At 57.2% G+C, this 68,193-nt stretch overlaps 4 protein-coding genes across 4 annotated transcripts; 3 read left to right on the top strand and 1 right to left on the bottom strand.

The window, feature by feature from the left end:
• The first annotated feature begins 4,378 nt into the window (after nt 1-4,378).
• ABCG4 (ATP binding cassette subfamily G member 4) lies at nt 4,379-23,123 on the top strand. The gene is made up of 14 exons (XM_065417146.1): nt 4,379-4,607; nt 14,755-14,872; nt 15,081-15,213; nt 16,194-16,244; nt 16,775-16,920; nt 17,495-17,618; nt 17,907-18,021; nt 18,905-19,044; nt 19,775-19,873; nt 20,291-20,459; nt 21,204-21,304; nt 21,646-21,804; nt 22,127-22,245; nt 22,898-23,123. Exons 1-14 carry the CDS (start codon nt 4,379-4,381, stop codon nt 23,121-23,123), a joined length of 1,929 nt encoding a protein of 642 aa, XP_065273218.1.
• A 13,000-nt stretch (nt 23,124-36,123) lies between these two features.
• NLRX1 (NLR family member X1) lies at nt 36,124-48,595 on the top strand. The gene is made up of 8 exons (XM_065417214.1): nt 36,124-36,238; nt 38,332-38,407; nt 39,869-39,966; nt 40,618-41,234; nt 42,110-43,521; nt 45,786-45,872; nt 47,227-47,478; nt 48,277-48,595. The coding sequence occupies exons 1-8, from the start codon at nt 36,124-36,126 to the stop codon at nt 48,593-48,595; spliced, it is 2,976 nt and encodes a 991-aa protein (XP_065273286.1).
• A 2,120-nt stretch (nt 48,596-50,715) lies between these two features.
• NHERF4 (NHERF family PDZ scaffold protein 4) lies at nt 50,716-60,111 on the top strand. The gene is made up of 11 exons (XM_065417294.1): nt 50,716-50,731; nt 52,415-52,442; nt 53,174-53,238; nt 54,326-54,537; nt 55,133-55,319; nt 55,444-55,580; nt 56,615-56,819; nt 57,173-57,369; nt 57,626-57,829; nt 58,701-58,961; nt 60,067-60,111. Exons 1-11 carry the CDS (start codon nt 50,716-50,718, stop codon nt 60,109-60,111), a joined length of 1,557 nt encoding a protein of 518 aa, XP_065273366.1.
• Nucleotides 60,112-61,930: 1,819 nt separating this feature from the next.
• DRC12 (dynein regulatory complex subunit 12 homolog) lies at nt 61,931-67,621 on the bottom strand. The gene is given in 7 exon segments (XM_065416910.1): nt 61,931-62,059; nt 62,384-62,514; nt 63,483-63,575; nt 64,650-64,769; nt 66,044-66,109; nt 67,099-67,179; nt 67,606-67,621. Coding segments are annotated over 7 exon segments (636 nt in total).
• Between the last annotated feature and the right edge of the window lie 572 nt (nt 67,622-68,193).

Here is a 68,193-nt window from a genome sequence, read left to right as displayed (position 1 = left end):
CGGGGTATTCACAGCTCCCCGGCCTTTCGAATGCCCAGCCTGGAGACCTCTGTACGCCTTTAACCATCCCTCACTACTGCCCCTGGCAGCAGGTGGCTCCCCTGCCATTACACATGGCTTGTGCCTGACTCCCAGTTTAACTGATTCCCAGTGTGAGTTTGGTCCAACCCATCGGCACATAGTCACAGTCTCCAGCTATCTCCCACCCTCCCCGTGACTGGCTGTGGCAGCAGGAAAGCTCTCCACGGCTCAGCAGATGGTTTTCTAATTAATATCCTCATTAATGTCGCTCATTTCCATATGTCTTCCATGCTTTAAGAAATGTTGTGGGTGATATGTGTGACTAATAGCGATGGCAGGAGCCAGGCAGAGAGGTGCCGGGGCTGCGTGAGCTCTGGTGAGGAACGCCAGGGCTCTGATACCAGGTTGATGGGGGCCTGAATAGAGAGTGAGATTCCTCTACTCCGAGACACCCCACCACAGCCTGGCTGAGGCACCTCGGTCCTGACCTGCAGCCCCCATCCCCCAGCTCCTCTACCCCCCGTCACTTCCCCACAGCACTGCTGATACATATCCCTGACCTGCAGACCCCAGGTATTCCCGTCCCAGGACATGCCCCCACCACCTTGCTGGTGCACCAATCTGCAGTATCCCTGCTATTCTCCCTGCACAGCTCTGCTGACACACTTCATTCCCCAGGGGCTCACCCTAGTTTATTTTAGGGTTCCCACACAATCCTCCTACAGCTGTTCCAACCCTGGGGCTCTCCTGAATGGAAACAGCCATTTGCCAAAGGGAGTGTGCGTCTGTGCACGCGTCCATATAGGGCAGGGAGTTTGTGATGAATCAACCTCAGAATCTGTTTGAATGTTGCACTTCTCTCATTAATTACACCCAGTAACTCTGGGGGGCTTTGGGTGATGGTCAGGCTCCCTGATCTTAGCTGCCTATCCAGGGTCAAATTACTCCTCACAGCCAAGCTGGTAGCTGTCCTCTGTCGGCAACCAGCGGGCAATGTGGGTATCCCAGGGGCGCATCCCTATAGGGAACGGCCTTTAGAAAATTTCAGTTGATGCCAGAGCCGTGGGTGCAGCACTCCATGTTCTCCAGCCTCCGGAGAACTGGGCCCCTGTTTCTTGGATGGGCTGGGTACAAACGCCGCTGTCTAGCTGCTGCGTTCTGTCAGTAACACAGAGCCTGGCCACTGCAGCAGGCCCAGCCATGCCATTCAGAGCCAGAGGGGGGATTGTTTGGGGTGGGCCAGCAGGGATGAACAGCAGGCCCAGGCCTGCAGGATTAGGCGCCCCGGGGCTGCCCTTACCTTTAGGGACCTGGACTAGACAGCGCTTGGGTTACTGCCCCTTTAAGAGAGGCTGTTGTGTGGGCTGGGGAAGTAAGACCTGCCTGGAAAGCCCAGCCTCCTGGTTCTGACATTCAGCAGAAGCTGGGACCCTGCTGGAAAGGTCCCAAGGGATGGATGGAGGCAGCTCCTCTGCCCAGCCCCAGGAGAGGGGTTCCTAGCCGGCTGCTTGGCTGAGAAAGCAGCCCAGCCAGCCCCACCTGCCAGGCAATGGGGAAGCCAGCGCCAGCTGGGGACTGATTTGCAGCGGGTAACGTGCACATCCCCGGGAAGCTGCAAATGTGATGGGAGGCTGGTGCCTGCAGTAACCTGGCAGCCTCTTCATTGCGCCGGTCTCTCTTTCTCCGGGTGCACGCTCAGCCCGGGTGCCGGCGTCTAGCGCTCCCTCCCCGAGCCGCGGCCACCGCAGGCAGGAGACGTCGCCCCTTTGTCTGCAAAGGCGAAGGTGAGGGCGTTTGCACGGAGACACGCCGCCCCATGCCGGCGGCTCGGGGACTCCAGGCAGCCGGCGGCGGCGCAAGGCGCTAGATCCGTCGCCTCTGCAAGGACCGGGAGCAGGGCCGAGCCGGTAACGCGCTAAGGTGAGTGTTGCAAAGGCCCCCGCCCCCCTTTTGCTTCCCGGCTGTCAGCCTGCAAAGCCCCCCAGGAGCCCAGCTCCCCGGCCCACTCGCGGGCGGGTGACCTGCGGGGGGGTGGGGGGGGAATCAATTTTGCTGCAGTTTGGACGGGGCGGGGGGCAGGGTAGGAATGAGATGGGGGGGGGGGGGAGGCGCTGAGGACTATTCCTGGCACATCTGCTCCCGGGGTGGGGGGCTGATGTCGGAGCGATGCGCGGGGGGGGGGGGGTGTCCTCGGTCCCTGCGAGGAGCCGCGGGAGGCGTCAAGGTGACCCCCGAGGGCTCCGGCTGGCCCAAACTTTGCCTTGGCCCCTCTAGCTCCGGCAGTCCCCCCACCCGGGCGAGGAGGGGGCGCCTGGGCATGTCGGGGCGCTAGGGCCGGCGAGCCAAGAGCCCTTCGCCCAATGGGTGGGGGGGGGGGGGTTGGCGCTTTGCCAGCCCTGCAAGGGCTCTGCCTGCATCGGGGAGCGGCCCAGCCAAGGATGCGCTGCCCGGATTCCCCGGCCGGACCCGCAGCTCCAGCCAGGAGGTGGCTGAAGGCTGCAGCCCAGGGAAATGTAGGTTAAGGAGGCATTAGTGCCCCCCGCGTGGGGGGGCGAGGGGCCCAGGCTGCCTGCAGGCTCAGCTCCCCCCCTTCCCCCAGCAGCAGGGCCCCCGCAGGCCTGCCCCATTTCGGGCTCCCTCCCGCCAGGTGCAGGGGCCTGGGCAGTGATAACAGTGTCCCCCACTTCCCTGGACTAGCCCCACCGTGAACCCTGGCGCCGTGCAGCCCACTCTGGGGTGGAGCCCACCGCCTACTGCCAGGTGCACAGCAACACGGCACTGCAGGGTCGGGAGCAAAGGAGGCTCATGTACCCGTTACTGCTGGGGTGACACCCGTCAGACTTTGGCGAGGGCACCTGCTGCTCATCTGAAAAGTGCCAGGGGAGCATGAGCAAAGCCAGGTTCTCCTGGGCACCCTCCGCAGCCCAGCACCATGCGGGGGCCGATTGGCTCGTAGGGAAGAGCGCCTCCTGTGGCAGCTCTTCCCTTGCAGGTCTGCTACCCCAGCACTGGCCTTGCGCTCTGCTTGTCACCACTGCTTGAGCTGCTCCGACTGCTGAGAGCAACCCAGGATCCTGTGGGACCTACTGGAGTGAGGCAGATGATTGGATGGGGTCGGGCTGGTTTAGCCCAGGAAGGATGGGGGGGCGAGGAGCCTTTTGCCCCAAGAATTGCAATGCCATGGCTTTGTCTGTCATCCCAACCCACTGCCCCCTTACCAGACAGGAGGGGGTTTTCCCCTCCTCGCCAATGGCAGGAGCAGATTGGAAGCCTGGGGGGCTCCCTGAGTAAGTATCCGAGCTGGATTTACAGGGGGTGCCCCTGAATCCCTCCTCTGACTCCCTCCATCTTCCCTTCTAGTCTCTCCCTGCCCCTGCCCAGTGAGTCACAGCAGGATGGGGACTAGGGTGACCAGACGTCCTGATTTTATAGGAACAGTCCCGATATTTGGGGTCTTTTTTCTTAGATAGGCTCCTATTACCCCCCACCCCGTCCCGATTTTTCACACTTGCTGTCTGGTCACCCTAATGGGGAGCAGATCTCGCTCCCTGCTCCCCACTTGGTGTGGAGGAGGGAGAAAGCCTAGTAGGGGAGCAGAAGGGGGTGGGGTCACAGGGCAACATGCTGCTCCCTTCTCTGCTGCCTCAGCCTGAGAACTAGGCCCGGCCGGCAGAGCCAGCCATGGCCTGAGCTCCGTGAATTACTGACATCCCAGCTGATCAGTGGCTGCCTGCCCCCAGTTCTCCAGGACCTGGCTGAGCTACATCAGCACTGGGGTGTGGGGGCAGGGGAGAGGTTCCCCTCCAGACTGTAGCTAAAGCCCTTCGAGGGAGCAGCATCGTGGATAGCTTCAACGGGATCAGCCCCTGAATTCTCCTCTGCCTTGGAAGGGGTCGGCACCTCCAGGTTAGGCATGAAGGGGCTATTATCCGTGTCAAGCACATGGGGCAAGACCTCTTTCCCAGTGCACACCTACACCCAAGGGGTTAATACTCAGCAGCACCAAGCAGCTCCCTTGGGAATCTCCACTGGTCCAGGGATGCTAATAGCTGCTGCAACATTTAATGGGGAGGCAGAGGCCACGTGGCAGCTGGTCAAAACCAAGCCAAGCTGCCCTGTTCTAGCAGGAGTAGGGTGGGAGCTGGCTGCAGGGGAGCTCCCAGCGACTCCAGCCCCTGCATCCCAGCAGGAGGAACTGTAGCAATAACCCCAGGGCAGTCCCAGCTTTTTCCCAGCCGGGGCGCCTCGGGGAAGGGGCAGGAGTTTCTGGCTGCTCAGCATAGAACAAGCTCCGATGAATTGGTCACTGTCTGTCTCCATGGTGAGCCTGTGTGGTGTCCCCCTCCAGACCGGCGCCATGGCTGAGAAGGGGATTGACCCAACCTGCGTCTCCATCGCCTTGGAGGACTCCGTGTGCAATGCTGGCTCCCAGGACGCGCCTCTCCTGACCACCCACCTGAAGAAGGTGGAGAATCACATCACAGAGGCGCAGCGGTTCTCACACCTGCCCAAGCGTTCGGCCGTGGACATCGAGTTCGTTGACCTGTCCTACTCCGTCCGTGAGGGCTCCTGGTGGAGAAAGAGAGGTAGGGCATGGCAGCCCCCGGTGAGGGCACAGTGGTCCTGTGAGTGTAGCATCTTTCATGGCAGTTGTGTTCCTGGGGCCAGGGAATGGAGAGATCTAGCCAGGAGGGGAGAGATTTGAAAAGAAATCACATGAATCAGCATCTTGAGGAGACACAGGAGCTGCGGAGGAGAAGGCTCTTGTGCTTGCAGTGGCAAAGGGACTGTTAGGATATGCATTTTGCACTGTTTTATTTTAATCTGGTAACTGAAGGGTTAACTATTGTGGTATGTATGAGCTAGCATAGAGGCCCCTGAGGGTTACTTGTATTCCTATTGGGTAGATCATGTGGGGGAGAGAAAAAAATACCCAATGCTTTGTTGCAACTAATGTTCTATGCTGCATCTGTGGCTGAGCCTGGGGACAGCCCTGTGCTGCAGAAGCAAAGGGCTCTGGCTCTAAGTTGGTTAGATGGTGGTTTAGGTCTTTTATTCCCTGGAAACTCTTCTCTATGTTTAATGCAAGTGCAGTGGTTCGTTAAGGAAATCCAAGAGGTGCCAGTACCCACCAGAGACAGAACTGGATGACAGGAGGGAGGTGGGAGGGGAGGAAAAAGAAGACGACAAATGGTGGGAGCGAGCCCATGCAAGGGTGTTTAAAATAAGAGCGGTGATTTTGAGTTGGCTCCTACAGGCGGTGGACAGCCAGGGGAGGGGTGTGGGGTCAGGGCGCTCCCTGGATTCTGCAGCCGTTGCGGGGCTGATGAGCTGGGGCTAGCGGGGTAGGAAGGAGGGGTTGGAATAGGAACAGGAGAGGAGATGGGAGCTGGTTGCCAATCCTAGCACCCATCACCCAAGATAGCCAGAAGTCAAGATCAAACCACCCTTCAGTGCTCCAACTGACACGTTCGCCCCCCAGCCGAAGGTGGTGAGGAGGGGAGCAAGGGCCCATCAGGGATGGCTGAGTTTGTAATCCTTGGAGTTCGCCATGTCCTGGGGCAGGGATGTGTGTTGAAAGCATCAGTTCCCTGCTCCCACAGGTGATGATTTTCCACCTTGGTGGTTCTTGGTGTCAGAAATCAATGCCCCAGACATCTCTGGCACCGCCTGGGGGAGAGGCTGTGGAGTCTCTTCCAAGGCTGCTGAGACTGTCTGTGCTGGTGTGTTTCAGTTCTAGGATGTGCTTGTGGCCAGGAGAAGGGGGAGATACAGGTAAATTACGAGCGCTTAGCGCAGCAAGGTCAGGATGCCATAGCCAGGCGTCACACTTCCAGCCCTTGCGCAGTAGGATCCATGCACAGCTGGTGAACGTTGCTGAATTTGACTCTCCAGCTGTGATATCTAAATCTATATTTAAATGACCCCCTGGGGGCATGTTTCCAGAGGGTTGTGTGGGGTTCCAATCACATGGCTCTTGTGGAAGTCTCTGCTAAACCCCTGGGACTGTGGAGATTCCCCCACCTTGGGCAGGGACCGTCTTTCTGTTCTGTGTTTGTACAGTGCCTCGCACAGTGGGGTCCTGGGCCGGGACTGGGCCAATACAAACTATGAATAACAACGACAAGTCTTTCTCTGCGCCAACCCAGCCCATCTGTGGGGAGTGGAGTGACAGGCCCTTCCCCACTGCTCCTATTTTGAGCATCCATGTGGGGCTGTAGCTTGATAGAAAGTGTAGCGCAAACCACTAGACAGGAACTTGAAGGGGAGGAAGTTGTGTCACTTCCTGTGGCTGTATAAACTGCAGTAACCTCTTCCCCGGTACCTACCTTCCCTGCCCATGGCAGAAGGATGTGCTTAAGCCATGGAATCTGGCTGTTTGGAGGAGTTTGCCTCCAAGGTCTTGGCTCCAGCCTCTTTCTGATATGGTGACTTTCATCCTCAGTCCCAAAGCACTTTGAAGGGGTTATTTACCCACCACTGAAATGCAGCCACCTCTGAGGTGGGATGCAGCAGCTGTTTAAAAAGCACCCAGTAACACCACACAACAGTTGAGGAGAGGAGTGAAGGAGAATCCAGTGAAACCGCTGGGCAGGATTTAGGGAGGCAGAATGGAATTGCCCACACTGGACAGCTCCTGTGTAATGACCCAAGCTGGCCAGAATCTCAGGGACAACAGAGCACTCTGGGCTTCAAATCCCCTCAAAGAGACTGGTTCTGTAGGAAGCTGCTACAGACGTGTCATCCCGGTGGGTGGGTTAAATGGCACTTGAAAGACCCTGATTGATGTGTCAGATCAGAGCATGAGCAGGCTGAGAGGGGAGTAGGTGTGGGGGGGTTAGTTTCCTGCTCCCACCACTGTCCCACTCCTCAGGCCCTTTGAGGATGGCTCCTACCAAACCATGTGTCGGTGGCATCCCCGTTTCATGTGTGTAACTCGGGGGCCCCCAGAGAGCCGGGGGAGGCTGATGGCAGCCGGTAGGTGGTAGTCTCCTTTAATTAGCTCCCCTCATTAATGGGATGCCAATCAAATGGCCCCAGGAGGCAGAAGAGAAGCTGATCCTGGAGGGATGAAGAAAGACACTTTTAGAGCCCAGGGTTTGGTAGCGGTAGGAGAGAGCTGAACGTCACAGCAGCTGCAGAAAGAGCAGGGCTGGGTGGAAGGCTGGGTGCAGCTGCACGGGGGCCAGAGGTGATAGGATGTGCTTTGGGGGGTGACGTTACTAGCAGGTCCCAAGTTTTATAGGATGTTGACTGCAGCTGGGGAAGGAGCAGGGCTTGGTAGGGCAGAGATTGGGGCGGGGTCCCCCACCCAAGGCTGGATTTGGGGTGGGTGCAACCCCTCCATCTGAAGGGAGATTTGAATTGCTACTCTGGTGGGGCTCATCGATATCCCCTCTACCAGGTGAGACAAAGGGAGCGTCCCCTGGCCAGACCGGAAGCAGCCTGGCTAGTCTTAGCTGGCTGGGGTTCTATGCAGCTCTTACAGCCAGTATCGCACCCATCTGGGCAGAAGCTCAGGGTGCCTGGATCTTCAGCTGTAAATGATCCACGTTCCAGCCTGTGCAGGCAAACTGGGGAGTCCTTCATCTCCCCAAGACAGACCCTCCCACCGTGACCTCTAGGAAGTTCTAGAATTTGGCCTTTCGGGTCCAAAGTTTGCCCATGGCTGTGGACATGTGTCCACATGGCTTCTGCGTGTGTCTATTTACCAAGTATCCTTATTCCCCCTTTTACAGTTGGAGAAACTGAGGCAGAAAGAGGGCAAGTGACTTGCCCTAGGCCACCCAGTGAGTCAATGGCAGAGCCAGGACTAAGGCCCAGGTCTCGTGACTCTCACTGCACTGCCCCATACGTTCTCCTTGACTAACGCAGCCTGTGCCCTGCGTTATGGACAGAGCCCCCTCTCTCCTCCAGAGCTGCTGGCACTGGCACACATGGGGGCTGTATGCACAGTCTATAAACCGTTCCATTGCATCAGGACTTTTCCCCATCTCCTGTCTGTTCCCTTTTCCTACTGTGTCTCCTAAGCAGAATCTATTCTGAACCCATATGGCCTGAGTCAAACATCCACGCCCAGCGCCTTCCGGCGGGTTCAGAATTAGGTGGAACGAATTCATCCAGCTCTGCCAGAAACAATGAGCTGGACATAGTCATCCACTTATTAGCAATGGGACGTCACCCTAACCCCCTGCTATACTGATGCTGTCACCCTGCATATCCCGTAATGGTGATGTCACCCTAAATGTCCCACACATAACCATGAGGTCACTCTGCATCTCCCCAGGCCAGGCAGGGTATCTCTGGGATCAGCCCCATGCCTGCTGTTTGCATTGACTCCCCCAGAGCCCACTCCACCCTGCCCGGACAGGAAGGGACTAGCATCAGCTGGGAGTTCTCCCCATCACCCAGAGATGGGGGAATAGCAGGCAACATTCTGAGGCCTTTCTCAGGGCCTGATCCTTGCTCCCATGAGCAACCTTTACTCAGGCAAGTAGTCCCTCTGGCTCCAATGGGTGGCAGGCTCAGTTCCTAGCTCTTTATTCAGGCAAAACTCTGCTGGAGTCAATGAGGCTCTCACCAGACGGAGGGGCTCCGGGGTGTATCCCAGTCACGGTAAATACTGTACCTGGTCCCTTTCAAAAAGGGGTGCTCAGGATCCTTCTCCCCATTGAATTACTCAGATTGGAAGTTCTTTGGGGCAGGGACTGTCTTTATTCTGTGTTCGTACAGCGCCTAGCACAATGGAGTCCTGCTCCGTGCCCGGAGCTCCTGGCACTAGTCATACAAACAACGTGCCCATGGCTGTGGACAGGTGCCCACATGGCTTCTGCATGTGTCTGTTTACCAAGCATCGTTATTTCCCCTTCTACAGCTGGGGAAATTGAGGCACGGAGACTTGCCCAAAGTCACCCAGCAGACCAGTGGCAGAGCTGGATATAGAACCCAGGAGTCCTGACCCCTGCCTGCTAAGATGGAGGCTTAGGGTTCCCATGCAGAGCTGAGACAGCTCTTCGCCAAACTCAGCGTGAGATTCAGGGGTGATGGGGATGGAGCCTCACCCCCTACTCAAGGGGGTTTAAAGCATGTGAGCTGTTGGGAGTCCAGCTGGGGGTCCTGGTGAAGCTTCCTCTCGGAGGTGGTCTCCCTCACCCCCCACCACCTCACATCAGCCTCTGTCCCCTCCACACAAGCCTTCAGAACTCCCCTCCCTGCCTCAGATGTCTGGGGGGGCTGGGGCAGGGACTGAGAGGGGGTCTGGCCCTGGGGGGGGCAGCTGATGAGGCAGAGAGGGCTCTAGTGGGCGAAGGAGGGGGGCTAGTTTGGGACTGACCCCATTAACGAGCACAGCCCCGCAGGGCTCACTCAGACGCCAGAGGGCTGGGAGGGGAGCAAACCCGCAGGAAAGGCGGCTGGGGAGCAGGCCCCAGCACAATCCCCATCTTCACATGCCGGAGCTGACAGGCAAACTGCAAAGCCCCTGCAGAGCCCACTGTCCTTCCCCAGCCGCACACGGGGGTGGGCTGACGGCTCAGCTGCTGTCGGGGGTTACTGGCTGTCAATGAACTCGAGTAACCGTGCTGCAAGCTGCGGCCCTGTGGAGGCTGGAGAGCGCGGCATGGTTTGTGTGCCACACAGAGCCGCCGGCAGTGCAGGGCTGGGGGGGGGGGGGTGCAGCTCAGCGCCTGGGTTTGCCATGCTGCTGCTCCCAGCTCGGGGTAGTTGGTCACATGCCGCCACATCCCCATCTTCAGCATCTCGCACGAGCCTGGCCAGGACTCAGGAAACCTGCAGCAAAGCCACCGACGGGGCCATGAGGAGGAGGATTATACGCTGTGTTACCATCATGCTTAGGAGCCCTTGCCAGGGGCCAGGCAACCGCTGCAGGGCCATAAAGCTGCCCCCAGATTGTTCGCTGGCCCCACCAGCCCCCTCCTTGTGCCAGCTGCTTCCCTGCTCCGGTGCTGACTGTGCCGTTAATTTCCTACAGTGCCCCTGGATGGCAGCAGGAAAGGTTCTGGGGCGCACGTCCCCACTGGAGGAGAGGAAGGGGGCATGTTAACACCGACCCAGGCGAGGAGAGCAGTCCCTGGGCCCTGAAACAAGATACACATCTTCCCAGGGCTGATGGAAATGCCGCTTCCCCGGCACCTGATCCAGGGCCACTCAGGGGCTTTACAGCAGCAGCAGGGATAGACCGCAGACCCTTCCTTCATGGAGCAAGAGGAGAATCCCCATTAGCTGCTAGCAGTACTGGGTCCAGGACACACCGAGAGCAGTTCTGATTCCTTCCAGCAGAGGGACGTAGTGCCCCATAAACCCTAGAGTTTGGTACACAGGAGCCTAGCCAGGCTGATCTGCATATAGCTCCCATGATGCTCTGGGCTGAAGCCCAGCTTTTCCTTTGCCCTGCTGCATTGCATGGTGAGAAGTTGGGAGGGACAGCACAGCTGGGCATTTCCAGGAGAATGACCCCAACGCTGTGGACGCAGATACTAGGGGTTAACCCCTTCAGAACCACAGCGGTTTGCTGAAGTTACCGAGGTTGCTGGAAGGAGGGATGTGTGGTGCGCACAGCTAATGGCAGGTCTGGCGCTGCCAAAGTGCAGAGAGCCGTGAGCCAACTCCACAATGCCTGTGTCCCTAAGGCTGTGATTGCTGGGGTCCGGAGCCTCATTCGGAGGGACTAGTGGGAAGTTGGTTCCTTATTTTTACCATGGCGTCTGTGAGAGAAAGCACGACAGAGGGGGCATCTGCACCCCATCTATAGGAGAACAGAGGGCTTGTCCTGCAAGACCTTCAAACCCTTATTGTTTGTTTATTTGTGTTGGGATAGCTCCGATAGACCCTAATTGGGGAGCAGGGCCCCCCTGCACTAGCCACTGTCCAGCCATGATGAAAAGACTGGCCCTGTCCCAAGAGCTGACAAGCAACAGCCGGTGGGCAGCAGACAGATACGGTCTAGGTCATTAGATTAGAAGGATAGAAACCTGGCATCCTCCTAATCTAATCTCATCCCTCTCTACTCTCTATACTCTTGCACTCATTCTGTCTATCCTCTCTCTCTCTGATCTGCCCTTGACCATGGCAGGTGGGTGCTGCCCTCAATATCTGAAGTTGGAGAGAAAGGTCCTAACCTTCCGCTATACTGATCGCTTGTTGCCCTGATGCATGGGGGTTTGATTGATTGCCCTTGTTTGAGCCTGTGGCTATAGGTCCGGGAGTTATCCAGATCCATCCCCAACGTCTGACTCCACTCCTGGGCCCCTCCGCTGCAGTTCTTTGACGCCCCCACCGGAGAAGCCCCGAAATTGACTTCGGAAGGTGACGGCTCCCCAGAGACACAAGACAGTGCCTGTCACACGCCCCCGAGACATCTTGTTCCCAGCGCTGCAAAATATTAATCAGCCCCTTCAAGTCCCTGGTAATTCTGGGGCTGATTAGCGGCTGCTGCCAGGTGTCACCGTGGGAATGCAAAGTAGGTTGGCGGGCCATCGATCCGGCCGGCGCAGGGCCTGCGGGCTGGGGACTGGTATTGCTGGGGGCTGCTTCCCAGAAAGCCCCTCCTGGGCAGCGCCCACCCAGTCAGTGCACCGCTGGGTGCGCCAGGGCAGCCGTGATGACTCAAACACCAGCAAAGAAAGATCCCTCAGTGAATCTCAGCCCCCCCGGGGCACTGCAGTAGGGACCGCTTGTTAGCCCTCGTTATGGGCCGGGGCGGGCAATGAGGTGGTTATTGCTTGGAGGCAATGGGAGAGGAGTCCTTTAGCCCATCGTGGGCTTTCCCCATGCGCACACATTGCTCCTTACATGCAGAACAATCTCCTGCTTCCTGTCCAGCAAGCCCCCCCCCCCCGAGCTTCTCTCTGCCTCCCCTAAACTCCCCCTCTAGTTTCTCGGCTGGTGCTTGCTTGTCTTTATCTTGAGCCCCAGTCCTGCGAGGTGTTGGATGCTTGCTGGAGGGGATGGGCCAGAGGGCTCAGCACCATGCGGCATCGGGCTGGTAGACTCAGGAAGCTCCCCAGGGCATGAAGATGTCCCCGTTGCACAGAGCAGGCTCTGCTCTTGGTTTCCCCAAGGCCAGTGTGCAGCGGTGGCCCCCTCATCACTGGAGCCAGTGCAGTCACTGCAGGTTTGCAGTGAGAGGGAAACAGAGCAGAGCCCAGCCCAGGGTTTCTAACACACCCAGCCTGTTCATGGTGCCAGAGAATGAGTAACAGTGACTGTCCATGGGGCAGATCTTGAGAGGTTGGGGGGGAGAAAAGTGGGGTCTCCTGGGATTCCACATTTGGGTTTCCTATCCCAGTTTGTTTGGTTTCCACCATCCCAGTATGATCCTCTCTGTGTCCATCCCCATGCCATGCTCTGTCCTACTATAATCTGTCCCATTAGGATCCGCGCTCCATTCCAGTATGACCCATACATGCCTATCCCTGTGCGCTCTGCCCCACCCCTTGACTAGTCCTGTCATGCGTCCTTTGCTTTCTCATTTCTGGATGGTCGCAGAGGCCCCGGGCATGCAACTTATCGGCTGCAAATCGGACAGACTCCACAGGATGCTGGAGGGAAGGGGGTGGAGGGAGCCTGCTGCTGACCTTGGCTTCCTGGAATTTACAACTGAAATCGACACGGCTCTGCTGCTGGAGCCAAGCTAGGCTGAGCCTGGGGTAGAGTAGCCTGGGCCTTTGGCAGACAGACGCCTGTTAGCTAAGGTAGGGGAGGGACCCTGCATGCAGAAACAGGCGCCTTGACCCAGGCCCGGTCCCCTGCGGAGCGAACCCCCACCCAGCTCCCTCTCGGGAGATTCCATCTCCCCTGCCCTGGCTGTGAGGCTCCCCCAGCATGTGGCAACCTGCCTTCTGTAGAGGCCCTTAGCACGTTCCGGCTTGCCCTGCTGCTGAAGTCCATAGCCTCAGGCAGATCCAGGGCCCCCAAGAGGCTGGGCCTCCCCCATTGGGGGCAGGAAAATCAGCAGGGAGCATCTGTCTGCAAAGTCAGTGCAATGAATTGGGATGGGGTTTCACTTTTCACGGCAACTGCACTTGTATTCCCCCTCTGGGGCCCAGCAAGGGCACCCACTCTTACGTTTCTGGCTCTTGGGTGGAGACCCGCGTCTCTCTCCCTCCTGACCAGGGTATTTCCAGGCTGCACAGTTACCTGCCTGCACAGTGAATTCCCCAGCAAAGTCAGACAATCTAAGCAGGCTCTGCTTTGCTTTGTTGTTGAAGGCTTTGAATTGCGTAATGGCCCACAATTATATCACTACACAGCCAAATTCAGAATCAAAGAGTTGAAGGCCAGGAGGGACACTAGATGATCTAGCCTGACCTTCTGACCCCAGCTCTTTCTAAGCAAGCACATTTATTCTTAAGGTAACAGCATTACAGAGAAAATATATTAAGCTACAAGCATGCTAAGACGCTTGCCAGAGATCACCCCAACTCCCAAAAAGGCTCTAGCTGGTGAAAACATCCGTCAGACCCCACTAAGGGGGTTTTCTGTGGTCACAAGTTCATAACAGCTGTTAGCTCAGAACAAATACCCCATGAATCTGAGAGTCACTCTTTTATCCAGTTTGGGCCTCTGACTTTCTCCTCCTGTAACAGACAATGGGGTTTTCCTTCAAAGGGATGGGTCCAGAGGTGGGCAATTTGCATTCTCCTCCTCCCAATATTTCCTAGGAAATCCACTCAACTAAAAGGTCAGTCTTGTCTGACCCATTGTTTGAAAAGAGTCCTTTGACGCTCATAACGCTTCCCAGGGTTTACATTAGTCCTGCCTCCCCCTTAAAGAAGTCCCAGGCAATCCCACAGTAACACGCACACATAGGCATTTGTAATACAATGAACTCCCAAGTTATTTAAACTTAGTTCAACAAGGATTGCCCAGGAGCTGGCAGGAGATTGCCTGATCTGGCACAGGGGCCTGGGCATCCCAGGTAGTGCAGGAGCTTTCACCTCCAGGTCACCAGTTAGGAGGGAGCTCTGCCGGCTCTGCAGTGAGCTGTGTCCATGCCGTGTGCACTAACGAGGCAGGAGATCTGTTCCTAATGGTTGCCTCACCAGAGCTGACCGCCTGCTTGCAAAACAATGGTTGATGTTACAGCGTCTGCAGGCTTGTAATGTGGCACTGGGGCTCAGAGAGCGGGAGAGGTCGAGGGGTGGTCCCCCGAGGTGTCTGTGGATGGTTGGACAGACTGGGAGTCAGGACTCCTGAGCTCTCTTTCTGATTCTCTCCCTGCCCCGTTGTGTGTATGACCCCATTCTGTACCTCAGTTTCCCCATCTGCAACATGGGGAGAATGATCCTGCCCTGCAATTGTAAAGGGCTTTTGACTGATAGAGCTTAAGGCCAGAAGGGACCATTAGATCATCTCGTCTGATCTTCTGTGTAACACTGGCCATGACATTTCACCCACTTACCCCCGTACTGAGCCCGGTAACTTGTATTTGACTAAAGCAGGTCTACCAGAGAGGCCTCCAGTCTGGATGTGAGGCCAACAAGAGATGGAGAATCCACTACTTCCCTTGTGGAAGGTGCCAGAGAAGGGCCAAGGGCTGGGGTTGTTTTACTGTAGTGGGGGATGGGGTAAGCTCCTCCACCCTAGAGGAGTTACAGATGTGGGGCTGGCCCTTCGCATCATGGCCACTGACCCCCCCCAGCCCTCCCGTGCCACCAGACAGTTCTCTGGGCTCTGCACAGGGGCTCACCCTGCTTTCTTCCCCTCTTCCAGGGTACAAGACCCTCCTGAAATGCCTGTCCGGGAAATTCTGCCGGCGCGAGCTCATCGGGATAATGGGCCCCTCGGGCGCTGGGAAATCCACGCTCATGAACATCCTGGCTGGTTACAGGTGAGGCAGCTCCCTGGCGGGGTGAGGGCGAATGATTGACCTCTGTGCATGGGACCGAGAGCCTCTCTCCGGCCAGCCCAGTGGGGATCGGAACGCAGTGCACTGTGATGGAGGCTCCTGGGGGTGGGTTATGCCCGTGGGAGGTGGGGATCTGCACTCGCTCCGCCTCACCAGCGCCGTGCTCTGCGTCTTGGCCTGTCGCCCACAGGGAGACGGGGATGAAGGGCCAGATCCTGGTGAACGGCCGGCTGCGGGACCTGCGCACCTTCCGCAAGATGTCCTGTTACATCATGCAGGACGACATGCTGCTGCCGCACCTGACCGTGCTGGAGGCCATGATGGTGAGTGAGTGGGCGGTGCGAGGTGGCATGGCCCGGGGGGGAGCAGGGCTCGAGGGCTGCTCCGAAAGGGTGGAACAGCAGCGAGGGATTGCTTGCTTGGAGCTGTGTTTTGGCCCTGAGATCCCGGAGCTGGGTGCAGTTGGCATAAGACCTGACCCGGATTAACCCAGTGTGGGCTTGCCACTGAGCCCATGGCCGCACGGAGATGTGATGGCACGGGGCCACCTTCCTCCCCGGAGTGATCCCACCGGCATGGGTGCAGTGAGCGCCATTATATGGCTATGGACTCTGGTCTATATGGGGATAAGAACAGAATAGAGAGAGAATGTAGAACGCACTTTGGCTTGTGCTTTATAGACCAGCCGGGGTCTTCAGCTGCTGTTACTGGGGGAGTTTGGTGCTCGTGAAAGCTGGGGGAGCTGAGCCAGACTCTGCAGGCAGCTGTGGGCTCCTCTCACATGCCTCTGCAGCCCTGTCCTGTAGTCTGCCCTGTTATCCCAGTTCTGGGCTCCCCCCGTGCACACAGCTCTGCCAATAACCCTGAATCCCAGCCCACATCCCCCCCGCCCCCCTGCTATATCAGCCCTGGGCTCCCCCCGTGCTCACAGCTCTACCAGTGCCCCTCAATCCCGACTCACAGCCCCCGCCCCCCCGCTATAACAGCCCTGGGCTCCCCCGTGACTACAGCTCTGCCAATACCCCTCAATCCCAACCCACAGCCCCCCCCCCCGCTAAAACAGCCCTGGGCTCCCCCCCATACCCACAGCTCTACCAGTGCCCCTCAATCCTAACCCACAGCCCCCTGCTATTCCATCCCCTGGTTTCTGCTGAGCAGAGCTGAGGGCAGAGTGCCTGGTCTACCATGGCATCCTGTGCGGAGGCCAGGAGACCCCTGGTCGTTCTGTCTGGGAGTTGGGCAGGCCCCAGTGTGGCTGGCCTCAGGCTCTGACTGGCCCCTGTGTCTGCTCCCTGCCCCACAGGTCTCTGCTAACCTGAAGCTGAATGAGAAGCAGGAGGTGAAGAAGGAGCTGGTGAGTTGGGGGTCCCTGCTCAGTAGCTGAAGGGTTTCAAGGGAGGGCGGCACTCTCTGGGCAGCACTGTCCCTCTGCCCACAGGGTAAAGGGGCTCCCAGGGCACACCCTCCCCTCCATTGCTTCAGCCTTCTTAATGGCTCAATACACCAGCACAGAGGCGGGGCCCCAGGGAGGGCAGGGGGAGGTCGGGACACGGGCTGGACACAGCATGGGTAGGGGGAGGTGGGGGCACGGGGAGGCAGGGGGAACTGGGGACTCGGGCTGGGCACAGTGGGGGCTGGGGGAGATGGGGACACGGGCTGGGCACAGAGGGGGCAGGGGGAGGTGGGGACTCGGGCTGAGCATGGGGCGGGGGGGCAGGGGGAGCAGCAGGAGGTAGGAAGAGTGTTGGGGGCCACGAGCGCCTTTCAAACCCTGGCCCCAGGGAGGCTGCACATCCCTCACGGCGGGACTGTGGCGGGGCAGGGAGGCGCCCATGTGGGGCGGGGAGGCTGGCAGTGACTCTCTCTGCTCTGTGCTGGGCCCAGGTGCAGGAGATCCTGACGGCGCTGGGGCTGCTGGAGTGCTCCTACACCCGCACCATGTCGCTGTCCGGGGGGCAGCGCAAGCGCCTCGCCATCGCCCTGGAGCTGGTCAACAACCCCCCCGTCATGTTCTTCGACGAGCCAACCAGGTGAGCACGGGGCCTCCCTCCCGCACCGCTCCAGGCCAGCATGGGGCTCCCCCTCCCCGGGAGCCGGCAGCTGTCGCCGGCCCCTGGAGCTGCAAGGGGGGAGCCAAGCATGAGCAGCGGGGTCACGTCTCTTTGCTGCAGCTGAGAATTTGGGGGGGGGGGTCACAGCCAGGGATGAACGTGGATTGACCAGGATGGGGGGCTCTCCCCGCACCAGCTGGAGGGGGGAGCTGTGAGGGACGCTGTGTAGCCAAGCTGGGGGAGTGGGGAGCCCTGCCCTGTAACCCCTGCTAATGGCTCAGGGTCACAGCTGGGCCCCCCCCAGAGCTGGCTCAGGGGCTGCCCGAGGTGTTCCTGTATCTGGGATGTTCATTCTCTCCCCATCCCCGTTCCTATCCCACCTCTTTCTGGCTCCACGCCTCTTCCTCTCTGCATTCATCCTTTCCCCCACTCCCTCTCTCTTTTCCACCTCTTCTATCCATCCCCCTCACACCGCCATCCCTCCCTTTTCTCACTCCCCCTCTCCCCCCCCAACCCTGTTCCCTTCCCTCTCCCCCGCTTTTCCTGTCTGCAGTGGCCTGGACAGCGCCTCCTGCTTCCAAGTCGTCTCTCTGATGAGGTCCCTGGCCCAGGGAGGCCGCACTATCATCTGCACCATTCACCAGCCCAGTGCCAAGCTCTTCGAAATGTTCGACAAGGTGGGTGAGTCCCCTGCCTGCCCCTGTGCTTTGGGGAGCATCACCTGCTAATCAGAGCTCTGCCTCCAGGGGGCAAAGGGGTCTCTCCAGCTGTGGGGCAGAATCCCAATACCCTGGGGCAGCATCTCTCGGCTGGTGAGACCCTGCCGGCTCCCCGTTCCCTGCGGGGCAGGGCGCTCCCTGGCTTGCACGAGCCCTAGGAGTGGGAGGTCTCGGGGTCTGGCCTGTGGTGTTTAGTGGGGGACTTGCTGCCATTTCCTGCTCAGGCAGCTTTGTTCTCTCTTCCAGCTGTACATCCTGAGCCAGGGCCAGTGCATCTTCAAAGGGGTGGTGCCCAACCTCATCCCCTACCTGAAAGGGCTGGGTCTGCATTGCCCCACCTACCACAACCCGGCTGACTTCAGTAAGTGCCTGTGCAAAGCCAGGCTTCCCATGCCTTTCCCTTGGCTTGCAGCCGGCCCTGCCTCTCGCTACCTGAGCCGGGCCAGGCTGGGCAGGACAGTATGGGAGAGCTCCCAGGAGCGGGAGGGCAGAGGGGTTGGTGATTCAGCACGTCACTCCTGGTGAGTTTTTCTGGGAGTTGGAAAAGTTCGTGCTGCTCCCCTGGACACAGCCCAGCTGGTGTGGTTCCGTCCTCCCCCGGGGCTCTCACCGGATGTGAGATACTTCTTCACTTCCTGCCCTAAGCACTTGTGCTAAACAGTTGCCGCCTTCCACCCAAGAGGTGGCTGCATTTCCTCAGGGATGAGTCCCCTCTAGACCCCTCGCAGGGCGAATGAACATTACAAGGTCCTACAAGAGCCTTTGAGGGAAGGGGGTCTGGGAGGGCAACGCACTGACCATTCTCCATGCAGAGTGGCTCCAGGCACTCGGGAGTGGGGTCTCCCTCCCCACACCTGCCCAAGGTCTAGGGGGGGTTATGCCTAGAGTACTGTCCCCCACCCCACCTGGCGTGGGTCAAGGGGCTCTGCCTGGCTACTCCAGCCTTAGCACCTGGCCATGGGGAGGTGGCGACTCCCCTGCGGTCGCCTGCCTTTTCCTGATCATGCTGCCTCTGCCATAGCTCCCCATCCCATCTGGGGGACGTTTCCAGGAGCAGACAAGCTTAACTCCCACTCAGCCCTGAGATGGAGGTTAGTACATCCCCCTCCCCCAATGCGCCGGGGCCAGGGCAGAGGGGGCAGGGGTGCCCAGCCGCCCCTGATTGTCAGCCGTGGCTGCGAAGGGCAGGGCAGGGTGGCTTGGTCTGAGGGGGTCTCAGCGCTTGCTGTTTGGGTCCCCCCCAGTTATCGAAGTGGCCTCAGGCGAGTATGGAGACCTCAACCCATTGCTGTTCCGTGCCGTCCAGAACGGGCTGTGCACCATGGCCGAGAAGAAGAGCAGCCCGGAGAAGACAGACTCCTCCTGCCCAGTCCCCTGCGTGACGGTCAGTGCAGCAGCGCCAAGGCAGGCAGGCCCCGGGGCATCTTTGCCCCCGATGCCCAGACCCCTGTGGTGTGAGCTCTGTCCCTCCAGGTGGGGCTGGGCTGTGGGTCAGCTATGGGGAACAGTCCTGGTGTATCTAGGGAATATCCCTGGGACAGCAGCATCCCTGCCCTCCTCACACTGTCCCAGACCCTGGTCGGCTCCCGAGGGGGTGGGTACAGAGCGGATGAGAATTGGGAGCAGCCCCTGCCTTGTTCCCCTACCCCGAGGGAGTAATGTCCGTCTCTCCACCGGTGGAGTTTGGGGTGCCCGTCGCTGTGTTATCTGGGCACTGATAGAGCATAGGCCTATGGCACTAGAGCCACCCTCCCTCCCAGGCGGTGCCCCTTGTTCTCCGGGGATCTCCCCACACACCAGAGCACCATGCAGCCCCTGTGCTGTGTCTGCCCTGCGGCCCCCGTAGTGCCGTTCCCCGGCGTGTGTACAGCAGCCCCGCCTTGGCCCAGGGTGCTGCAGGGAGAGGGACGGTGTCTGGGGCGAGGGGCGTGGCAGGTGCTGGCCTGGCCTGGGCCCATTGTTCCTGAGGTACTGGGGGTAACAAGGCTCCTGTGGGTGGGGCTGGTGCCCGCACTCCCAGCAGATACCCAAGGGGGGGTCTGCCTGTCAGGGCTGGGAGCCCCCGGGTCCCTGACTCTCCGTGTCCTCGTCATGGTCCCCCCACCCCCCTCCAGGACGTGGATCATATTGAGAGCCACACGTTTGCCACCAGCACCATGACCCAGTTCTGCATCCTCTTCAAGAGAACGTTCCTGTCCATCATGAGAGACACGGTAAGGGAGGGGCGCTGGGGGACGGGAGGGGCGCTGGGGGACGGGCCAGGGCAGGGGACGGGGCAGAGACCAAGGCTGGAGCAGAGGGGACAGGTGCTATGGGGAGCAGGGTCCAGGGTTGGGAGGCACGGGGAGGGGACTGGGGACAGAGGGTGGGAAGGTTGGAGGCAGGACTAAGGCACATGCAGAGGGGATGGGGTGGAGGGAGCAGAGATTTAAGGTCTGGCAGCTGGAGAAGGGAAGGGAGAGGCTGTATCATGGGAGCCCCCTTACTGCTGGAGCCAGCGGGTGGAGGGCGCCCGTCGCTGCCCTTGCTGTCGGGGGTGAATGCTCAGCAAGCAGCCCGGCGCACCCAGGGCTGGTGGTAGGCCATGGCCCTGCCCCTCTCTGAGTGCCGAGCCCATCTCGCCCCTGCAGGTCCTGACCCACCTGCGGTTCATGTCCCACATCTGCATCGGGGTGCTCATCGGGCTGCTCTACCTGCACATCGGCAACGACGCCGGCAAGGTCTTCAACAACACCGGCTTCCTCTTCTTCTCCATGCTTTTCCTCATGTTCGCCGCCCTGATGCCCACTGTCCTCACATGTACGGCACTCACCTGCCCCCATGTCCCCTAGAACACCGACGTATGTCCCGACAGCTCCCGGGAGTGAGGGTGGGGCAGGCCAGTCTGCACTGAAACACCCCAGCCAGTAACTCCCTCTGCCCAGGCCTGGGGCTGAGCTGGGGTGGCTGCAGGGCAGGCGGGGCCAGCCACGAGCCAGCCAGCGGGGTGGGGTGGGCAGGAGCGGATGGGGCACAGAGGCTCCTTTGGGGTGTCAGTGGAAGACCCCCGGGCAGGTTAAGAGGTCAGCCCAGTGCCCTGTGATGTGCAGGTCGGGGTGTCAGGCCCCTGGACCACAGGGGATCCCCTAGCTCGGGCAGCTGAGCTCCTCCATGGGGTCCAGCTGGGTTTAGCCCTGGGCGACTCCAGCCAGGCCTGGGAGAGGCTGAGATTGGGAGCGATGGGCAGCGGGCGGAGTGTAGGTAGTTCTGGGCCCAGTTCGGTTCTTGAGGGTAGACCCCGGTGCCCCTCACTCCTGGAGGCGCTGGCGCCCGAGGCAGAGGGAGCGGGTCCATCCTGGATCAGAACCAGCCACAGCCACACAGCTCCAGCTGGGCTCAGCCACCTCCCAGGAATCCTGGGGAGCTGCTTGGCAGCACTTCAAGGGTTACCATCTATCAATCCCCCCTCGGCTTCTATTTGAGCGAGGAGCCGGCGGGCCCGAGAATGGGGCCGGACCAGGGCACCGCTTGCTGCTAATCTGCTGGGTCCCTCTGTCCCTGCAGTCCCTCTGGAGATGTCTGTGTTCCTGAGAGAGCACCTGAACTACTGGTACAGCCTAAAGGCCTATTACCTGGCCAAGACCATGGCAGACGTGCCCTTCCAGGTGAGGATGCAGCATGGGGGGGCAGGGGGATGAAATAGACTCTCCTAGGTTAGGCTCCTGGGCTGCTCTGCCTACAGGGAGATCCAGGGCTGGCTTCTCCTGGGTTCCTGCCGCTCGTTGCACAGCCTGGGCCCTGACCCCCTTGGAGAGGTGCAGAGAGGGGGGTTCATAGAGCTCCGGAGGTCCCAGATCCCTGCCCTTGGAGCTCACAGTATAACTTGGATCACTGTGATGCTTGGGGCCACAGAGCAGGGGTGCAGAGACCCCGTTGGTGCAGGGCACAGCACGCAGCCTTGGTGGAGGTGGGTCCTGCTGAACCATCTCCCTTCCGCCCCCTGCAGGTGATCTGCCCCATAGCCTACTGCAGCATCGTGTACTGGATGACAGGCCAGCCCCCGGAGGCCACCCGCTTCCTCCTCTTCTCCGCCCTCGCCACCTCCACCGCCCTGGTGGCACAGTCTCTGGGGCTTCTGATCGGAGCAGCTTCCACCTCCTTGCAGGTCAGAGGGGGCGCTGGTTTTGGTGGGGACCGTGGGCTGTATGGGGGCGAGGGGGAGACAGCCTCTGGCAGAGTTTGCACCTGTCTGCTTTGTCAGGGTCAGTAATCGAGCCAGTGATGTGCCAGAGTGTGTGGACTGCAGGTGTGCGAGGGAGTGTCCGCTGTGCAAGGGCGTGGCACAGAGCGTGAGCGTGCATGTGCGTGGCACCATGCGTGCACACCAGAGCGTGTGTGGTGGGTGTGGGTTCGCGTGACACTGGCCACGTGCTGTGATCCCCCAACCCCATTGCCATGCCTGACTCCGGCCTGCCTCTGCCTTGCAGGTGGCCACGTTCGTGGGACCGGTCACTGCTATCCCCGTCCTGCTCTTCTCCGGCTTCTTCGTCAGCTTCAAGACCATCCCCACGTACCTGCAGTGGACCTCGTATGTCTCCTACGTCAGGTGGGGGCTCGCAGCAGCAGTGGGAACAGGGCACTGGCAACACTCGCGCGTGGATGGTGACTGCCCTGCATCTCTGCTAATGCTCCCCGCAGACGTCCCTCTGGGAAGGCTTTGCAGGGGATTCAGGCCTGGCCCTAGGGCTGGAGGGGACATCCAGCTACCAGGGACACCCTCTCAAGCCATGGCACCCTGCTCCTGGGATGCTCTGGCTGAGGGGTGGTAGGATGCAGGAGAGGCAAGGACCCTGGAGGGATGGTGCCCCCTTGTGGCTGCAGCTGGGTTGCACAGGCCTGCAGCTTCTTTGAGGATGGAGACAGCCAGCCTTAGGGGAGATGATTTTAGGTGTATCTGTCTGGTCCCTGGCCACACAGCAGTGCCAGTTCTGTAGCTGACCAGCCTGATACCCCCAAGTGCTACCAGTTCCACTCCTGTCCAGATCCTTGGTGGCCTCTCCCGGCCAGCTCCCTGGTGTGCCGTGATGCTGATGCCACTCTTGGCAGGTGCAGCAGAATCGGTATCACCCATGGCTGGCTCCCTGCTGCAGAGCAGTCCAGAGGCTCACCCAGTCCTGTGCCAGGTGAGCCGCAGCCACCCAGTGTGTGTGCAAATCCGGGGTGCAGCTGGCACTAATGTTGCTTGTGCTCTGGCGCAGGTATGGCTTCGAGGGCGTCATCCTCGCCATCTACGCCATGGAGCGTGAGGACCTGGAGTGCCGGGAGACTCCCTGTCCCTTCCAGAATCCCATCAGGATCCTCCAGGAGCTGGACGTGGAAGAGGCCAAACTCTACCTGGACTTCATCATCCTGGGCATCTTCTTCCTCGTTCTGCGGCTCCTGGCCTACCTGGTCCTCAGGTACAAGGTGAAGTCTGAGAGATAAGGGGGCCATCGGGGCCCGATGCCTTTCCCAGACCTGATCTGCCACAGCATGGACATTCCCAAAGGGACTCTCAGTCTCTGTGGATGTGGGACCACAGGGGAGGCATCGGGGAGGTGGCGGCCAGTCCTGGCTCAGTCGAGAAGGTTTTTTGGGACATCTCGGAACTGTTTTAACCTTTCCACACTCTTCATCGCAAATGTTTTGTACCGCCCTGGAATGCCTCATTCTCTCCCCTGGAGCCGCATCATCAGATGGATCTTGGATTCCTTCCTCCACCCTGTGCCCCAAACCACCACCTCAGGACACCGATGGAGGCAGTTGTCTTCCAAGCCAGAGAAAGAGAGAGCTGCCTGCCAAGACTTTGCCGTTTGGGGGAGGGGGTTGCGCCGGTCTGAACCCTGTTTACCTCCCACAAAGCACAGTTTTGTAGTGCAGTGTGTAGTGCAGTTTTTTAACTTGCCTGCGAGTCGATGTCCAGTAGCATGTGTATCCATATTCAGAAGAAATCAGAAGACAACAATAGGCTACGTGGCAGAAGGCTTTCGTGTTTACCTTAGCCATAGCAACAGCCAATGCCATAGCGCCTGTCTTTTTTTGTAAACTTCCCTTTTTCTTAAGGAAAAAACAAAACCAAACGACAACTCAGCTGCACTTAATACAGGAACAAGTGTTGCGGCTCTGGAGGGATGCAGGTAGATCAGGCCTCTGCATTTAGGATTTGGCAGGATGTAATATTGGTAGAAACATTTCAATGAAATTTTTTTTAAATGTTTTTTCGGGAGGTGGGAGAGTTCCCAGCCCTGCTGGGTTTGCCACCAGGGCCCTGCCGTGTTGGACTACTGCATGAGACCCAGGGAATGACGACGCAAACCGGGCTAGCCATGAGTTGAAAGTGACCAGTTTCATAGAATCATAGAATATCAGGGTTGGAAGGGACCTCAGGAGGTCATCTAGTCCAACCCCCTGCTCAAAGCTGGACCAATCCCCAGACAGTTTTTTACTCCAGTTCCCTAAATGGCCCCCTTTCCTTGGGAGCTGAGTAAATGGTGGAAAGGTAAGGGGCAGATTCTCCTTTCTCTTACGCTGGTGTGAATGGGAAGCAGCTGCCCTGAAGCCGCAGAGTTAGGTTGGGTTGAGAGAAGAATCTAGCCCAGTGATTGACCTCAGTGGAGTTGCTGATCCAATGTGAAATCAGAATCAGTCCCTAGGGGCCCAATGCTGCAGATCACTTGGATCTGATTCTCCCAGTTCACCTGCACTTTGCATTGTCACTTACACCGGCACACAAATCCTGCCGAATCAGAGCGGAGGTGTTTTACCCTTGCTTTGCACAAGTGTAAAATGATGACACAACGTGCAGGGCATTAACGAACCCGCCCCATTGAGATTAGCAGGATGTGGCCCTGAGCGGCATGAAAGGTGAAAAGTAAAGGACCTCTCCTTTGTGTTTAATAACCCCCAGTCTTCTTACAATGCAGGGAAGGACATTTTCATTTGTGGCTGACAATGGGACAATGCCCCTTTTACAGTTTGGCCTTGCAGCTGAAGCCCTGAATAGCTGTAGACAAACAAATTTCAAAACCTCCCTGAGCTCCCTAATCAGTAGCAGAAAACAGGTACAGAATTAAAAATCCCCAGTGCGTTTGTGTTCAGCTCGAAACGGTGTTTACCGTGTGTAGCACGTTGTGTACAGAGCATTTTGCAGGGAGACATTTAGCTGGCGTAAATCAACATAGCTCCAGTGGAGCGATGCTGAGTCACGTCAGCTGAGGGTCTCCCCTTGTATGAGATAATTTATTTTGGTGTACACCTGAAGTGGCAGCTCTATAAAGCTCTAGGTATTTAAAACATGATCCGTAGCTATAACTGGCAAATAACTTGTAGCAGAGGGAATTTCAGGGGGAGGGGAGAAGAGAAGATGATTTCAGCTGAGATTTGGGAAGAACTGGGAGGCACAGAGCTAAGCTATTTGAAAGCGATTCCTCCTGTCTTCGACATGCCAAGGCTTGAGCTCAATATTCCACGTTTCCTCTGCAGTAGCTGACAAGCCAGTGTCCAAAGCAGAGCGTTTTCCTGTGCTGCTCAAAGCATTTGCAATGCCTGCAATCAAAGCACCTTGCTCTGCTGGGAGCAGGTCGGGTCTTGCATGCTAATCAGAGTCAGGCCTGGCCAGTATTTGGATGGGAGTGGTGTTGGAGGGTCAATAGGAGCTGTTCTTCCCTTTAGAGGCCATACAGAGCCCACGGTGCCATTAGGGGGAGCTTGTAGTCAAAGAGGTGTCCTTCAGATGAGCCTTGAAGTCCAGGCCCTACAAACTGCAATCTTGTGGCTTGTTTGTCAATCAGGGCGTTAGCCTTGGAGTCCTGGCCAAATTCCAGCTCAGGTTTCCCTTCCCTAAAGTCCTTAGCGGTTGCAATCAGAGACAGGATCCTCCTTTGTTTCTTGCCCTGAGCTGCTATGCAGTGTTGCTGTGCTGTGTCAAAGAGCTGCCGTGTTCCACCCCAGAGAGGGCTGCAGGTGTGTAGTTTGTAGGGTGCTTTAGGACCATCCCAGGGGAACGGTGCTCTAGAAATGGAGGCTCCAGAGCCCTGAACTCAGGTGTTTGTAGGGCAGGGAAGGAGGAGCTCAGTTAAGCTCCACATCTGCTCTGTTAATGGTTTGGGGCTTAAACAAGCCACTGCCAGTCCCGCGTTTCAGTTCTCATGGAGGAGATGGGGAGGGAGGGGATTAGTGCTGTGGGGCTGAGCATACTGCCTAGAGCCCTGATCCTGATAAGGGGCAGTATGTAGAGGGCAGGGGACCCAGGTGTTGGAGGGTGAGAGCCAGTGAGATTACCCAGTCAATGCGATTCCAGCAGCCTGGGGGCTAACAAGGACCCCCCATCTCCACTCGCTCCTCTTTCCTCCTTCCCCTTCTCTCTATCCCATACTCCATGGGCACAGGCAAGGAAGGTCCTCGCGTCTGGCCCCTGCTGTCGCTGGCAATCCATCATACAGCCCCATTCAGAAACTTACCAAGCTCCGTCTTCAAATTAGTCAGGCTGTTTCTCCCCACAGCTCCTCATGGGAGGCTTGGCCGATGGTTAGAAACTGTGACACTTTTCCCTTCTCTTCCCTCATCTCTCTTTCCTCCCTTGCTTTCCCTTAAGGCTGGGATCTAAGCTATCCCATCAAACTGTGTCGGCGCTGGGGGCTGCACTGGTTAACTGTATTCGTACCAAAGCTGTGCGTGGCCCAGCCATGAACATACGCTGCATTCCTAATGTAACCCCGGGTCGGTCTATCCCCCTCTTGGTGTAGGGAGACCCCTGTGACAGGGTCTGAACCCAGTGTAGGGTCCTGCTCTGCTCTCCAATAGCTTCTCCTCCCGCTCAGCCCTGCAGGAAGCAAGTATGGAGGGGCAGAGGTGCCCTGCCAGGCCAATGCCTGATGTAGCAACCTGCTGCCCGCACTGTCCCAAGGACGGAACCCGTGCCACCTACGACCAAGACGTCCTCCAGTGGTCTAAACCCCTCTACAGCATCATCTTTGCTCAGTAGCGTCCCGAGCTGCTGCTCGTCCTCCCAAAAGAACCAGGGCCATTTGCTTGGTGTTTATTGGATGGACTGGGCCTGAGTTTCTCATTGTGCTGTCTCTGGCGGGGGCAGGCGGTGCGCTGTGGACACCGGGGGCCATGCAGGAATAAGGAGCTGCTCACCATGGATCTCCAACCCTCTGGGGGATTTTGAGTCCCAGTTCTCCCAGGCTGGAGCCTCTCCCCTCCTTCCCCCCACACAGGAACAAATGGGGTCCCCGGACTGAACTGGACCTGGATCTTAGCTGGGGCAGCGGGATCAAAGCAATAGAAAACTGGATGTAGGATCCACTGCTTGGTACGGTTCTTCCCTCCCCACCTGTCTCCAGAAGCTGCGTCCCTCCTGCGTCTTGTCTGGGAGCGGGGCCGGGCCATGCCGCAGGAGCACAGCTCAGGGACGGGACCCGCTTGGAGCGTCTGGTGGTTCTGAAGGTCGGTTATGGCTTGTGAGCCTCGGTGTAGGACCCTGGCTGCCCAGGTTCGGATTGTGTCTGCCTGGGCTCGCTAACCTCTGACCTGCTGCGGGGGGGACAAGCATTGCTTACTGACTCCTGAATTCAGAGCACAAGGACAGAGCCAGCCAGACTTGCTGAGTGAGCTTTGGGGTCAATTGCTGGGCAAAGACTCCCAAGCGCCAATTCCCTGATAACTAGATAATCCATGACCCCCAGGGGAATATGGACGGGGAGACAACAGCAAACCAGCCCCACTGACAGGGTCATGGGCTGACCCTCAGGGGACGGATGAAAGCAGGGGTGTGCTGGCAGGGGAGGAGCTGTTGCCTAGGCTGCCCCTGTTCTGTAGCTACCTACAGGGCTCTGGAGCTGTCCGGGCAGCACTATTCCTAGATTCGTACAGGCCGTCAGCCTCCTGTCCCAGCCGCCCTCCTGGACACTGTGCCTCACTCAGCCTGCTCTAGCTGGCTTCATTCTCCAGATGGTCAGATGCCGTCCCAAGTCTTACAGACGTGGTGCGGGACAGACCCCCTGGCTTGCGGGGGGGTGGGGGGGGAGGCGGAGAATGGCTGGCTGGGGTGCCCCCTTTCCCGTGCCCATGATGGCAGCTGTCTCGAGCGGCACTGAACGCACAATGCTGTTGATTGTATGGACTGTGAAAGGGGCACCGGCACTTCAAACCTACCTTGTGCCAGATCAATGCAAGGTGCAGAGCTCATCTCTGGGAAGCCACCTGCCCTCAGCCCCTTCGGTATCACGGCTGCTGTCAACCAGGGATGGAGGGAGACTGGGCAAACACCCTCCCAGCTGGCTGCTTTAGTGACTGTGTGCCTTCGCCCGCATGTCCCAGTGCGTGTGAGAGAGACGGGGCCCAGGGTCCAGTACGCGAGATTAGCAGCATTAACAATGTTCGGAGGTGAGGAAACGCTCTGCCTGTCTGAGTGGGATCAGCAGAGTGCTGCTTCGTAGGCACGAGGGATTGTCCCCTCCTCCCGGTGTTAATGCAGGGGTCCCACAGGGATGTCACTGGCAGCAGCCACCCGGCACAGTTCAGGCAGCGAGCCGCTGGGGCCATGCAGCTGGAGGAAGGCCTGTCTGCTCCAACCTGCTTGGAAGTGGAGTCTTCTCTGCCCGAGGCAGCTGTAGACTCCAGCCATGCTGCTGCTTCAGGTCAGGGACAGCCGTGTCACCCAGAGGATGCCATCCCTCTGATCTCTCCTTCCTTCTCTGCCTACCTGCTTCCCCACTGCCTACCTCTCCTTGCCCTGGGGAGATGAGGCAGGGGGGCTTTCCCTCCTGTCTCCCCTAGCATCACAGTGTGCCAGCCACACGGGGTGCGCGGGATGGGGAGAGGTCAGGCAGTTGTGACCCGCCACTCACAGTAATAGTTCCAGCTGCGGGTTGGTGCAATCCTGTCTCTTCCTTCTCCTTCCTTAAACGGGTTCAGAAAAAGCAACCAAAGGGCCTCCCCCCATGCTGGGGAGTTTGACATGAAACTCCCGTCCGCATGGGTGTCGGTGGCAGGGCGTGCTCCAAAGAGGGCAGCTGGGCGTGCCAGAGCATTATCTGTTGCACCACATTCTTTCGCACGGCCTGCTGCTCCTAGGATTGTAACAAGTGACGACAATGCACTTTAATAGAGCATGCTTCTTGGGGCGCTTTGACATTACCAGTCACTTTGGGGGGCACTAGGTTGCTTCTGGATGCCAGTTTGTGTGGCACCAGGGCTTGGCGCCCCCTCTCTGGGTAGGGAAGTCCTGTGTGTCTCTTTGGGATAATCAGGAGGTGAGTGTTACGGGCGAGGGAGGGTTCTCTGCCCCCTCCCGCTCCATTTTCCAGTCCTGTCCCTTCCTGTAATGTTCCCAAACGCTGGGTCATGGGAGGATTTTAGATGGGTTGCCACATCCAGGGCTGGATTAAACCATCACTGGACCCTAGGTGAACATACCCTTCTCCCTGCCTGGTGCAGAGGGGGGCCCCATGGAGGGGGTGGGTGTCACAGACAAACCTGCCCTACTCTCACCCCACAGAGGCAGCTCCTGTCGCATGGGTCTGGGCCTGGTTCCCCACTCCAGGCATTGTGACCCTGTGCACCAGCTCGCAACACTTGGAGTGGGGAGCAAGACCCAGCCCTGCGGGACAGGAGCCGCTGCTGTGGCGGGGAGTGCAGGGCAGACTTGGTCTCCAGCCCCTCCACCAGGACCTCCACACACACAGGGCTGGGATTCGGGTTGCGGTGCCAGGGCAGAGGGTGTATAAATGTACTGGTACGTCACCAAAAAAAGAAACTACAGTTGGTGGATCACCCCAGGAAAGTGTTTCGGAACCACTGCTGTAATGCACTTTTAATGGACAGCAAGTCCTTGTTCAAGCTGCTAATTAGGGTTTGTGTCCATTGCAACATAACCTGGATGATATTACATGTTTAGCCTCTCTTTAAAACTGCTCCGCCCACCGGGAGAGCTGCTCCCGTCCAAAGGCCTGAATGCAACACATGCAGCGTCTCTCTCTGCGCACTCATGTACACACACACACACTCTCTGATACAGCCTGGCACTCTTGCATGCCCTGATACTCTTATTCACACACACAAGCAAAGCAGATTCACACTCAAACCACTGGTGCTAAGGCTTGCAAAGGGAGGAGGCTGGGCCATGAGGGCAGGGAGCATTTCCAGGGCTCCACCTTCCCCTCGAATCAGGCAATAAACGTGTTTTGTTTCGTTCCGTGTGGACAAAGTTTGTGTCGTCCAGCCACCAAGTGAGCTCCTGGGCCAGAGAGCGTCACATGGCTATCTCGACTGTTCCACGTTTCCCATCAATATCTCAACATGGCGTGTGTGTGTGTGTTCGTAAATCTCTTTTGGAGTGTTCTTCATGTTTGTATAACCAGATGGGTTTGTATAGGGAGTGCATGTGTGTGTACGTGTGTAGCATAGAGAGGTCTGGCCCATAGAATCTGTCACGGGCCACCTAATCACAAGAGGTGTGCCTGTTTAACTGGGACAGTGCATTTCAAACCATGGTTAAAAGTCACAGGGAGTCTGTTTAAATGGCATCATGTGGAAACCCTTTGCTACAGCTGTCAGGTGTGACATGCTGTGTGCCAGCATTCAGGACACGTTCTGCGATCTCTTTGTTCACTGAAGGTGGCTTCATGGATCCAAATGACCTTGCTATCATTTCCCCAAGCCCGACCCTCTGTGTATCTTTTCAAAACAAGTGGTGAAAGGGAAGCAAATCTCTCCCAGCCTGAGAGCTCCCCTTGGGAAGCTGGCATGTCTCTTTCCTAATGAGGGTCAGTTCCAGTGAAGAGGATTCTGCTGTCTGCACACACGCACATGCAGGTATCGTCTGCCTGTAGCTCCTGACTTCATGATGGTGTCTTTGCAGAGACATTGCTAGTTTAATCTCGACCACCATCCAGATTCACAGGGTGACAGGAGTCAGCAGCCAGGCAGATATTTTGCAGTTTAATTCAGTGTTCCTGAGATGCCAGCTGTACTCGTTGGATTTCACACCCTTAATAAAACCTATATTTATACTGTACATGTCAGAGTGCCTCTTCCGTCTCTGGGGGCCTGAAGGGCGTGTGCATGTAGGGGGTCTAGGCAGTGAATTTGTTTGCTAGTGTGTACATGCCACTCTGGGAATGTGTGTTTATGTGGGATGGGTGTGGGCACATGGTTTTGGGTAGTTAGGGAAGCAGGCATGTGTTTATTTGGGGAGTGCTGTTGTGAGCTCATGTGTATTGTGTGTAGGGTCAGGGGTATGAGTGTGGAGTGTGTTGCTTTGTGTGCGGAGGTGCAGGTGTGAGTGTGGTCAGGGGTGTGAGTGTGGTGGTGAATGTTTGGGGTCGAGAGTGCGTGGGGGTCATCTTGGCACTGTGCCTACCCAGGAGTGTGGCTGACGGAGGAGAAACCTGACTGCACATGAGACAGACCCAGCATAAGGCTGGGGGTTAACCCTGCTCTGGGCGGTCCGGGTCAGATGCTGTTTAATGACCCAGCTTTGTCTTCCTTGTGGGGAGTGGGGAGGATGATTCCTACAGGCATTTCCCAGGGCAGGACGCAGGAGGCTCCCTCCTGTCCCTGGTAAGACCCAGGGGCTTCTCTCTCAAAGTTTACAAGCAGGTCTCCCAGTTATTCGTTGCCAGTGTAAAAGTAATTTAGGACTGGAATTCTGCCCTCGCCCAGTGAAAACGGGCACATGAGAGAGTGCATACGACACAGAGCTGACATTGCTCCTGTTGGGAGACACTGGGACGGGCATGTCTGGGAGCTCCCCCAGTCAATGCCCCTGCCTCTTTTCCCCATAGCACTTCACCTGGGCCTGGGAGAGCAGGGCCTTCTGGGCGAGGTTGGGCCTGGAGAACCTGGGAGCTTCCCCCATCCAGTGCTCCTTAGTGTTGCTGCAGTAACCACCGTCTGTGCAAAGCCTGAGGCACTGGCAGGGAGGGCTGTTGCATTTTTACCCTTCTCATTCAGCGCCTGGGCTGACAGGAAAAGCCAGAAAAGCTCTGAGTCACCTCCCAGGGCGAATCCTTCCCTAGAGACGGATGGTTCCTGGGTCCAAACCCCAAAAGATAGTTGTGCCTGCAATACCATGGGAGGAAGTGGAGAATGACTCCACCCCACCCATCTTCCTGCCTGCTGGGAGCTGCTCCCTGCTCCATGCGGCTGCAAGAGCGGAACCACGGTCTGTAACAGGCGAGTTGTAAAACCCCTGCTAGGGCCTTGTCCCTGCTCTTTAGGTTTTGCCCCGTAGCAGCGATGATCATTGTTGTTTATGAATGATGTTATCTTAGCGCCTAGCACCCGTCGTCAGGGATCAAGGCCTCACTCTGTGCGGTGCTGGGCGTACACGACAAAAAGATGGTCCCTGCTGCTTCAAACAGGACCCGCCGGTCCTTCCAAACACAGCGAAAATAAAGATTGCCGAGGAGTCATATTTCTGTCCCCCCCACCCCTCCGAATCCACCACTGTCGGTCGTCATTGCTCTTTTTGTTAAGCATCTTAACAATTCGCCAGCTCCAGAGGGCAGGAACCTTGCCTGTTTAGGTCTGTAAAGCCCAATGCACCCGCCTACGGTGCTGTAGCGATACCGATGATCGCTATGGCCATGGGGAAATAGCAGGAGGGCCACGCAGAGAGCTTGCGCTGCCAATTAGTGCGGACTCTCCAGTTTATGCTTAATGGCACCATATGATTTTGTGATGTGCCATCAGCCTGCACAGCACAGGCGTGTTAGTAAAGTTGTTTCAGCAAGCACTTGAGCAGGGCCGCCCGGGGGGGGGCAAGTGGGGCAATTTGCCCTGGGCCCCACAGGGGCCCCCACGAGAATATAGTATTCTATAGTATTGCAACTTTTTTTTTATGGAAGGGGCCCCCGAAATTGCTTTGCTCCAGGCCCCCTGAATCCTCTGGGCGGCCCTGCACTTGAGCCTCATTCTGCCCTCATTTATACAAGTGTAAATCTGGAGTAATGCTCCTGAAGCCAGTGGCGTGAAACCGGCATGCAATCAGAATCAGCCTCTTTGGCCCAGATCCTCCAAGGGGTTCAGGCGCCTAACAGCCATAGATTTCCATTGACTTTGAGGCTCCGGGCCTTTTTGCACAGGAATAACTTTCGCAGTGCTAATGGAGAAGCTGTCTCTTGCTCTCCTCTCCCTCTCCTTCTCTGTGGTTTCACCATCCCAGCTTATTTTTGGCAGCTTCCCCAGCAGTAGGGGTTGTGGGATGGGCCAGGGTTGCAGGAAGTTACAGCTGCACTGAAGCAGCCAGAGAGAAGCTGTCAGAGAGCGAACTAAAACCACAGAAAAAGGGCACGGGGCAACGTTTAACAGCTGCCAGGGAGGGACGGCAGAGATACAACGGCCTGCAGTGACGGGTGGGGAAGAGCGATTCCAAATGGACCGAAGGCTGTGGGACTAACACACAGCAGCCGGCTGAGAAATCACTTTAGGTAACTTTTGACCTTCCAGAGTCTCGTTATTCCTCAGTCCCCATTCTCTGAGCCGGCCTGGTCCCTGTTCCCTCTAGTCCCAGCACAGAGTGGCTCAGAAGCCAGAGCCCTGATTTCCTGCATCTCCGGCTTTCCCTGGCGGGCTGGGCTCTGAGCAAGGGGCTGGTTTTTACCGGAAGCGACTGCTGTGTTTCTGCGCTGGTGGCGGGGACCGTGCAAGACAGGATGAGCAGGAAGCTGACTCGTCTCTCCTAGGCGATGGCAATGGGGTCTGTGGGGTTCATGGCAGCAGTGACCTCTGTGCTGATCCTCGAGGGGCTGCCCTGAGCAGAGGCTGCAGGAGAAAGTCCCCAAGCTGGTGGCTCTGGGACACTGTGACCCAGTTTGGGTTTCACCCCAAACATGCCCCTCCCACAGCAGCATCCCTGCCCAGCTATTGATAGAAGTAGAACAGCCGGGACCCCAGGCAGTGGGCTTCGCAGCACCCTGCCTTTAAATTCAATGGATCCATTGAGCTACAGGAGCATAGGGGACAGCAAAATGTGCCCGTGAAGTGGGGTGGGCATGGAGCACTGGACTTGGAGTCTGGACTCCTGGGTCCTAGTCCCAGCTTAAGTGTCTAGTGGTTACCACAAGGGACTCGAAAGCCAGACCTTCTGGGTTCTATTTCAGCTCTGTTATGGGCCTGCTCTGTGCCTCAGTTTCCCCCGCAATAAAATGGGGATAATCAATGAGACAGACTCTCCTTCAGAAAGGGCTCTGGGATGGATACATGAAAAGCATCCGGAAGGGCTAGGTGAGTCGTTACAGCTCTGGCCATGCTCAAGGGGGTGGCTCAGGAGACCACGGAGCCCAGGGAGGTTCCATAAGCTTCCCTGGGACCAGCGTTTTACCAGGGTGCCGGAAACACAAACCAGATGAGATGCGAGTCTGAGGCTGAGTCACCGCCCCAGCAGCTTGCTTTGTAGGGATTCCGGCCCAGGTAATGACAGGTTGGGGAGGGAAAGACACCCTGCTAGCATGTTGCCTGTTAACCCTTCAGTGTCCTCCCTACATCTACCAGTGATCTAATGTCCCCAGACCCAGCCACAACCACAGCACCACCGCCAAACCCAGATGCAACGACTGACTCCTTTTCTCACACTGGGCAGGAGTCTCTAAGTCTTGCAGTGCAGCTGGATGAGGACAGGGGCTGGCACCCCTCTCCCAGCACTGACAAGCCTCAGAGAAGGCAATGCCCACAACCTGCTGCCCTGGAGACAGTCAGACATGGCCTGGAGCAGAGATTGGTGCTAGTCAGTTGAGAGAGGATGAACCAGGTGTTCCCTGGACACAAATGTTCTTCTGTTCCGGCGGCTCACACAGATCGTGGATTCAGCAATTGGCAGCAGCTGTCTGGGCTGGAAACAGGCTTGTTCCGCTTTAAATGTGACTCTTGCTCCAGTTACCCTTGCCTTAGAGACACTAACCTCCCCGCTGCATTCAACAGGTGTGCAGAGCAAGGGGCCCCACGCCTGCTCGGGGGGGATCCATTCAGCCCTGACAAACGTGGATGGCAGCGGCACCCCCTCTGCTGACTGTTTTGGGCCCAGACTCTCCAAGGCAGCCCCTGGCAGGGCGCTCCCGAGCGCTGCTCTCGGCAAGGCCTGACAGCAGCAGGCCAGCTTTCAGCTTGACAGCTGGAGTCTCTCGCCCCTGCTGCTTTAAGGGGAGGAGGCTACGGGTTTGCCCTGAATGTGTGTCTCATTCCTCCAGCAGCACAGGCTGCCAGGCCCAGGATAGAGGGCTCTGTGCCGGCTGTCAAGGGCTCTGTGCCGGCTGCCACTGCTGCACTGGAGAGAGACATGAATGCAAGCAGGAGACAGTCTCCTCCCCATGCCAACGTGGGGAGGGCATCCGGCAGTGGGGCCCCTGGGATCCGTCTGGTAGAGAAGGAGTCACCGGCCTGTCCTTCCCCTGACTGCCACTGACAGGCCAAGGGGAAAAGCCTGTAACCACTCAGGTATTTGGAGGGGGGCGGGCGTAAGGGGGAAGAGGATGGATCTTTCTTTCTCTCCTCTAAGGCTACAGAGCTGCCAACTGTCCCCACGTCAGCGAGACTCTCACCTTTGGTCTCTTTCTTAAAGCCCCCACCCCTGAGGTCATCTGATTGTGGGAGACTCTCTAAACGGCACCAGCCCCAAAGTAAATGTGAAGCCTCTCGGCGGGGGAGAGAAGCCTGGCTCCCCAAGAAGGCAAAGAAAGACTCAAATGTCATTATTGAATAAGTAGTATGATCTTCAGGTGGGGAGGGCCTGACTCATGATTTTGAAGGGGGGGGGGTGACACTGCTCCTTCCCCTCCTCCTCTGCCTCTTCCTTCTCCCTGCCATAAATTAACTGAATGAGAACAGCTGCAGCCCCACGCTCGGGTGATTGGTTAAGAACTATTGTTTTGCCTGGCCCAGAGACCCTCCTTTGCCGGTGGCAAAAAACTCCCACCAGTACAGTGGGCTTGATTCTCCTCTCGCTCACACCAGTTCCCTGTGTGAATCCATTTAAACTGGTGTGAGAAGAGAGTCAGGCCCCAAAAGTGCAGTAAAGCTGCAGGGCACCAGCTGATCGCTGCAGGGGTCAGGAAGGGATCTCCCCAGTGCTGCAGACAGGGTAGAGGACAGAGCGAATGGCCTGATACTATGGGTTTGCGTAGGGGAGAGCTGTCCTGAGGGGCCCCTCTCTGCTCCAAGATCTCTAATCTCTCTGTTTGGTGGGGAGGGCACTGTTTACGCTTGCTCCTTGGTGTGAGAGCCCAAGGAGGAAGGGTGCATGGGCTTCCGCTCATGCAAGATGATGCTGGTTCCTCAGCCCTCAGTTGTGTCCTGGAGTAGGCTGGGCTTTGATAACCTGGCCCTCACAGCTCAGTGATGGGGGACTGAGGACCCCAGCCTGTCCAGCTGGGGCACCGCAGTGGGGTGGTCCGCCTCCCCAAGTGATCGCCGTCTGCATTTCAGCTGAAGCAGGCCCCCTGCCATGCAGTGCCCGCGATGTCTGCCCCAGGCTGGGACCAGCTGGAGCAGGATCCAGGGACCCAAGCTGGGAGGCCGAGAGATTATGCGCATGCTGCTGTCCCCCAGCTCTGTACCAGGTAAGCAGCTGTTAGAACTGGCTGAGGTGAGAAGCCTCTTACCTGCCTTTCCCCAGAGCCCAATCCCTCTGGGGTGAAATTCACTGCTTCTTGTTACTGCCGCAGGCATCATGACCTTATGAGTGGGGCAGGGGAGTCAGGACACCTGGGTTCTATTTCTGGCTCTGAGAGGGTGGGAGGGTGAGAGACTACAGCAAGGGGCTGGGAGCCCAGTTCTACTCCTGGCATTGCCCCGACTCACCTGGTGACCACAGCCAAGTCACAGCCATGTCCTGTGTATGAATTCCCCACTGATGAAATTGCGTTAAGACAAAAGCACTGTGGGTGTAAGGGAGGGTGCTGGGTTCTGGGGGCTTGGGATGGCATCAGTTCTGCCTGGGCCCAGCTCACACTGCAGCCAGTCTGTGCTGCTTTATCAGAGAGGCTTGCTGGCCTAGTTATGTCACTTCTAATTGCACTTTACTGGCGGGGAGGTGGTGTTCGTGCGAAGTGTTTCCTTCTCGTTTACATAGAGGCAGTGCAGGGCAGGGGTCTGGGAGACATACCTCCTGGGGTCTATTCCCAGCTGTGCCACTGACTCCCTGGGTGACCTTGGGCAAGTCACTTTACTACTTTGTGCCTCGGTTTCCCCATCTGTAAAATGGAGTTAATGATACTGACCTCCTTAGTGAAGTGCTTTGAGAGCCGTGGATGGACAGTGCTAGAGAAGGGGCAATAAGTGGAAAATCCAGTCCTGCGTGGATGACTGCAGGGAGCTAGTCCCACGTGCCTAGCTCTGGCCCTGGACCAGGAGGCAGAGATCTCAGTGGGGAAATTCCCTGGCAGGACAGGCTGTGCCGCTGCTTGGGAAGAATTCCCCGGCTCATGTGATGGGGTGCCCTCGACGCTTGCTCATAACTTAGCACTTATAAAGAGCCTGCTTTTTACAGGTGCTGAGCACCTACAGCTATGGCTGGAGTCAGCGGGATCTGCACCAAAGCAGGCCCAGGGTGCTTCCCATCTGCAAAGCATCGCATCCTGTATTAACAGGATTGTCGTATGTAAGACACGGGAGATCATTGTCCCGCTCTGGTGAGGCCCCAGCTGGAGTACCCGCGGCCAGTTCTGGGGGCCAGGCTTTAGGAAAGATGTGGAGAAAATGGAGAGAGTCCAGAGGAGAGCAACAAAAATGATCAAAGTTTGGAAAACCTGACCTCTGAGGAAAGGTTGAAAGATTTGGGCATGTTTAGTCAAGAGAAGGCTGAGGGGGCACCTGATAAGTCTGCTAGTATGTAAAAGGTTGTTACGAAGAGGAGGGTGATCAGTTGTTCTCCTTGTCCACTGAGGGCAGGATAACAATGAATCAGCTGAGTTTGCAACAAGGGAGAGGTTGGATATTAGGGAAAACTTTCTGTCTCTCTAAGGGTAGTTGAGCGCTGGCACAGGTTACCTAGGGAGGTCGGGGAGTCCCCATCATTGGAGGGTTTTAAGTGCAGGTTAGACAAACACCTGTCAGGTTTACTTGGTCCTGCCTTAGCACAGGTGGTTGGACTAGCTGATCTCTCGAGGTCCCTTCCAGCCTGACATTTCTATGATTTCTGTGATATTAGCTAATCGATCCCCACAGCCCCCTGGGAGGCGGGGTATTGTCCCTCTCAGGGCGGCACAGACAGGGGAAATGCCAAGGCCACAGAGTAAGGCAGTGGCAGAGCCAGGATTTGAACGGTGGAGCTCCTGTCTCCCAAGCCTGTGATCTGAACATGAGCCCAGGACTCTGCAGGCAGGTGTCTCCCTGGGGCTCGAATCTGGCATCGCTGCCGTAGCAGCCTGTTCCCTGGCCATGCACAGAGGCACACTACATGGAGCTTGGTCCGGTCCAGGCCACATGGATCCAGAACCCCATCAGAATGCCGGGGAAGGGGCACAGAACCGCCTGGTTGTCTGGGCCTCAGCTGCTGGAGCAAGGCTCCTTCCTTCACCACCTTGGAGTGCAGAGGAGGAAGGGCACTGAGGGGGAGCCGGTACCCTGGGGAAGGGGGGTGGCAGGCGACGGGCACCATCCTGCATCTCTCTCAATCCTGCTCCCTCTGACCTCCTGCATTCCTTCCTTCCAGGTGCCAGGAGCAGCTTCATCCTTGGGAGGATGCTTCACCCAGCGGGCAGGCTGTGCTCCAAAACGTCCCCTCTCAGGTAGGGCCTGGAGCCCCTGCAGCAGTGCAAGGGGTGGGTGGCTAAGGCAGCTCCCCTCACATAAAGTGATTGGTCTAATTTGTCGGTGTGGGTGTTAAAGTTAATTGAGATCCTACCCCAGGACGCATGGCTTTGGTGGGGGGACGAAGGGGGAGGCTGCTGAGGCCCTCTCAGCTGGGCTCTTACTGATCTTTCAGAGGGACTAGCTCACTTGGGAGGCTGGGAACAGGCTATGGGGCCTATCGCCTCTAGGCCACCCATTCAACCCACCCCAGCTGATGACTGAAGGTTATGTGTGGGGAGCTGCTCTGCTTAGAAAAGAGACGACTGAGGGAGGAGATGATCGAGGTCTATGAAATCATGACCCGGGTGGAGAAAGTGCATAAGGAAGTGTTATTTACTCCACATAACACAAGCCGGGGGTCACCCAATGCAATTCATAGGCAGCAGGTTTAAAAGAACAATAGGAAGGACTACTTCCCACAACGCACAGTCAGCCTGTGGAACTCGTTGCCAGGGGATGTTGTGCAGGCCAATAGTATAACTGGGTTCAAAAAAGAACTAGATAAGTTCATGGCGCATAGGTCCATCAATGGCTATTAGCCAAGATTGTCAGGGACACAACCCCGTGCTTTGGGTGTCCCTAAACCTCCGACTGCCAGAAGCTGGGAGTGGACGACAGGGGATGGCTCACTCGATAATTGCCCTGTTCTGTTCATCCCCTCTAAAGCATCTGGCCCCAGCCACTGTTGGAGACAGGATCCTGGGCAAGACGGGTCATTGGGTTGACCCAGTCTGGCCGTTCTTATATAAGGTGGCTTGTTGCTATTTGGTGGCCCTTGTGAAACGAGTTTGGCCTCAGCCGCCCAGTTCCCAGTGGACGAGTATCCACATAACGAACAGCCCCCGGCACTAACAGCCCCCCTTGTTCTCTGGCTCAGAGGAGAGGTCAAAGCCTGAGTGCAGACTGGACTGCTGAATGGGTCCCTCGATGGCAGGCCTGAGGCAGATGGGTTGGGGGAAGCTTGCCTGGCTCCTGGTCTCAGGACAAAGTGGGCACGTTTTGCAGCTCAGAATTCAAACAAGGAGGGGGGTTTTCTTTGGGCTGAGTTGGAAGGAGCAGGCCCTGGTTTGTTGTCCTCAGATTCCCCATTTCCCACAATGCCCCTGGAGCTGCCATGGGTCCTACTGCAGTTGTGCTTTCCCCAGTTCTCCTCGCACCACTGTGTTTGCACACAAGCTGCTCCTCTCCTTCATTTTGGAAGCGTTTTGTCAACGGCAGGGAGGTAGTTTCCACATGGCCGGGGCTGAGGGGTTGGCGGGTGAGCTAACCATGTCTTTGGCTGGGATGTCCAGGTTCACTCAAGCTGCAGCCTGCCCCAGCTCTGGGCTGTTGGGACAGACGCTGCTGTCCCACTCTGGGATTTGCTCTCTCAACAATTCCCTGCCCCTGCCTTGCAGGAGCTTTGCTCGCTACCAAGGAGGATTCCGGGAGAGTGCGTCTCAGCCGAGCTCCACCCGGCCTGGCCAGATGGCCCTGAGGAATGTGGCCTCTTCCGGTAAGGCCCCGTGCTTCTGCCGTGCTGTAGGAGCCCGTCACAGAGGGGCAGTGCTGAGGTGGTGGGGTGTGCTCGGGACTGGGAGTCAGGTGAGCAGGCTGGGATGCAGTCACTGACCCAAGCGAGGTGCAGTGGTTAGAAAAGGAGACAGAGACTCAGGACTCCTGGGTTCTATTCCCTGTTCTGTCGCTGACTCGCTGCGGGGCCCTGGGGCCAGTGGGCTCCTCACTCTGTGTGAAACAGGGCGGGTCACCCTGCCCCTCTAACCCTTCGTAGTGTGCTGGGGGGAGAGGTCTTTGGATGGGGAAATGCTACCTCTGTACAAAGCAATATTAAAGGCACCTTCTTGGAAGGTCAGGTTGGGCTGCAGGGGGCTGGGGAGTGGACAACACCAGCCCTGGAGCACCCGGGTGGGAGAGCACAGTGCTACGACACCCTGCTGGTGCATGAGCGCTGCGCCAATACAGGAATGAAGGGGGGAGCTAGCTGGTTTTGGGGGTTCCTGGGCTTTGTTAGTGCTTGGAGTAGCCGGTGCCTGGGACTGCGCTGAGGGACTCGAGTACTGGAGGGGCTCCTGAAATTTGAAAACTTGAGACAACCTTTTCCCCTCCCCTATTTGTGAGCATCTCTGTACTCCCCCCTACCCCTCAGACGCCATCCAGAAGCACCGGAAGAGCCTGTCTGACTGGTTCAGCCACCAGCCCAATGAGGAGAGGCAGTTCGGCCCGTCCTTCTCACTGGACACCATCCACGTGGACCCAGTCATCAGGGAAAGCTCCCTGGAGGAGATCTTGAAACCCTCGCCTGACCTGACCATCCTGAACCAGCTCCAGTCCCCTTGCAGCCGGACCATTGGCCTCCAGAACCTGTTCGACGTGGACGCCTGCGGGCAGCAGGTGAAGAACGTGGTGCTGTATGGTACGGTGGGCACAGGGAAGAGCACCCTCATCAAAAAGATGGTGGTGGACTGGTGCCACGGGCGCCTGCCCCGCTTCGAGTTGGTCATCCCCTTCTCCTGCGAGGACCTGTCCCAGAGCAACGTGCCCGTCTCGCTACGGCGCCTCATCACCAAAAAGTACCTGCACCTCAAGGAGGTGGTGCCACTTCTGGGCTCCGCCAACCTCAAGGTGCTCGTCATCCTCAATGGCATGGAGCAGCTCAACTTGGACTTTCGGCTGTCTGGCACCGAGCTGTGCTGCGACCCCAATGAGGCCGTGCCTCCCTCCGCCATTGTGGTCAACCTGCTGAGGAAGTACCTGCTGCCGGAGGTTGGTATCCCTCCCCACCCGGTGCTGTGAGCCTGTGGGGGGCTGCGGGTAGAAACGGGGATCCCTGGAGCATTGCCCAAAACCCACTCCTTGGTGAGGCCTCTACCAGCCCTGACTGGCTGGTAAAAGGCACAGCAAGGAGCTTCCCCACACCCCTGTGCTGGAAGAACACCCCCGCCCCACAGCCCTTAGGAGGGAGAGGGGAGTCCAGTCTCCATGGCTCATTCAGTCTTTGGCCTCTCTGCACAAGCTGGGAACAGAGGCCAACCCGTGCCAGCTGGGAGGGTGGTTTCTTTGACAACCTGCAATTATCGGCGTAACATCTGCCTATGGCACATAGCAAATGCAACCCCAGGTGGTTCCTGACCCGAAGAACGGACAGCCTAAATGGAAGGTGGCAAATCCAGAAGGCCTGGGGGAATGGATGTCGGCGGAGGGGTGAGGCGATTGAACGGAGGGGGTTATAAGGTGGCACAACGTGCCCCATGCTAGTGCCGGCGGTTCTTACCTGTTGTGCCATCAGTACGGGCTGCGGCGTGAGGGATTTGTAGGAAAAGGCAACATGTGGGAGTCCATCAGCCAGATTGAGATCCCCCAAGTTCCCTTCACACCCACCCTCAGGTAGCGATGATGTTAAATCACTGCTGTCCTGGGCTGGATGTGAACCAGCAGCCTTGAGGTAATCATCACTTTAATCCTATCCAGTCCTCGCCCTTCCTCTTCAAGTCATTTAGTCATATAGGGCCTGACCCAAGGCACTCTGACACCGGTGAGAGGTTTTCCATTGAGGTCAGTGGGCTCTGGATCAGGCCAGTAATGGTTTGACAGAGAAAGAGGGACTACATTAAATCCCAGCTCTGTTCATCTGGTTGCAGGCCAGCATCATCGTCACCACACGCCCGTCCGCCGTGCGCCGGATCCCCAGCAAGTACGTGGGCCGCTACGCCGAGATCTGCGGCTTCTCCAACACCAACCTCCAGAAGCAGTACTTCCAGATGCGCCTGAGCCAGCCAGGCTGCGACGGCAGCGGGAGCAGCAGCAACTCGGACGAGCGGGACAACCTGGTGGAGATGCTCTCGAGGAATCTGGAGCGCCACAACCAGATTGCGGCTGCTTGCTTCCTGCCCTCTTACTGCTGGCTGGTCTGCACCACCCTGCACTTCCTCTACTTCACCAAGTCGGTGCCTCCCAGCCAGACCCTGACGGGCATCTACACCAGCTTCCTGCGGCTCAACTTCAGCGGGGAGATCCTGGACAGCACCGACTCCACCAACGTCTCCATGATGAAATATGTGGCCAAGACGGTGGGCAAGCTGGCCCACGAGGGGGTGATGTCCCGCCGCACCTGCTTCTCGGATGAAGACCTGCAGAAGTGCTTCGAGGTGGAGATGAAGACGGAGGGTGAGCTTAACCTCCTCAATGTCTTCCGCACTGACGTCTTCCGCTTCTTCCTCACGCCCTGCGTCCAGCCGGGCAAGGAGCACACCTTCGTCTTCACCATCCCCGCCATGCAGGAGTACCTGGCAGCCCTCTATGTGGTGCTGGGCGAGAAGAAGACCCTGGCGCAGCGGGTGGGGAAGGAGGTGTCCGAGGTCATCGGCAAGATAAGCGAGGATGTGACTCTGGTGCTGAGCATAGTCTCCAAAGTCCTGCCCCTGCGCATCCTGCCGCTGCTCTTCGGCCTACTCAAGATGTTCCCCCGCTTTTTCAACCGGCTCAGTGGCAAGGACCGTGACACCATCGCCCACACCATGGCGGTGGAGATGTTCAAGGAGGAGGACTACTTCAACGACGATGTGCTAGACCAGATCAACTCCAGCATCTTGGGGGTGGAGGGCCCCCTGCATCATCCTGATGAGGCCCCGGATGACGAAGTCTTTGAGCTCTTCCCCATCTTCATGGGCGGGCTCCTGTCGCGCCGCAACCGGGCCCTCCTGGAGCAGCTTGGCTGCTCCATCAAGAACCTGGCAGCCTTTGAGATTGCCAACGCTATGAAGAAGACCATGATCAGGAACAGCCGCAAGTGGCTGCCCCCATCCGAGCTGATGGACTACCTCGTCTTCCTGCATGAATTCCAGAATGAGCGCTTCACGGCTGAGGCCATCCGCTCCCTCAGGGCGATCAACCTCTCCTCCATCAAGATGACCCCACTCAAGTGCTCCATCCTGGCATCTGTCATGGGCACCACCAGCCATGAGGTGGAGGAGCTTAACCTGAGCTCATGCCATCTTGATGTCAGCAGCCTGAGGACTCTTTTCCCTGTCCTGCTACGGTGCCAGAAGCTCCAGTGAGTGCCTCCTTCTCTGATTCGGCCGGGGGTCTAGGTCATCCATTTATATCAGGGGATGCCTTGATTGTACTCCCATCAGCAGTTTGCCTGGAGCCTGAGAGCTGCGTACAATGGTGTAAACCAGTGGTTCTCAAACTGTGGGTCAGGAACCCAAAATGGGTTGCAACCCTGTTTTAATGGGGTCACCAGGGCTGGTGTTAGACTTGCTGGGGCCTGGGGCTGAAGCCAAAAGTCTGAGCCCCATCGCCAAGGGATGAAGCTCTCAAGCTTCAGCTTCACACTCCTGCAGGGGGCAGGGCTCGGGCTGCGGCTTTGGGCCCCCCTGCCTGGGGCGGAGGGGCTCGGGTTTCGGTCCCCCTTCCCGGGGTCGTGTAGTAATTTTTGTTGTCAGAAAGGGGTCGCGGTGCAATGAAGTTTGAGAAACCCTGGTGTAAACAGTTGCTGCCTTTGTCTGTTTTAAATACAAAGATACAGACCATGGAGACTATAAGTCAGGGTACAATGCTCCTTGATCTAAGCAGCCATGCTAGATTATTGCATGCTGGGACTAGTAGTCTCAATGGATAGCAACTCTTTATAGACAATGGGTCCTTTATAGGACTCTGTGGGCTGTCGTTCGGCTGTTCTTTGAACCGTGCTTGGCATCAAGGCTCTTCTAATGGTTTTCATCTCCGTATTTCAGCTGTCAGTTCCCAAACCCCTGTTGCTTTTCAGGTCCCTTGCTTTTGTGTCATTCTATCTAAAGACACCACAAATCCATTCAAGTCATTTTTAGATTATATTGCCAGCTCTGCTAACTTTTTATTAAACAAGCAGAGCAGGGAGAGAAGGAGAAAACCCTGATCTAAAGTAAAATCTGATGGGCAAATGGCTAAGATCATCAGAGAATCTTGGTCCCACTGTCTCACTTGGTACCAGAGCAATAACATAAGAACGGCCACACTGGGTCAGACCAAAGGTCCATCTAGCCCAGTATCCTGTCTTCCGACCGTGACCAATGCCAGGTGCCCCACAGAGGGAATGAACAGCACAGGTAATGATCAAATGATCCATTCCCTGTATGATATATTCCATCTCTACTCCGTGCAGGGTCTTTGGTACATCCCTCTAATTGTTTCCCCCTCCATGGATCCTGTCCGGCTGCAGAAAAGGTGGAACCTAGAGCTGGAAAAGACGGGGAGGGATAGCTCAGTGGTTTGAGCATTGGCCTCCTAAACCCAGGGTTGTGAGTTCAATCCTTGAGGGGGCCATTTAGGGAACTGGGGTAAAAATCTGTCTGGGGATTGGTCCTGCTTTGAGCAGGGGGTTGGTTGGACTAGATGACCTCCTGAGGTCCCTTCCAACCCTGATATTCTATGATTCTATCTAGTCCAGGTCCTGGCCAGTTGCAAGAGTCTTGTTTTTAAATATGTCTGGTATTGCAATCTCACCTTCTACCAGAAGGCGGCAAGCTGCGATCAGGGAAGAAAGAAAGGAAAGAAAATACAGCGGGGCTGAAAAAATGTCCCATCCCTTTGGCCAGAGAAGAATCAATACAAAGACAATCCGGGAGGGAATCCATGGTGGATCCTTCTCTCTCCTCCAACATCTGAATTTCCCGTCCTGCTGGGGACTGTTCTCCCATGTACATATCTCTGGGATTCTGTCCAAGAGCTGTCATTTAGTCTTCTGGCTGGTACTGCCCCACTTCTGGTCTGTGCATGAAAATGGGGAGCATTTTCTCCCTGTTTGGGAGAAAATACTGTATTATCTTCCAAGCAAAGGTGATGGCTGCCTTATGGCTGATCCACAGCTTGGTGGGCCTGCCAGGAGTAATACTGAGCGTTTACAGGTTAAGCCTGACATTCTCTGGTGGGTGGGGGTGGGAAGGTCAGTGTTGTTAATACTGATGGGGAAATGACTCACCCAAGGCTGCTTAGTGGTAGAGCAGGGAACATCCCCAAGAGTCCAGTTCTGTGCTTTTGGCCACAAGATGCAGGCCGCCTCTCCCATTGGGTTGCCTCAGGAGAGACCTCATCCCTTGTGATTCTCACTTCCTAGTTCTGGGGAGTCTGGCAGGCTAGGAGAGGTGGAGGGGGTGTTAGTGGGCAGGTGGGTGTGAGTCACACTGCAATAGGTGCACCTACATGCCCTCCACGTAGGGCAGTAACCTCTACTCTGCCCTCTAGGGCCAGAGTGCTGGGGAGGGGCTGGGTGTTGGCCCCATAACATGAAGGGTTAACTGGTGCCACTGCTGACCTCTTGCTCTCGCCCTGTCTCAGTTTGCAGCTCAACAGCTTGGGCCCTGAAGCCTGCAGGGAGATCCGGGACCTGCTGCTGCACGACAAGTGTGTGGTGAGCACCCTGCGGTGAGTGTGCTCAGGAAACCCAGAGCCTGTCCCCCGGAGCAGGACTCTCTCTGAGACCTACCCCTGCTGGTGAGGTCACTTCCTTAGTGTGTTCGTCTGAACTGTGGTCATGGCTTTCTGGATCTCCTGGTCAGGGGTTCAAGCCCCATGTTGGGCTCCGCTGTTACTGGCCTGAGTCTGGGGGATCCTGAGGAGGGGAGGTATTAAAGGGTAAACAAATGGCTGAGAGGGAAGGCTGGGGGCAGAGTCTGCTGGTTGTTACTTTGGCCCTTCCTAAGCAGGCTCTACACTCAGCTCAGGGCCAGCTGAAGCCACTGGCCCCCATGGTCTGTATATTGGGCAGGATCCTTTAAAGGGCTGTCAGAGGTGCTTGGACCTAGCTCTGCCAAAGGGGCCTGGATCAAGGTGGTTTTCCGGGCACCTGGCCATGGAGGCAATATCTGGCGTGCTCCATCGTCTTTCTGTTTTCCCTTTCACATTCTTTGCTGCATCCCTTCCCCTCCCGGCTCTGCATCCCTGCTCAGCCTGTGGGTCTCTCTAGCACTGGTTCAGGCAGATCTGAAGCTCCCCGCCGCACCATGGCCGGGCTGGGGGGAGCTGACTGCCAGGCCAAAGCTGTGTAGGACTACAGAACACTGCCTGACTCCGACATCTTTCCCATTTTGCTGCAGGAGGGTGGTGTCAGTTCTATGTGATGGGTGAGGGCATTATGAGGGAAATGTATCCAGAGCTGAGGAAGGCATTTGAGGGAAGAGTGGGGGGATATTTCTTGGTAAGCATTGAACAATCATATCTCCAAACCCCAAAATATTCCAATTTCGACATGCTGCCGTGGTGCCTCATGTCAGCTGTAGTTCAGTTGCTTCATGTCTCCATTCTCATCTATGCACCAGGCTCCTCAGCTGGACTACATCTACCATGATGCACCATGGCCAGGGACTCCCATGAAGTACCGCCTCCCCCTCCAAAAAGGGGAGCCGTACTGCATCATGGGAGATGTAGTCCAACCAGGGAGCCCAGCTTATAGTGGAAAATGGAAGCATGAGGCACCTGAACTACAACTCCCATGAAGCACTGCAGCAGCATTTCCAAATTGAAATATTTTGGTAATCAAATTTCTGCCCCAAATCAAAAAATTTACAATGAAAATGTATACAAAACTTTTTTTTAAAATGCTGAAATTATCTGTGGTGGGGGAACCCCCCCCTTTTTTTTTTTCAACCAGCTCTAAAGGGGACAAGCTATTCTCTCCCTTGAGTCCTCTGTTACCCCATGTCCTGCAGCACTAAGGCATGAGCAGTAAACACCCCTGGCTGCCTCCTCTCCCTCTGTGACCTTCCTGTGTCATTTTCAGGCTCTCGGACAACCCCGTGACTGAGCAGGGGGCCAAGTATTTGGCTGAGGCCATCGCAGGTAACCGCTCCCTGACACACCTGTCCCTGCTGCACACCTCCTTGGGGAACCAGGGCGTGGAAGTGATCACTCAGCACCTGGCCCAGAACCAGCACCTGAAGGAGCTCGACGTGGGCTACAATTCGGTGACGGACGAGGCAGCCTTGGGGCTGGTGGAGGTGGCTAAGAGGCATGCAACACTGAAGGAAGTGCAGTGAGTCCCCAAGCCCCTTCCCCTCCCCGTACAATGTCCTCCCTGCCCCTTCCCCTCCTGGTCAATGTCCTCCCTGCCCCATCTATGACCCGGTCAGGGTCAATGCCTTCCCCGCCCCATCCATGATCCCAGACCAGGGAGCCACAGCTCAGGCATCCAGCCCGGCATCCCCTTTATGGGCACCAGCTTCCCTCGTTGGCAGCACTCGCAGCCCATGAGACCTGGCCCCTCTCCCTCTGGGGGCTACCCCCACCCCATATTGGCTTCTTGCTGGTGGCTGCTCTAGCACTTGCCCCTTGCTGACTACTGCCCCTTGTCAATGGCAGCTGAGCTTGTCATTCATTGGCCAACCCCTCATGGCGGCTAGAGTCCTTGTCTCTCATTGGTCACTGTGCCTCCACTCATCTCTCATAGGCCACTACTCCCCTGAGCCATAGCTCATGCTTCTCTCTGATTGGTCACTGTACCTGTACTTTGCTTTAGTGGCTTCTGCCCCATATGGCTGCATGAGTCCTTGTCCCTCATTGGTCACTGCCTTGTCCTATGTATGATTCCATGCTTGTCTCTCATTGGCCACTGCATCATGTGGCTGCTTGAGGCCTTGTCCCTCACTGGCCATCATTTGTCCACTCATTTCCCATTGGCCGCGGCTCCTCTCTGAGCCTGCTCTCATTGGCTACTGCCCTTTGCGTCTGCTCCTGTCCTTTCATTTCATTGGTCACTGCCCCCCATGCTCCTCTCTCATTGGTCACCAAGGGATGCCTGGTGCCCCCCTAACCCTGCTTCTCCCTTCCCCAGCCTGTATTTCAATGACATCAGTGAGGAGGGCAAGCGAGCCCTGCACGCACTGCGCAGGGACCGCGACGGCGTCCAGGTGCTGGTTTTCCTCACGGTGGGCACCGACGTCTCCGACTACTGGGCCTTCATCCTGAGCGTGGTGCAGAAGAACCTGCCCAACTGGGACCGCGAGCGGGTCCAGCAGCACCTCAGCCTGCTGCTGCAGGACCTGGAGTGCAGCCGCCGGCAGACTGGCAACCCCTGGAAGAAGGCCAAGTTCCTGCGGGTGGAGAACGAGGTCAAGAAGATGCTGGTTAAAATCCAGCAGGGAACCCTCTAATGCGCCCCTCCTCCCCTCTCCCATGGGCCTGCACCAGCAGGATGGGAGGATGCAATGGACATAAGGGCTTAACTGGGTTCCAGGGAGTCACTCTGTTAACCATTTCCACCACCACCACCACCCCAAGAGCAGGGTTCACGTGGGTGGCTGGGGAGTCTCTGCTAGGAGCAGAGAGTTACTTGCGGCACCACAGAGTGTGGGGGTCCGGGCAGGAGAAGCCCCAGTGCCAGGACAGCAGGAGGCACTGTTTTAGGCATGGAGCGAGATGTGCTGGCAATGCTGGGCAGTAGAAAAGGAGGAGGTGGGGTGTGGTCAGAGCAGCTGGTCGGGGTGTGGGGAAGCTTGCACAGCACTGGTCCTGGCTTTAGATGGCACCGTCGCTCCCTCACTTGGATCCCATCTGCGCAGCCACAGCCACACGTACCTCAGGGATACGCCCAGTGCTAGGGTTCACTGGGTTATTTCCCAAGCAGATCCTGGCCCCTGGCCTCCCTTCCTGGAGTGCACTGAGGCCATGAACCCTGCACTCTCACGTGCTGTCTCTGAGCCATGCCCAAGTAGAACTGCAGTGAAAGCATCGCCAAGAACCTGGAGCCACGGAGCATTGCCCCTTGGGAGCCGCCCCGTGCCTCCGGCTGGGAACCCATCTGCCATTCCCAGACAGCAAGCGGCCATTGCCAAGGCTGGTGAGACCCCGGCTCTGCTCCCAGGGAGCCACTTTTGTTCCAAGGGAGGGGGGACGGTAGACTGAACTCCACGAAGTCTGAAAATAGTTCGGCCATCGGTCATGCCAAGCACAGGACAGGTTTGCATGGTAGCAATGGAGGCAAGACTCTTAAGGGCACCAGAGAGGGCTGAGAGCCAGTGATCAACCAAGGGCCTGAGTCTCCTGGACCTTGTGGAGTCATTTTTTCTAGGGCCCAGTGGCTGCCGACCGCTCCCATTCTGATCTGGGAGCATTTGACACCCACCGTGCGCTGGCGTGAATGACAGCGCCGGGGAATTGGGCCCTGGGAGTCCATCCTGCGGGGGCGGGTTGGGTGGACTGGAGCAGCATGAGGCCCAATGTTGGGGGGAGCGGGCTGAAGGGTGGAGCAGCTCTGGAGGTTGTTCCCAGTATTGGACGCTGTTGTGCAGTTCTATGTATCATTGAAACTAAAACACTTTTGTTTCCACGAACGTGAGATGTTACCAAACTGGTCTGTTCTTCTGCAGCCAGAGCCTTCCCAAACCCATGCTACGTCTCTCCTGCCATCTGCCTGGGGAGTGCTACCCGCTCCCATCCCTGCAGTACTTCTGTACGGGAGGGGGGGGGGGGGGAATTTCCTTGGCACTTCATGGGCTGGTTGGGGATGAGGGGAGGGGATTGGAGATTGTGCCATAGCCAGGCTATGTGGGCATGGTGTGGGTGGGGAAGCAATCCAGGGATGAGGAAGGGACCCACCTCATGGCTCGTCGGTAGGAGAGAAGGATCGGGGGTTGCAGGGCCTTAACCTGGTGAAGCAGCTTCAGGCATGGGCCCACCTGGGGGTTGGCTTTGTGGCTGGCCTGGCTGCCTCAGCTGGGCTGGGGGATGGACAATGGAGCCTTTCCCCTCCAGGGTCCCCTCTCCACGCTGGCCTGGGACCACAGTGACTAGAGTCATTCCTCTGGATAGCTGTCTGGTGCCCTGTGTGAACTGGGTCTGGGGATGCTGATCCATAGAACCCACCAACTACCATTGACCTCCTCAGCAGAGGGCAAGGATTGAATGGGCCGTGGAGACAGAATCCTGAACTAGGCAGCCCGGATTCCTAGCTTCTCTTTATGTCCTGAGGAGAGGGGTGTTTTAGTGGTTGGGACTGGGAGCCTGAACTCCTGGGTTCCGTTCCCAGCTCTGCCACTGACTTGCTGTGTGACCTTGGCCAAGTCCATTCACCCCACGGCCCCCTACTGCTGGGCTGGCTGAGGTGTGACCTGGAGGGGTCAGCGGAGGGGAGCTGTTCCCTCTTGCTGAGATTCATGGGCGCAGGGGAAGACTCCTGCCTTGTTTAAATATTAAACCGGTGCAGTCTTGGAGGAGGCGGGGACACCAGCTTCACCTGCCACTTCACGCTGTACCTTGCACCGTCGCCACAGCCATGAAGCAAAAGGAAGGTAAGGAGCTGAGGCTTATGGCGGGGGTGGGAAGCAGCTGGGGGAAAAGGGGGTTGATTCTGAGGAACCTACCCCCCCCCCACAACCAAGGGCCCGTGGCTTTCTTCACAGATCTCTCCAGGTGCTGAGGGTGGGTGGCTGCAGGGGTTCTTGGGGGTCCTGGTGGCATCCGGAGAGACAGACGACTCTTCATTTGGGGGTTCTAGGCAGCCCCCCCCAGTTCCATGGGATTGTGGGTTCTCTAGGGCTGGATTTCTTGGGCTGGTATTTTGGGGGCTGAGGGCATTATCCCTGAGGAGTTACTCTCTGCCCTAGTCCGTAAGCCCCATTGCCCTCTCGTCCTGTCTCCCGCAAAGGCCCAGACCTGACCCCTACTGACCCTGAGGACAGTGTGTCCCTGGCTGTGAGCACCACAGCTCAGGCCTTGTTTAATTCCTCCCTCACTCCCGGCCAGCTTCCTGCAGTAGCAGGCCAGGTGGGTGGGGTAGTAAGTTCCCAGTTAAGTGGAGGTGAAGGCAGTGAGGTGCATTCTGCTGCTCAGAAATGCAGAGGTAAGTGCCACTGGCTAGAATGGGTCCAGACTGCACCCCCAGAGCTGCCTCCCTGCTGGCTGGACTCCCTGCACTGAGCCTCCGTTAGCCAGCGAGCAGTGGCACCACTTCAGCTATTTCTTGGGGCAGGCTCAGGGGGTCAAATTCCAGCCCCTCCAACCGCAGAGGCTCCAGGTCTCCTTCTGTATCCCCTCTCTCTTACCCACACAGTGCATGAGCCAGGGCTGCCAGAAGTCACGTTCTTGGCAGACTCCCCTCTGCTGTGCCATATGGGAACGGGAGTAATATTTGATGCTACAGGGGAAGGCAGTACAGTACAGCACCCCCTGCCCCTCTATCTGGACAGTCTGGATGGAGGGGTGGCCTGGCCAAATTTCAGTGACGTTGGGACCTCACAACTGGAGCAATACTGACTAAGTTGAGAGGAACGCTGCTTAATCCCCTCTCTCCCGCTGGCTCCATGGCCTATGCAACTTTGAGCAAATGCAAAAACCTTGCAGGGGGTGGGAGGGAAGTGTTCACACACGCCCTTGACTCCCTTCTCCCCCCTCCCCCCTGCGCACACAGTTGGCTCCACAGCAGAGAGCAGCTGCTTAGGAGGCTGTGGTCCTCCAAAATGCATCTGATTCATTGATCCCAACTTAGGTCTCCAGCTGCCTCTCCCCCTTTTTCACCTGGTTTGGGGTGGGGGGGTGGATGGAGCAAAGCTGTGTTGTGTGTGTGCTTGTGCACAAGTGCTTCTCCAGGGCATCCACCTCACGCGGGCAAGAAGCAGGCACGACGGTGCACAAGGACAAGGCTCCCTCCCCTCCTGACAAGCCCAGGAACTGGCGGCCACCTGGAATGGGCGCTGGGTCCAGCCTGTGGGAAAGGAGGCACCTGAGCTGTGTTTGTGCCCATCTAGTCTGGGCTCTGCTTACAGCCCCTGGAAGGGAACTAGCCATAAAAGGCTGGGTTGGTGTCCCTGTGGGGCCCTTCCTTGGTGAGTGCATGGCAGTGCCTTGGGGCGTGTGCTGGAGCAGGGTCTGCTAGCCCCAGGCAGGGGGTGGGCATGTGAATGCAGCCCAGGCGAGGTGAGCAATGTCATGGCTACTAGAGAGACCGTCTGACCTCAGAGCCTTTTCTTCTGCAGGACTTGAGGATACCAAGGAGTTAACCCTGTAAGTGCTGTGCTACTCCTGTATACTTGGGTATTGCTGGTCTCCTAAGGGTGGCTTTCTGGTCTCATGCCAACTGCTTCCTGTGCCTGTGTGTGGGAATGCGACAATTCCACGGGCATGTGGGACTTCACAGTTCCCAGGGGCTCCTGGGAACTTCTTGGGCACAATGGGGACCCCCCCTTGCTCCAAAAGCTCAGGCCAAAGGAGAATCTCCCCTAGCTGTTAGCAGTATGGGGGCCATGACACACAGCTGAGCAGTTCTGATTCAGAGGGAGGTGGTGTACAGACACACCAGTCACCCATTGCAATAGGAAGAGAGTGCTTTTCGTGCAGGACTGGACTCCTGGTCTGCTGCCTCTGGCTGTAGCTAATATTGGATGCTACAAGGGAAGGCAGTACAGCACCTGGCTGGTTGTGCCATGCTGCATGGCAGGGGTGTGAGGAGATTCCTTCCTGACCCCTGAGATGGTCATCTCACACCCTGAAGCCTCCCACTGCCTATCCCTCCAGGGTCCCATTCGGGTCCCTCTCCCTCCCCTCCATTTCTATATGAACACTGGAGCCTGTGGACAAGATTCTCCCAAGGAAGAAGCCAGCAGATGCATCCCACTCCTGCCTGCCAGCTGCTGCCCATGTGGCTGGGGTGTGATGTCATGGCACACTGAGCTGGAGTGGGGCCCAATGGGTCTGGCTGCTGTAGACTGACTTGCTTTCTTCTCTTATCATTTCAGGAAATTTGAATTCAACCCCAAAGACGGGATTGATAACCCAGCCCTGTCACTGGCTGAGGACTCCGGTAAGGGGCAGCCCTGGGCTTGCTGTGGGGTGGGGTTGTTCCTCTTCACGAGCAAACGGAAGAAACTAGGATCAGCAGGGTCCCCTCCCTCCAGGGCCAGGCTGGGCACTGTGTTTGTGTGGGGGGGCAGGGTGGGGGGTGGATATGACCTGTAGAGTGAGACCGCCTACCAGCAGGCCATCTTGCAGCCCCATGAGTGACCAGAACTGTTCATAGCTGATGCTTCTTGGGCACTTCCATTCCATGTAGAAGGAGAAGTCCCCTCTCCTGAGCCCTCATGTTTGAGAGACCTGCCAACAGCCCCCCCACACACAAACACACATACACTTGGATTGAAGACCCTTGCCTGCACTGCACCCACACCCCTCTGTAAGGGGTGGCAGAGACCTGGACGGAGGCCAGCTTGCATGCAGTCTCTTTGCTGCTGTCTTCTTGTTGGGTGGGAGGTTCAGTGAGTCTCTTCTCTGCTTCTGGCAAAACCAAACCGAGGGAGCCCTGAATCAAATTACCCTCCCCCCACATATAGAAGGATGAGGAGAAACCAGAGAGGGGACAAGTCCCTGCTGGGAGGCCATCACATGCAAGTGCAGCGGGATGTGCATTCACATGCAGGGAGGCGCGCATGTGGGTGCATATGTACCCACAGTGTGGCACAAATACCTACGGGTGCAGACATACGAGACACGTATGTGTCTGCATGTACACAGCGATCCAGGCAGGTGCATAAGCACAGGTGGACATGTGTATGCAGACGTATGTGTCCTGACGCTATCCATATGATATGAATATGCAGAAGTGCCTGGGACAGGTGCACAAAGACGCAGGCCGGTACACACACAGGTACGTGAGCGTCCAGCTGGTACAAGACTGAGCAGAGACTAGAATCCCACCTGGCCCGGAGGAGGCGGAATCCTGCCTCTCTAGCAAACCTGAATGTCTGAGGGGGTGTGCATGGGAGGGGAGGGTACCCCAGTTCGTTAATAACTCTACACGCTTACTGATTCCCCACATACTGCCTACCCATGTCCCCCTCCACGGTGGCAGCCTGGGTACCACGTGGCACTCACAGGCTCTGTTCTCCCCTCAGATACAGAAGGCGCAGAGAAGCCACGGTTCTACCTGCTGACCAAGGGCGATGGGGAGAGCTTTGGGTTCTGCCTACGTGAGGAGGTGCGGAACAAGGGGCACATCATCCGGCAGGTCACATGCGGGGGGATGGCCCAGCGCAGGGGCCTGCAGGACGGGGACCGGATCCTGGAGGTGAATGGTGAATATGTGGACAACATGGAGCACTTCAGGGTAAGGCGTGGGCAGGGCTGAGCGTCGAGGTCTGTGACTAACGCCATCAGCTCAGCCTGGTTAACAGGGGATGAACTGCCATGGGGCACTGGCTGTCCCACACTGTACCCTGCTGATTGTCCATGGTAGGAGCCGGCAGAGACCTGGCATGGGCCTGAGCCATAACATCAGGCTCCAGAACCGAACTCCCCTGGAGCTCCAGTGTATTGGGATCTGGGCTTTGGTTCAAGTCTGTCTCCCAAGGGCGGTTGGGTGGCTCCCATGAAATGAGTTTGCTGGGCCTCAACTCAATTCCTAACGTCCACAGCATGAAAATCATCACTACCCCTGGCCCCTTGCTGGCAGCATTAGCCCAAAGCGTGAGCAGGCCATGAAGGCAGAGCCCCCTTCTCTGTCCTAGCAAGGGTGAGTCACATTGGCAGGGCAGGGTTGGGAAGCTTGCCCTGCTGCAGCCCAGGTTCTCCCTGTCCTGTGGCCAGAGGACTAGCATCTCCAGGACTGTCAATTTAGTACCTTCTGCTAGCATGACATCCCTCCCAAGACCCGTGTTTGGAGCCCCCCGGCCCTGGGCCCATGTGTGTGGGCTCTCTTGCAGGTGGTGCAGAAGATCAAGGCCAGTGGTAACCAGGTGGCTGTTGCAGTCCTGGACGGCAATGCCTACGAAGTCGCAAAAGCCCTCGACAAGAACCTGGCAGAGCTGCTGCAAGGCCACACCAGGCCACAGCTCTGCCACGTCGTGAAGGACAAAAGTGGCTTTGGCTTCAGTGTTTCAGCTCCAGAAGGTAAAAGAAAACGTCAAAACCCTGCCAGTGCTTCCTGTGTGTATTCCACTGCCCGCTTCCCCACGGCAGGGCCAGCCGGGCCTCCCAGCACTATCCCATTCCCTTTGTTCTGCTCTCCATGCAGGTGTGAAGGGCACGTTCCGGCTGTCCGTCACGAGCGACAGCCCAGCGGATAAAGCGGGTGTCCCCTCTGACTCCTGGCTGCTCGAGCTCAACGGGGCCAGTGTGAGGAACTGCACTTACGCACAGCTCACCAGGAAGGTACACACCCAGGCATAGCGTCCCACTGCCAGGCTGTTCCCCGGGGGGGCCGCCTGGTCACGGACTGGCCCGAGTCTCCCCTCACATCCTTGGAACGTTTCTGTCAGACACTTGCTGCCTTTTGCCTTACTAGATCCCATTTCCCTCCCTCCCTCCCACCCACTCATCACTGAATTCCTCTCTGCCCTGCATCGGGCCCCTTCATCTGCCTATCTGCTCCCACTCACCATTCCTCAGTCACTGTCCCTCTGCCCTTCCTTCACCTCTCAGTTCTCCTGTCCCTGCCTTCCCTCTTCATCTGCCTGTCCCTCCCCCACAGCCTTCATCCTCTTCTCCACCCCGCTCCCCCTCACAATCATGCCTCCTCTAAGGCAGGCAGTGTCTGTCTGTCTAAAGCAGGGGTAGGCAACCTATGGCACGCGTGCCAAAGGCGGCAGGCGAACTGATTTTCAGTGGCACTGACACTGCCCGGGTCCTGGCCACCGGTCTGGGGGGCTCTGCATTTTAATTTAATTTTAAACGAAGCTTCTTAAACATTTTACTTAAACATTATTTACTTTACATTCAACAATAGTTTAGTTATATAATATAGACTTATAGAAAGAGACCTTCTAAAAACGTTAAAATGTATGACTGGCACGCGAAACCTTAAATTAGAGTGACTAAATGAAGACTCGGCACACCACTTCTGAAAGGTTGCCGACCCCTGCTCTAAAGTCAAAGATCCAGTCACCTTCTGGCTCCACACTCAGCAGATGGTAGTGGATAATTCCCAGGGGACCAAGGGCCCATCACCCTGGAGATGCCCCACCAGGTCAATGCCCGGTTCTCCCCACACTCCGTGCTCTGAAATCTGGCTCCACAAGTTCCGATGTGCACGGTGAAGGCATGATGCCCAGGACTGTCCATGCCCTGCCCCTGGGCTCCAGGCTTTCCCATGGCTTATGCCCTGCGGGAGGGTGGCAGGGGGCCCTGTGCCGATTCTAACCAGGCCCACGTGGCTCTCCGCGCGCGTGTGTTTCTTTCGGAGCCAGCTCAAGCAGAGTGGCAGTAAAGTGACCCTGCTGGTGATAGATGCCAAGTCGGAGGAGTTCTACCGGCAGCAGGGTGTCAAGGTCATAGCTGCCATGGCCGATGCCACCACGCTGCCCTTCAAGGCCAGGAAGCTGCACATGGTGAAAGGTCCAGATGGCTACGGGTTCCTGCTGAAGGAAGAGAAGTGCAGCTCAGGGACGATGGGTAAGGCGGCCCGGGATGGGGAGCTAGGGCTATCGGTGCGTATCGCAGAGGCCTGAGCGCAGGCCTGGGAGCCCTGAGTTCTGTTCCTGATGCTGACCCTAACTCCTTAGGGACTTGCCCAAGGTCACCCATCTGCCTCAGTTTACCCATCTGTAAAAGGGGGATATTGTCCCTAATCGCCTCCTGCCCATGAGGATCAATGCATTAGCTGGAGAGGGCCAGCCCCACAGTATGGACCCTGTCAGTAAAGAAATTTTAACTTCTCTTTCACGCTCACAATTTTCCTTTTCTCTCCTCTCATCTTTCTTTTTTCTTCCTCCCTCTCTCTCTGGGTCTGTCCCCCACACGCGCAGGCCAGTTCCTGAGTGAGGTGGATACCGGGCTGCCAGCCGACAGGGCGGGGATGAGGGATGGAGACCGGCTCCTGGCCGTGAACGGTGAGGGCGTGGAGGGGCTGTGCCACCAGGAGGTGGTGGACATGATCCGTGCCGGCGGCAACCAGGTGACGTTGCTGGTCATCGATCCGGATGGAGACAAATTCTACAGCTCAGTACGTGGTGCAGTGTGAGGGCTGGTGGGCAGCAGGGAGAGATGCCAACCCTGCCCTCTTTGGGGGCAGCAGCCCCACAGAAATTCCTCCCTGGGCACCCTCTGCCATTCAGTGCTGGGGCTGGGTCACTATATGCCCATGGCCATGTGGGATGTCAAGACAGAGGCCTTGGCAAAACTGACCTCCCCCCTTGGGGATGCTCTCCTCTGGCTCAGGGCCCCAGGAGCTGTGAGGCTCAGCCTGCTTGGTTTTCCAGATTGGGCTGTCCCCGCTGCTGTTCTGTGAAGATGGGCGCCCTTCATCGGGCACTCTCACCACCCCAGGATCCCATCCCAGCATGCCTCAGGGAAATGGCGCGCCCGTCGGCACGCCCCACCTCTGCCACCTTGACATGGGGCCGGAAGGGTACGGATTCCAGCTGCAGACTGTCACCGACAAGCCGGGGGTCTTTATCACGCAGGTAACTCCCCTCGATGCCCCTCGCCTCAGTGCCAAGGGTGGGCCAAATGATCCCGGTCAGCCTCAGACCCACACACACGCAGCCTGAGCCAGAAGCTCCAGACAGCACTGTCCTCTGGCATGGGTAGCTCCCAGGACTCAGACTCCCTGCCCAGCACCCCTCTCCCCCAAGGCAGCGACTGAGCAGGGAACAGGCCTCTGTGTGTCCCTGGCTGTCCATGTCTGGCATCCTGAGCTGCCTCCCCACCACTGATTTCATTCCCAGCTGGAGGCAATGTTTGGTGGGGGTGCGGGGGTGGGAGTCAGGACTCCTGGGTTCTCTTCCCAGTTCTGGGAGGGGAATGGAGTCAGGGGTTATAGCAGGGCTGGAGGCTGGGAGCCAGGACTCCTGGGTTCTCTTCCTAGCTCTGGGAGAGGAGGGGAGTAGATACAGCAGAGGGCTGGGAACCAGGACTCCTGGCTTCCAGTCCCATTGCATTCACTAACTCGCCCGTGTGTAAAGCGCTGTGGGATCCTCAGTCAGCTGGCGCTGGGCAGAACCACCTAGTGTGGTTATTAGAAGGATTAGCTGGAAAAGCTTTGCCATCCAGAGCCCAGGGTTGCAGTACAGCCTGCCCACCCTGGACAATGGGCGTAGGAGGCTCTGAACGGACAACACCCCGTGTTGGTAGTTGGACGATGCTGGGGCAGCCCGCCTGCCGTATTCCAAAGCAGGTAGAGCCAGTGACTCCCCCGCCGCCCCCACCGAGCATGGTCAGGAGCAGGGGACTCTGACCCAGCTCTGTGGCCTGCCCGTTGGATTGCACGGCTGAGAAGCCGGAGGGGCGGCGAAGGCTGAGGATTACCTGAGCGGCATGGCTGCTGTCTCCCAGGTGGCCACGGGCGGCGGCGGGAAGCGAGCAGGCCTGAAGGAGGGGGACGTGGTGATTGAGGTCAACGGGAGGAATGTGGAGCAGGAGAGCTACGAAGAGGTGCTGGGGAAGATAAAGGAGAGTGGCCAGCAGCTGACGTTGCTGGTGGTGGAGCAGGAAGAGCTCAGGAGCTACAGGGAGATGGACCTCGCTGTCACGGCTGATATGGCTGAGGGCGGCAATGTTGCTGCCAGGGCCGAGGCCCTGCTGGGTTCTAGGCAGGTGAGTGTGAGTAAGGCTGGTCCTGCTCCTGCCTTCTATGTATCGCCCCAGGCTCCACATTGCCCTGCCAGTGCATTCACCTTGGGTCAAGACTCTACAGAGAAGCCAGAGCAGGAGTTGTCGTATTAGCCCGGGCAGGCCCAAGAGCCAGGCCAGGATGGTTTGCTGTGGGGTTTAGTCTCAAGCAATGGGGCTCCATCCCCTGCCTGCAGGGAGATGGTTCCAGGGGAGCCCCTTCCTAATGTTCCGCTTTCCTTTCCTTAGGGCTTCCCTGCACTGGGGCGTGTAGCCACTGGCAAAGCCGGAGTGCTACAAATGGCCTTGCACTGGTGTGACTCATGTCTGCACCAGCCCAGCTACGCCCAGGGCTGAAACCTCAGTGCAGATAAGGTCTCAGTCGCTCCTCTAGGCCCGGGGCTCGCTAACTCTTCTCCCTACAAGGCGTTTGCGCCCTTCCCATGGCAGGAGCTCTCATCAGCCAAGCTCTTCCCTCCGCACCTGGGATGGTTTTTCATTGCTTGCTCCTCTCTGGCCTCCCTCCAGCTCCTCAGTGACTCGTTAGAACAAATGCGACAGGCCAGACTCTGCTCTGTTGCCTGGCTGGAACTGCCTAGAAGTCAGCGTAGTTGCTCCAACTTACACCATTGTACATGGGAGCAGAACCGGGGCCGGGAACACCGAGTGAACTTGCTCCACCTCCTAGCCCCTGGTGTAAATCTAGAGTCACTCCACTATCTTCAGTTGCTCTGGATTTACATGGTTATTAGACTGAGATCAGAGTCCCTGTCTTGCTATCTGGCCCCCAAGCCACATGGTGGGGGGGGGGATGCCAGGATGGGGGGAATCCCAGGGGTGACAGAGAAGTAACCAAACTGTGCTTGACCCACCCCTGCACGCTGAGTGAGACAGGGCAGGTGAGAGCAAAGGGGGAGGAGCCTCCATGCAGGTGGTGCCATGGTTCTAAGAACCTCTTCACGGTCCCACATGCCACCTGGAACCCCCATCTCTGCTGCTTCCCCAGTCTCCCTATGGACGGCCCCTATGCTCAGGGTTTCCAGAAGGGCCATGTAACTGACTGGTACTGACCCTTCTCCGTTCCTCGCAGGGGCCACGGTGTGAGGAATGGAAGGGACTGAGCCAGTCATTCTAGCCACTCTGTGCTGGACCCGTGGGCTCAGCGCAATCCCAGCTCTGGAGCGGTTTCAAACCACGGCCCAGACCAACCCTGGACACGCGATTTTGCACGCACGATAACTTGCACTTTGATTCTTCCCTTGATCTGATTTCCCAGTGAGCCGCTGCACCAATCAGCTGAACTTGGGACTTTAAAGCTGCCACTTCTCCTGAGATTGGCCTCACAGATTAAGGACAGGCCCAGCATGGGAGCAGGGACCAGAACAGGTGAGGTCAGTGAAACAAGGAGGCCCAGGGGCCTGCACCTAAGGGAAACCAATTACCCACCTGGCTGAGGCATCACAGCAACTTTTTATTAACGGACACAGTGGCACCATGTGTAACTGAAGGACAATGGTGTCTCTTCACCCCTTTTGCTGCTAGCACTGGCTCTACCAAGGAGCTGCAACAAAGCATGGAGGTTTGGAGACAGTAGAGCTGCTGCATTAGGTCCTAATTGTGGCTTTTACAAGTTAACCTCCCCAGCTGCATAGTTTGGAGAGACGCTGAAGCTAGGGGCAGTGAAACTCTGCCTGCCTGCTGAGAGGTTGTGGCTCAAGGGGTGCAAGGGGCTGTCTGTTAAGAGTGAAGAATTATCTGGGGGAGGAATGGCAGCAAGTTATGCGCTGGGGGCCCAAACCTTTTGCTGGTGTAAAGTGGAGTCAGTTGCATTGTGGGGCTGGCTCTAGGGACTTGGGGGGGGCTGGTGGAAAGTCTCCTGGGAGAAGATGTGGGAGCATTTGGCCACGTTTAACCAGAGGCAGTGGGTTATTGCAGGCATTCCTTTCGCTGGGGCCTGGAGATGATTCTGCCTGGCTGTGCGGTTATCTTTATTCTAACTCTGTACATCTGCCAGCAGCTTCCTCATCTCCCCTGCCCAGGCTGCGCTGGGCAGGAGAGGACCCTTTGGCGGGTCAGAGATTTGAATTCCACCCAGGTACCTCTCTGACGTGGGCTTTAGATGCCTGTTGATCCCAGCTCCTTGGCAATGGGGGAGAATCCAGACCAGCCCCTCCATCTGCAGGGGACTGGGCTACCCGTGCCCTCCATTGCTGGGAGAGCACAGACCGCTTCTCAGAGGCACTGTGTATGCTGGTGGTTGGGGGAGCAGAGGGCGGGGTCAGCAGTTGCATGGCATGCAGGGGGCAGGGCCCCAAACGGTTACTCTCTTGGCCTGGGGCCTGACCTCCATTGTGTAAGTTCCCAATTAGCTGTGCTGCTCGTTGAGGGTCTGGCCCCTTGTGTTGTGTTGTGCTGTGCATAGGGCCCCCCCCCCCCCCGCGCCCTTTCCTTCTGCAAGCCCCAGCCCAGCAGCTGCCGTCCATCCCTCCTGCTGGCTCCCACTTCCTCCTTTTCTTCTCATTTTACACAATTAAAACAACTTAAAAATTACCTAAGCTGATCTGAGAAGCAGTGAACCTGATGGGACTCTCGGGGAAAGGGCAAGAGGTTGGGGGGAGGGGGAAGGGCCGGTCTCAGCAGAGAAGCCAAGGACCAAAGGGGGCCTGGAGACTGAATTGTTCTCTCCCTGCTAGCTGCGGGGGCCCAGGCCGAGCTGAGCTGGGCCTGGTGGCGAGAGAGCTGCACTGGGGCCAGAGGACACCAGTCTCCAGGGCTGTTGATCCAGCTCCTTCCCCTAGCGCTAAGACTCCCTTTGCCCCCTTCCACCTCCCCAGTTTAGGAGAATACCTGATGGCCCTGTCAGGCAAAACATCCCAGCTGCCACTGCTGAGGGGTTAGTGGTTGGCCATGATGGGGCGTCTACATGGCCCCTTGCCCCAGTGTAAACCAGGGCCCTAGATTTCCAGGGGATTGAGCCCAAACTCTCGCAGTCTCTCCTTCTGCTCCATGTGCACGGTTGTGGCTTCCTTCTCCCAGCAGCCCTGGGCGGCTGCCAGCTTGGAAAGGACTCGGTCCAGGCTGCCCTGGAGGGAGAGGGCAGAGAAGCAACAGGTGAAGAACAGCCGCTAAGGGGGGGCCTCCTCTGGGGCAGGGGGTTAGGGGCCTAGTGGGGAGGCTCTGGAGTTGGGTGCCTAGATGCTGCAGTGGGGGGCACCCTGGGAACATACAGAGTAGATACCAGCAGGTAGCCACTCTTCCTCTGTGTCTCTGGTTAATTGGAAATAGGACCCCCAGCTTTGTGGAGCAGGGCTGGCAGGTTCCTCTAAGAAGAGGGAGAATCTTCCAGCCCAATCCCTGGGCTCTCCCACCCCCAGGCATGGCGCCAGACCCCTGCCATAGTGACTCACGTGCAGGATCTTTTCATACTCGGTCTCCATGGCATTGATTTTGCCCTGCAGCTCGGCGATGGTCCGGTCCTTCTCCCCCAGCACCTGCTCTCTCTCCGCCCGGGCCTGCTGGATATCCTCACGGCAAGTTGCTGCCAGGGAGAGACACCAGGGAGTGAGAGGAGGAGGGCAGTGGAGTGGGAATGCTGAATAGCTGCAGGGGATGGCAGGCAGCAGATCCCAGCACAGGAGCCTGGACATCTCAGCTGCAGTGGGTAGGAGGTGAAGAATCAGGAGTGGAGCTGGAGCTGGCCTGACCTTGAGGGCAGACGAGCAGGTGAATGCACCACAGCGATTGTGTCAATGACAAAGTGCCCTCTGCCCCGGGCACAGGGTGCTGGGCATCAGCATCACATTCTTGGCAGTGTATGGAGAGAGGGCATTCCCTAAACCGCACCAGGACAAGCCAAAGGGCGAGGAGCTCACCCAGGTGGGGTCCAGCAGCGTTGAGACCAGCGCACACCTTGGGAAGGAGTTGAGAGGCTTTTCCCAAAGGGGGAGGGGAAGTGGCATGAGACAGTCTTGGGGAGGGAGGAGTGGGGGAGTTCCAACCCCTAGGAACCACAACATCAAAGGCTCCATTGCTATCTGACTGCAGCAAGGGGTGCCTGGGCAGAGAGCCCTGGGCAGAGGTGGTTTGTCACCCAGCTGGGAAGGTGGGTTCTGCATGTGGGATTTCCCTACAGCTGATGCATGAGGCAGAGCAGAATCAGCTCGCTCTCCTAGCACTGCAGGGGCTATGAGGGGTTGGGGAGGGGGGGGAAGAGATCTAGTCACAGTGGTGTCGGCGGAGAGTGCAGGGCTGAGAGGCGCCCAGGCTACGAGATCAAAGATGGGATCCCACTGTTTAGTGTTCCCTTTGGACGGAAGAGGTCCCAGCCTGGATTCCAAGGGCTCCACTAAGCCTGCCAGGGAAATGCTGCCGCTCCCAGAGAGAAGCACATTCCCAGAATTGCCATTCAGCAGGTGATAGCGTGTCTCAAATTCGCTGCTGGCCAGCACGCACGTCCCCACTGGCCTGGGTCACCTCCCTCCATCCCAGAGTGTCAGGCTGCCCTACCGAGCTGCTCCTGTAACTGCTTTGTCTCGGTCTCCAGTTGCTGTATGCGGGTCTCTGTCTGCCGCTGGAGCTCCTGGTACTGTCGGATCATCTCTGAGCGTCCCAGGGCACAAGGGTGGGGAGAGGAAGGTGCCAAACACGGTGACTCTTCAAGAGGGACAAAAATGCAACCCAGCAGGCACACTCCCCTCCTGTCTGTTACAGGCTCTTCTCGGGGGCCCATCACTGCCCCCTTCTGTAATGTTTCGATCCTCACCCTGGGAGGCAGGGCAGGGCTGGGCTATTACCCCATTTTGGGGGTGGGGAATCAAGGCACAGAGAGATTAAGGGACATGCCCATGGTCGCACAGGGAGGCTGTGGCAAAGCAGGGGATTGAACCCAGCACTCAGGTTAACCACTGAACCATCTGTCCCTCTTGGCCCTGCAGAGGGCCTCCTTGTGGGGGACACCAACTCCTCCCACCAGCACTAAAGGGCAGGGGGCTGTATGTGCAGAAGAGAGCCCCCGAGGGGAATTTTGCCCATAAGCCCAGCTGCAGGGAGCCAAAGCAGCATAGGGTTTAGGTACTGCTCAGATCCCACACCACTGGCTGAGCTTTACCTTCAAGCAAAGGCCCTGGCGGGGGTTAGAGCTATTGAAGAGGGAAATGTTTGCTAATGGAAAAGACCAGTGGAGGCCCTCCACATGAGGGGAGCCCAGATTCCAGACCTGGGGACAAAGGTTAAGGCTCTTGAGTCCACAGCTGGGGGCGCATCGGCCCCCGACTCGGAGGGTGCGTATGGCCAATAGAACCGGGGGGGCGCTGCTCTGCGGGGATGGGTGGCGTGGGATGTGAGGAGCCTCCAAGGGACAATGCAGCCCCATGTAGGGATGGCTGTGGGGGAGCAATGGGAGTTTGTCCACAAGCCCAGCTGTGTTCCATTCCTTTGGGACAATTGAGGGGCATCCACGGGTCTGGAGGGAATGGAGCACATGGCCTTTGGCTGCAGCTGCCTCTGCCTGCCTAGGAAGAACTTTGGGGGTTCAGGCAGCCCTCAAGCCGCCTGCTATCATCTCCCAGCCACTTCCCCACCAGCCAGTGCTGAAGAAGCATGGAGGGGTTCCCGCTTAAAGCAGCAGGATGCTACACCCCACAAGCATTAGGCAACAGCGCCCCACCCCCTCACCTTCGTAAATGTCTTTCTTGTCGTCCTGCGACATCTCCAGCTCCCGCTCCAGCTCCAGCAGCCTCTGCTTGAGTCCTTCGCTGTCAGCCTTCGCCTGCCTGGCCACGTCCCTCCGGAGGGCTGCCGGCCGCGGAGATGCACAGCTCAACAGAAAGGATGGAACCTCCTCCCCTTCCCTGACATGCTGCTCTCCAGGCGGATACCCGGCAATGTTGCCCCTGGAGTCTGTGAATTTGGGGAAGGGACACCCCTACACACTTCCATGTGAGAGCAGGACTGGATCCAGAGGGAGTGCGAAGGGCCACAATACAGTACCTGGCACTTCTCTACCATCTCCCATGCCTCCTGCTCAGAGGGCTGCTGCTAACGGTTATGAGCTGAGCTTTATAGCACTTGCATTGGAGCCCTCTGGAGCTGCCCGGGATGGTGGTGATTCAGTGCAAGGTACCAGTTGTGATCACAACATCATGGGAGGGCGCTGTACTGCTGGACGTGCAATATTCCAGCACTGATGGAGAACCAAGGTCCTGACCACCTGTGGTCATCAACGGGCCCTTGCACTTTTCCCAAGCACTAGGGCTCAGATACTCAAAGGAATTTAAGCACCAAACGTCCACCGATTTCAATGGGAGTTAGGCACGTAAATACCTCTGAGGATCTGGGCCCAGGTTACTAACCCTGATTGCTTGGCCAAATTCACAGATTCATTCATAGATTCTAAGGCCAGCAGGGCCCATTGTGATCACTACGTCTGAGCTCCTGGCTAGACGGGCCATACGACTTCCCCGAATTAATGCCTGTTTTGAACTAGAGCACACTGTTTGTACATCAAGACTGGGTGTTTTTCTAAAATTCTGGTGATGGAAAAGCAGCCACCACAACCCTTGGTAAGTTGTTCCCATGGTTAATTACCCTTGGCCAAGTACATCCTGCTTCCCTAAAGTTCTCCCTTGCAGTTTCAATAGCAATGGGAAATTTTTCTTCACTTCCTGTCCTAAGCTGTTGCACAGCATCCCTGCACCTCGTGAAACAGAGGCTGGGTTCCACCTCAGGGGTGGCTGCATTCCAGGGGTGGGGGAGGGCCTTCAAGTTGAAAGCGGCTGGAGAGATATAAATCAATGGGCCTTACTCTGGTCTCACGTACAGTAGCAGAAACTCACTGACCTCGCTGGAGTTACTGCTGATTTACATTGGTGTAACTGAAAGCAGCACTGGGCTCGTTACCATGAAAGCTTCTGCAGAGGGATAGTGATTGATCCCATATGGGAAACTCGGTGGCTCCCAGCAGTTGTCTCCCCTCTGAAGGGAGAAAACTCCCCTCAGTCCTGTCCTCCACCTGTTACCAGTCCCCGCTGTAGCAGGATACATCCCAAGGAAAGAGATGAGGCTTTTACCCAGGTGCTCTTTCAGGATGTCCACCTCCAGGGCTGCTTTCCTGTATTTCTCCTCCACTTCATTTTCTGCAGCAAGCGAGCGAAAGAGAGAATGTTATTGTCGATCTGACGCAGAGGATGAGACAAGCTCCAGGGTAAGCATGGCCATGCACGGGACTGGAATCCTGGCTCCTCACCCACCCTGCAGCTGGATATTCAAGGGCTCAGGAACAACAAACAGGGCCAGATTTTCCAAAGATCTCCACTCCCATTTAGGCATCTAAATAAGAGCCAGATTTTCAAAACGGCGAGGGCCTGACTCGCACCAGGCAGGGTAGGGTGCTCTTTGGACAATCTGGCCCATAGCACTCGCCTACCCTCCTGCCATGTGAAAGCTAGGAACAGTTTTGCATTTGAATCAGACTTGCCTCAGAGTAGGAACCAGGGCCTGTGAACCATCCCCTGGGTCATCAATTGGAAATAAGCCAGGGCAATGCTCTAACCGTTCCTGTGTCACTTTGGGATAGGAATCTGTCTGCGATACTCCCCTTGTCGCAGCCATAGGGAATGCATGCCTGGGACTACCCAGAACGTTTCCCTCGGAATCGGGCGGTTATATTTCACGGACATTGGCTAAAGCAGGGTCTCCTGGACGTGTAAGTGCTGAGGAGCTCCCTCCAAAAACATGTGCCTAGCAGTCTTCCAGCATCCTGTCCCTACCACACAATGCCATGTGGTTCCATTTTAAAGGCCCAGCGGGAGAAGTAGGGGCCTGGGAGGGCCACTCTCTTTGATTCCTAGCTTCCGCCTGGCTTGGGAGGTTATTAAACCACTTAGGAAAGGCCCTCAGATGCTGCTGCCTTCTGTTTCTCATCAGAATGTAGGAGCGGCTCCAACAGCGAGGGCGCAGGGGGAGTGAGGATGAGACAGCACTAGAGCTGTTGTCCCACTGGGGACTGACACATTCCATCAACAGCGTTCCCAGCTTGGGCTTCCTGGAGCCTGCAACAAAGCCAGCCCTGGAGTGGGACACCGGGGTACAGAAACAGGGATGGGGGAATCTCCTCCACACTCACCTGCCACGTTCTTCTTTTTCTTCTGTTTCCCTCCTTTCTTTCCTTTCCCTCTGTCCCTGGGGGCCATTGTTGGTGTTTTTTCTGCAAATAAAAATTGACAAGACGTATTGACGTCTGTGCTTCGTGGTCTTCCCCAAGGGCAGCTGAGTGCAGAATTGTCTGTGCTGGCCACTATTGGAGATGAGGTAGTGGACTAGAGAAGCGATCCAATCTGGCAAGTCCTGTGCTCCTAAGACACATAGCAAACTTAAATGTATATTGTGCCTGGGATCCAGGCGTGGCGGGACCACAGCATGCACCCTGATCTTGGGCTGCACCTTCAGGGAGTGGGAATGGGGGTCTAGGAACAGCTAAAGGGCTACCTAAAATAAAGGAAAAGTAACTGTCCATTGACCTTTCTGCCCTGGTTAAAAGAGGCAATTACAGAGCAGGTAGCTGATGTTCCTTCTGCAGTGCAACTGATCTAGCACTCAGAGCTAGGGTAGTGAACCAGTACAACAGTCCTACAGCTAGCCTCAGGCATTTGCTCCAGAGCAATTGTCTCTGCATTCAGCTTCCCCAGCTCATTGTATCAGTGTAATTATCCCAGCTCTCAGCCTCAGTGCACCAGCTCCAAGGCAGTTCAGTTCTCCTCCGTCCCACTTTTAGGCTCTGATTCTGATCTCTCTTGTGTAAACTGAAATAACTCCACTGAAGTCAATGGATATAGTCCAGATCTACACTGCTGTAACACAGCTCGGAATCCAGCCCTCGGGCTCAGCCCAAGCTCTGTTACACAAATTCAGCTTAAGACTTTAGAATTGTGCAGCTTCCACAAGTGTGGCCTCCACAGCGCCTTGCAGCCTTCACAGTGGTCTCTCTGCAATAGGGTGACCAGATAGCAAATGTGAAAAATCGGGACGGGGGCGGGAGGTAATAGAAGCCTATATAAGAAAAAGACCCAAAAATCGGGACTGTCCCTATAAAATCGGGACATCTGGTCACCCTACTCTGCAATGCGGAAGCACCCTTGAGCCCCGGATCTCAAACCACTTGCTATCAGCTGGGGCCAACGGAGACACAGACAAGGGAAGTGACTCACGTGGGGCCACAAAG

Source organism: Emys orbicularis, chromosome 15 (genome assembly GCF_028017835.1).
Source record: "Emys orbicularis isolate rEmyOrb1 chromosome 15, rEmyOrb1.hap1, whole genome shotgun sequence".
NCBI lineage: Eukaryota > Metazoa > Chordata > Testudines > Emydidae > Emys > Emys orbicularis.
The sequence above is the reverse complement of the archived record's forward strand: the minus strand, read 5'-3'. Positions and strand labels throughout refer to the sequence as shown.

Bases quoted from the DNA above. Each gene is read 5' to 3' on its own strand.
- ABCG4 (XM_065417146.1), top strand. From the start codon at position 4,379: ATGGCTGAGAAGGGGATTGACCCAACCTGCGTCTCCATCGCCTTGGAG. The intron at 17,619-17,906 runs GTGGGTGAGTCC...TCTCTCTTCCAG, and splicing joins TCTTCGAAATGTTCGACAAG to CTGTACATCCTGAGCCAGGG. The intron at 19,874-20,290 runs GTAAGGGAGGGG...TCGCCCCTGCAG, and splicing joins TGTCCATCATGAGAGACACG to GTCCTGACCCACCTGCGGTT.
- NHERF4 (XM_065417294.1), top strand. The intron at 55,581-56,614 runs GTACACACCCAG...TTTCGGAGCCAG, and splicing joins ACGCACAGCTCACCAGGAAG to CTCAAGCAGAGTGGCAGTAA. The intron at 57,370-57,625 runs GTACGTGGTGCA...TTGGTTTTCCAG, and splicing joins GAGACAAATTCTACAGCTCA to ATTGGGCTGTCCCCGCTGCT.
- NLRX1 (XM_065417214.1), top strand. From the start codon at position 36,124: ATGCAGTGCCCGCGATGTCTGCCCCAGGCTGGGACCAGCTGGAGCAGG. The intron at 39,967-40,617 runs GTAAGGCCCCGT...CCTACCCCTCAG, and splicing joins GAGGAATGTGGCCTCTTCCG to ACGCCATCCAGAAGCACCGG. The intron at 43,522-45,785 runs GTGAGTGCCTCC...GCCCTGTCTCAG, and splicing joins CTACGGTGCCAGAAGCTCCA to TTTGCAGCTCAACAGCTTGG.